We start from the raw sequence: 72,089 nt of genomic DNA on the forward strand, positions 1-72,089 counted from the left end.
CGTGCATATGTATATGACCTATATTCAAAGAATGATAACCTTGGTATTCAGATCAATTGATTGCTTGGATTAATTTTATCGTCCGAGATGATACAATTTTGTGCGGGTGTTGTTTCGAAAGATTACTCATTGCAATGAGCAAATACAACCAAACATCCACAGACTTGTATTTAAGTAAAACCAAAGTTTTTACTGACCTTTGATGAGGTGTATATATTTACCTTTGTTAAGGCGTATGTCCAAGACTATGTGTTGATTGGTGGGGTTATACTAGTTTAAATCGTACCTAATAGAGCACAATGCTATTTTAACACAATTTTACTACCCATATAGGACTTCACATGAACTTTACGTTGTTGGGCGCTTCAAGTAATCATTCGTGAATCAGGTTTTGGTGACCATGTTTAATGCATACATCACCCAAACTCGATCTAATTGCCAAACAGTTCATGTTTTTGTATGTGTGTCAATCCCAATCACCTAGAAGTTAGAACATAATGCTACGCATCTAGACTTAGCTTGGCCTTCCATAACTGCATCAATGGACCTACAAAAATTTGTAAACCTTCTCCCATTTTTTATGCATCTACAAATTAAAAGACAATTTATTAAAATTTTGGCTCGAGTTTTTGATAATTTTAAGAAAAAAAAAGGAGAAATTTGTGTTATGTAACATGCAAACAAAGCGAGGTACCTTTCGTATGTAATCTCTTTGGCTACCGATCACAAGAGAGTGGCCCACACCATCTCAACTCTGAGGGACTTTTCTTTATGCATGTTGTGCAAAGCCATGGAAAGCTCCTCGAGCATCAGTGTCGGATTGAGGGATATCATATCCTCCTATTTGAATATTCAAGACAAGCCTTGGTAGAGTCAAGGCATTTGCACGAGTTAAGCCAAGGTTATGAAGCTAGGGGCATCTATTATGATGTCCTCAAGGTCCCATCTTTGTAGAAGACAAGAGAAGATAATGGCCTCAAAGTGGCAAGATGTAAATTCAAAGTCTCATTGCCGTCACTTGGGCTCATAACCAATAAAAAAACTTCCATGAGGCAGCTGGACATCTGCTTGTGGCCCTCATCAATATTGTTGCTACTAAACTGTGACAGGACCAGAGTCGTTCTCTGTACATAGAGCTCATCTTTCTTAGACTGCAAAGCACCATCTAAATATAAACATGAACTGTCATACTTGGGCAGTTATAATCAACAAAAACACTTGCAAGGCCCGGCATCCCGTCTTTCATTCCTACAAAGAGCACTAGAGCCATCATAAAATCCTTGGAGTTCGGGAAAATGAGCATGGGAAATGATAGTGGGGTGGTGCCTGTGTATAGATCAACAGATTAATGCCTCGTTGAAGCTTTTCAGCAAAGTTTGGGATCCCAGTAACCTTAAGAGGTCAACAACTTGCAAAAACCCTCTTACCACTTCTCCCTAACTCAAAAAATTGATATCTTCAACAAAAAAGTATTACTTGCTCAAACCTATGCAAGAGCAAATCAGTGTCATACATAGTGTGCACTGATGAACCGACATAAAATACAAAAGCCCAAAAGAATGAAAGCCATAAGCGTATAGGATTGCAAAACCCGCAATTTCTGGGCACCAAAGTTCAGACCCTTGCTAATGTGCAAAGGATTTTGAACCCCCCGTGCCCGAAGTTGCTTGAATCTTGCATCCAGCATAGAGTTCCATGTAACATCAAAAAACGATTTGTAACTCGAAATATTTACCTGCACACTTCTCTCGTCTGTGTATACTAACATCTGATTACCAATTAACACTCGAATTACATACAAATCCTACCAATTCTGGGTAGTAGTCTTGAAAAGAGAAATCACCCAGACACCAATTGTGAAGACTCTTGACTTACAGGTACACAGTGCTAATACAGCACAAGCCAATCTCATAAAATGAATCAGATAAACTGAGAAGGCTCCAACAAATTCCCAGTGGTAAAAATACATGTATTGTGACTTGGCACGTGGTACCTAATCACCCAGCGTATTGAGGATGAGAAGGGTAAGAAAGCTTCACTGGAGAATATGCCTAGCTTTCAAGAATCTCATCTTCTGTTTCTAGAAAGAGCTGCTGTTGTAAGGAGCCGAAAAAAACACCCTTGTGAAACAGCACTCATGACCTCAGATGCTTACCCAAGTGGGAAAGCAGACGCACGTTCCTCTTCCCAAATTCTATAGTTTCTAGCCTGTCATCATCAAAACTCACAGTGAACTGTGACTGCAAAACTGAAACTTCAGTAACCCTTCCTTTGCACCTGTCCAACCCCAAGAAAGAAGACAGGAAAAAGGGCTTGTTATGATGACGTTCAAGAAAGCCATATACATCAGATATTAAGGCAACCTTGGCTTAGACTTTGTAAGCAAATATAAGCTGTGACTGTACTCACCATGACCTGTCTCTGAGACGAAAAACTTCAACCCTTTTACCAACTGCATCTCTACCAAGCTTCTGCAAAATCCAATTGTCATCCGAAAGCTTCCCATCTTCCCCTTTCACACGTGATTCAGCCTCCTGTTCGTAAGCAGCTGGTTTCCCCATCTCCAACGAATGATGTTTCTTTCTCTTTGACCGCTGCCCACGAAGGGTGTTGCCATTACCATGCTTTGGAGATGATTCTCTCTCTGCATTTCTCAAAACCACATCATTATCACCCATCGGTTGCTTCAATTTCAGTTTGAAAGAAACTTTGGAAACCGAATCCTTATTAGCTAATTCCTCCTCTTGCGAGTTTCCACTAGGATACGATTTCAATCTCTTCCTTGGAGACCCTGATGAATCTTCATCTTGACTCATCCCTGATGTTGCATCCATTTGCATCCTTGTGGCCATGATTGATGAGGCACCTTGCTTACCAGATGAGGTATCGTTTGAGGTATCGTTCGAGTCTGACTCTTCATCTTCATACGTGTCTTCAAAACTTTTAGCAGGTTTCTGCACATTTGAATCCTTGTCACGATACTTCACACTGGGCATGCGACGCGCCCTGACATTGTCCCCCTGAACTCTCCAGGCATGGGCTGGAAAAGCATCAACAAACAAGATCATCAGGTTTTTGTTATTTTCTAAATTACTCATTTCCAGTATTACTCTCAAAAGCAACAACTCAGACTCTAAATTTGATCACACATGCCCTCTCCTCATACTTCCAATGAGACAAAAAGCAACGATACCATGCCCAAACCAGTAGCTATTAAGTGATTTGTTGTAAACAGAGAAAGGGGAAGCAATTGTGAAAACTACTATATCCCACCCCCCAAATTTCAAAAGAAATAATATAACAATCCTACAAAGGACAATGGTCAACCAAACGAGAACTCATCACGTGCACCAGAACCAGACGGGGTCTTCCCCAGGACACAGCACGGGGGCCTCTGGCTCCAAGAACTCAACTACTCTGGCATACGTCTCCTTCACTCTTTTCAAGGTGCTGACTGTGGCGGAAATGAGACACACCTGTGAGAACAGAAATGCAGAACTGTAGGAGAGAGAGAGAACCTGTATAAACTCTACTATATAAAAAGGATCCGGTACAATGGTGTGTGGGCGGGCTGAGTGCAATATATACTACCATGGGCAGCAGGTCAGCCAGTATAGAACAGGCCAACAGCCCATAAAAGATGCCCACGATTGGGAAAAATCCAGTCGGCCAGCACTCAGTAGAAACCTCCTGGTCGGCCAGCACTGCTACAGCCGACAGCAGAAAAGAGACCCCCCACAAGTCCTACAAAACTGGGAAAAACATGGACAATGAGGAAAAAATGGAGAAAGGTCCTAACCCGGGCGGGCACACCCACAATCCCTATGGTACAGACAGGGGTGACTGCTAACACTCCCCCTCAGCTCCTGGATGTGGAACCAACCCCAATGAGCTGAAGTGCTGACGGAGTATCTGCTGAGGTAGAGGCTTCGTGAAGAGGTCCGCCACATTGTCTGCCATCGAACAAAAGATAAGGAAGATGTCACCAGCCAAAATCTTCTCACAAACAGTGATATTGTATCTCTATGTGCTTGGTCCAGGCATGGAAGATCGGGTTCCGAGCAATAGCTATACAGCTCTGGTTATCGCACTGGATGACCGTGGGTTCCTTCTGTAGAAACCCAAACTCGCAAAGTAACCTCCACAGCCACACCACCTCGCAAGTAGTAGCACAAGCACCCGGATACTCTACCTCAATAGAAGACAAGGCAATAGTTGGTTGCCTCTTGCTACTCCAAGAAATAGCTCCTAAGCCAAGGGTAAATCCATAGCCTGATGTAGATCTCCTCATGTCTGGATCTCCTCCCCAATCAAAGTCCATTGTCATAGAAGAGTCCAAGATACTTTGTACCCTGCAGATACCGCAAGATCCACAAACCTACGTCCCAATGAGCATTCAAAGGTGTCTACATAAATGAGCTCAACAGTCCCACTTGAAAATCCAATCTGGTGTTCAGCAACCAAATCAATGAACCAACAAGATTCCGATACAAGGAGGCATCAACCTACTCACAAGGATCATGTACTGTAAGTTTGGTATTCGGGTCCATCGGAGATGAAATAGGCTTGCAGTTCTCCATCCCAAAGGCCTCCAGCAACTCATGAACATACCGCTGCTGAGAAACAAAGAATCCCCTTTGGGTCTACCAAATCTCCAATCCCAAAAAGAAATGGAGTAAGCCTAAATCCGTCATCTCAAACTCCTTTGACAAGGCAGCCTTCATCACAACAATGTACTTGTCAAATCCCCAAGGATCTCCTCGTAGAACGCTCCCGGTTCAAGACTCGAAACCTGCAAACAAACAAACAAACAACAAGGGGGTGCTGACTCACCTCCCAACCATGACAGCCGTGGGCAAGCCCACAATCTTGGCTGTCCCCACCGAGCCACGAGCTGAGCTAACTAGGTTGACGTACCGACCAATCTCCTCCTCGCGACGTCCCATACCCCCACGAAGCTACCCTCGCGGGCCTCGAGATTGGCCTCGGCTGCGTAAAGCAGGTGCACGTCTGCACTAGATCCAGGCTCCAAGACCATAGAGCTCTCACAAACTCGCGAGACTCTCTATATCAATAATGACTAACCTTGGCCACCCTTTTATAGGCTCTTGGCCGGTCATCGGGTGTCCACACTTGGGCGCTCGCCCGTCCATACTTGGGTGCCCGCCCGTTAGTCTATCCCTAACTCAGCTCGCCAATCAGCCTACCTAGCTCCAAGCTTCCCCAAACCTCGAAGCTAGTCTTGCGTGCGTGTAGCACACGATAGATACACACTGTGCACATGACAGTACTCCACATGACCGCCAGTGAGAATAAGATCATTCACACAGAGGATAATCAAGGTGATCAGTCCGCGTTCCCGAAAGAGATAAAAGTTTGGATTGCAAATCGATCTCTAGAAACCCTTTCGCAGAAAGAAGAATCAATCTTGTGATTCCAAGCCCTAGGAGCATGTTTAAGACCATACAAGGCCTTCCTTAACATGTAAACCATATCCTTTGATCCCGGAACTTCAAAGCCTAGAGGTTGCTCAACATACACCTCCTCCATTCAAGAACGCAGATTTCACATCCATCTGATATACCAACAACTGCTTAGAAGAGGCAAGGGCAAGAACTGTCAGAATCATGGTCATCCTAACTGTCACTGCAAAAGTGTCCTCATAGTCAATGCCAGGTCACTGAGCATAGCCCTTAGCCGCAAGTCTAACCTTGTTCTTGTCCACCCACGCATCAGACATATACTTGGTCTTGTAGACCCACTTGACACCAATGACTGACCATTTTGACGGCCTCGGAACCAACTCCCAAGTGTTATTCTACTGAAGTAGGCTCCTTGTCTCGAATGATAGGAGACATCAATGCATAGTTCACCTATAACAGCTCCTCTGATTAATTTTTATCGCAAACACTGTGCGATCTTCAAGGTCCATTCTCTGTGGTCCACTTGGAGGGATACTCCATAACACCCGACTCTCGAATGGTGTCCAACAACCACTTTGGTACTCAAACAGAACGCACAGCCTCCTGCTGCTCCTGGGACTCATCTCCAACCTCGAGCTCAACCTCTACAACTGACTGAGGCTGGCTAGTTGGAACAATAGCCTTGGAATCATCCTCATACTCATCTGGTTCTCCAAGAAGTGCTGGCTCCTCAACAGTGGAAGCTTGAACATGCTCATCAAAGACAACAACCCCGTTCCGCTCTAGGTCATATAACCTATAGCCTTTGGAAAGAGAGTTATATCCAGCGTCACCACGAAACGTTTCACCCTGTGACAGGCACCAACTGAAATACCGGACCTAAACGCTTGTGTGTGTGTGTGTGTGTGTGTGTGTGTGTGTGTAAAGTCAAGAGAGATAGATGCAAGGTCTACTATTTGTTAGTACAAAAATCTCCGAAACGTTTCACCCTGAAACGCAGAGTTTCAACCCGAAACATTTCACTCTGTGACAGGCACTAACTGAAATGCCAGACCTAAACGCCTAGGTCTACTATTTGTTATTAGTATAATCAAAATTACTCACATAATACATTATAACACAAGTATAAAAGACATCTCTACTATTAATATTTAAACTTCAAATCTAAAAGTTTCGTAAATTTAGGCGTTTCACTCTGAAGGTTTCACTGGGCGTTTCACTGGAACGTTGAAACATTTCATGCGTTTCAGAAGTTTCACGTTTCAGGCTACCTAAAACGCGTTTCACAATGACCATGGTTATATCCCACAAAGACGAGCTTCTGGGACTTTGAGTCAAACTTCCTCCTCTGCTTCTTTGGAATGTGAACATAGGCATCACTCCCAAAAACACGGAAATGGGAGACATCTGGTTTCCTCCCAAAATAAGCCTCAAATGGAGTCATCTTAGGTACTGAAGTCGTCGGAGATCGGTTGAGGGTATGGACAGTCGTAGCCACAGCCTCTCCCCAAAGTGGACAAGGAAGATCAGGATGCTCCAACATTATCCTCGCCATCTCCACCAGTCCTATTCTTACGTTCAACTACTCCATTCTCTGAAGGCGACCCTGTATTGGCCAACTACCGCTTAATGCCATGTTCCGCACAAAAGCATTATAAGAAAACTCCCCTCCTTTGTCAACCTGAACAATCTTCACCAGCGATCCAGACTCCTTTTCCACCATAACATGCCAATCCTTGAACCGTGCAAAGGCTTGGTTCTTTAGGGAAAGAAAATACACCCATGTGAACCTACTACAATCATCCACAAGCAGCATGAAATACAAGGAACCTCCCAGAGATGGGGTCTGCATAGGTCCACACAAGTCAGTGTGTACAAACTCCAAAGGTTTCAAAGCCCGCCTAGTAGCATGCTTCGAAAAAGACTCCCTGTGATGCTTACCACGAATGCAAGAACTACAGTGTCCCTGCTTGCTGCCAACATGGCAAGCCATCCATCGTTTGGTCTCGGAAAGCCCGTCGCAACGCATCCACATTCAAGTGGCCAAAACAGAAATGCAACAAATCACCGAGCTGAGTACCTGTCAGAGAAGAGAGTGCTGAGAGTTTGATCCCATTCTCCACTCCGCCTTCCCAAACAACCTAGCCACTTGCTTTGTCCCGAAGAGCAACAAAATGCTCATCAAACTCCACCCGCGTGCCAGTCTTGCAAACCTCATGCACTGACAAAAGATGAAAGCCAAGGGATGGGACATAAAGGACCCAGAGGAATGCTTCCCCTCTCTACCATTGGGAATAATCTCTAACTAGCCCTCACTGTGAATGTAACTCGCGGGGGGCGGGTGCCCGGGGGACTAGGGCCTTTGACACACTTGTTGATACCATCAATGCATATTAAAACATTTAAACATGGCCACAGCCTTAACACATATCCATCATCACTTTGCATAAAACATAAAGCTGGACAAAACATCCACAAATGCTGAAAATGGATCTTGCACATGTGACACCGCATAGAGGCCGGAATGGGCCGACCCCCCCCCTTGGAGTATTTTATTACCCAAGGAGAATAATATCATGTACAAGCTTTGAGGGCCTTACTCTCCCCACGGGAGATGCCGGATTAACCCTATACAAATGCCATAGCACAGCCCAACACAAGGCAACCAAGCCGGAACATAGGCTGTAGAATGCCGAGCCAACAATATAATCCATATACCTCCGTGTGGGTACTGATTCTTCCCCGAAAACCACGGGTCTTCATGCAATAGAGCTAGTACAGTAAGTACAACTCTCCATTCAGTCGGTACAGCAGGTACAATGGTTGGTACAGCAGGTATAGTGGCTGGTACAGCCGGTACGGTGGCTGGTACAGCAGGTACAGCAAGTACAGAAGCAGGTACAGCAAGTACAATGGCTGGTACAACCGGTACGGTGGCTGGTACAGCAGGTATAGCAAGTACAGAAGCAGGTACAGCAAGTACAGTGGCTGGTACAGTCGATATGGTGGCTGGTACAGCAGGTACAGCAAGTACAAATGCTGGTACAACACATACAATGGCTAGAAATCATAATAAATGATTGAATACCCTTGCCTTCACTATTTCTTCGCGATGGAAGCCTCCAAAACAGTCCCATACAGCCGGTATTCTTCATGGGCAGCCTTCAAGTGAGAGAGAAAGAGAGTAGCCATCATTAGAGAAGCCTTCAACGGTGGTAGAGGCTAGTGTGCAGCAAGAGAGCCTCCATTAATGAAGAGAGAGGGCTCCAATTTATAGATTTAGGCCTCCCATGAGCTAAAATGGCAAGAGAAGGCTACAATGACAAGTGTGAGGCCACTTGTCTCACTTTGATCCTTTTTTCTAACAAGTGTCAGGCCACTTGTCTCACTTTGGTCCACTTTCTTGCCACATGTCCCAATCTAAGAGATGGGTCCTTCCATAATCTTTACCTCTAAAAATATCCCAAATGGTAGACATTCTGTCATAGGCACTTTGCCAACTCTTGGTATCTGCTCAATTCCAGATGTAATGACGCGAACAGAATTTCCATCGGAGTCGGGCCAAAAATAGCAACTCTCCTAAATTTTAGGAGTGTGGTTCTTTGTATTCTAGGATAATCCCCCATTCCCAAAGCTTGTACTTTCCAAATATTTAAGCATCCTGGAGTCCACCAGACCCCTTTTCAGACTGGGAAATGTCCAGGCTGGTGACATCCTCCCCAACTTCTTAAAAGTTGTCCGCAACTTTAAGCTTTAAGCCATATATTCAAGATATAATCATGTCCCATCAAGTGGGCGAGACTAGACAGTCTCAAAAATCCAATATGACTGAAATAATCCATGTCCCAAATAAATGGGCGAGAGAAAACAGTCCCATAAGTCAAGATACCATAATCATGTCCCAAAATAAATGGGTGAGACAAAAAAGTCCCATAAGTCCAGGTATCATAATCATGTCTCTCTGTCCATACTCTAAGTTGAATCCAACTCCAAGAAGCAATTACTCGTTCCCCAATCCCCAGTGTCACGTCAAACGCATGCTACTCTCCACTGGCTTCCATGCTTACATATGCAAAGACCAGGCAGAGAAATAGAAGACCGATTGACCGTGCACGCGGATGTAGAACGTCCACTGGATCTGAGCGCAGACGTCAAGTCCCCAGCATACCACATTCCAGTCTACTGACACTTGGCGTAGACATAGTCTCCTGCCAAGAAGGTGTCAGTCCACATGACCCTTGGTATAGACATAAGTCCCCTACCAACTAGGCATCATGTCCACTCTTACCACTTGCACTCCGTGTTGGTACTCTGAACACACACCTTGGAGGAGAGGTGGACTCAAGTGTGTAACATAAAATAAGAATCACTCACAGGCATAGATAGTTTATAGGCATATCTGCTACACATAGTTCATAGGCATTTCGACCACCAGTAGTTTTACATGCATTTCGGCCGCCAATAGAAATCCTCGATCCATGAGATAACCACGACTTCCATAAAATCAATGCATCCCAAATAAAGGGAGCCAAAAAGAATAATCCATAAACCTGAGGATGGATCCAAATTCCTAGAAAAGAAGTCCAGGAATCCATACACCTGTATATCATAATCCTTGTATACCATAACTCTTACCACATACTCCGTGCTAACCACACACCTTGGAGTAGAGGTGGACTTTATCCATAAAAGCATCATATCCATGAGATATCCAAAGATTGCTTCTCTATAAACTCGGACAGATTCGTCCATAGAAATTGCTTGTGAAGCCCAATATCTATATAAATCTCGTCCAAGAAAAAAATCTCCATAGATATAATCCATCCCAATAAAGGGAGCCATGAAAAGAATTCATCCCATTAAAGGGAGCCATAAACAATGTTTCCCTGAAACCATCTCAAGGCAAACAACAACACCTTTCTCCTTGCATAGCTATACAAGGGTTAGTGAACATCAAAAACACTTCATAGCAAAAGTACTAACTTTGCAAACTCAAAGTATACTTAGCTTTTCTTTGCCAGGTTGGTCATGAAGCCAAAAGAAATATCTCGTCACCATATCCTTAAGATATATCTCCATATAGCTTGCCTATAAGTTTGATAATATAATCCACAATATCCATATGGAAAGAGTGCTAAACGTGTGCACATAAAGCCAACTCCATACTTCCAAGATAAATTTTGTGAATTCATAAATCCTTAGACCAAGCTGCCTATTGCTCATGCTCTTGCTTTCATAGGCTCTGAAGTGGCTGGCCATGCTTAATAGCAATGATGGTAAGTGTGGTCCCCACTCCAGATCTTTTCTCTTCCTTATTGATAGAAAGAAGCCTCCGCTTCCAAGGAAGCCTATGCTCTGATACCAATGTAACTCGCGGGGGGCGGGTGCCCGGGGGACTAGGGCCTTTGACACACTTGTTGATACCATCAATGCATATTAAAACATTTAAACATGGCCACAGCCTTAACACATATCCATCATCACTTTGCATAAAACATAAAGCTGGACAAAACATCCACAAATGCTGAAAATGGATCTTGCACATGTGACACCGCATAGAGGCCGGAATGGGCCGACCCCCCCCCTTGGAGTATTTTATTACCCAAGGAGAATAATATCATGTACAAGCTTTGAGGGCCTTACTCTCCCCACGGGAGATGCCGGATTAACCCTATACAAATGCCATAGCACAGCCCAACACAAGGCAACCAAGCCGGAACATAGGCTGTAGAATGCCGAGCCAACAATATAATCCATATACCTCCGTGTGGGTACTGATTCTTCCCCGAAAACCACGGGTCTTCATGCAATAGAGCTAGTACAGTAAGTACAACTCTCCATTCAGCCGGTACAGCAGGTACAATGGTTGGTACAGCAGGTATAGTGGCTGGTACAGCCGGTACGGTGGCTGGTACAGCAGGTACAGCAAGTACAGAAGCAAGTACAGCAAGTACAATGGCTGGTACAACCGGTACGGTGGCTGGTACAGCAGGTATAGCAGGTACAGAAGCAGGTACAGCAAGTACAGTGGCTGGTACAGCCGATATGGTGGCTGGTACAGCAGGTACAGCAAGTACAAATGCTGGTACAACACATACAATGGCTAGAAATCATAATAAATGATTGAATACCCTTGCCTTCACTATTTCTTCGCGATGGAAGCCTCCAAAACAGTCCCATACAGCCGGTATTCTTCATGGGCAGCCTTCAAGTGAGAGAGAAAGAGAGTAGCCATCATTAGAGAAGCCTTCAACGGTGGTAGAGGCTAGTGTGCAGCAAGAGAGCCTCCATTAATGAAGAGAGAGGGCTCCAATTTATAGATTTAGGCCTCCCATGAGCTAAAATGGCAAGAGAAGGCTACAATGACAAGTGTGAGGCCACTTGTCTCACTTTGATCCTTTTTTCTAACAAGTGTCAGGCCACTTGTCTCACTTTGGTCCACTTTCTTGCCACATGTCCCAATCTAAGAGATGGGTCCTTCCATAATCTTTACCTCTAAAAATATCCCAAATGGTAGACATTCTGTCATAGGCACTTTGCCAACTCTTGGTATCTGCTCAATTCCAGATGTAATGACGCGAACAGAATTTCCATCGGAGTCGGGCCAAAAATAGCAACTCTCCTAAATTTTAGGAGTGTGGTTCTTTGTATTCTAGGATAATCCCCCATTCCCAAAGCTTGTACTTTCCAAATATTTAAGCATCCTGGAGTCCACCAGACCCCTTTTCAGACTGGGAAATGTCCAGGCTGGTGACAGTGAATTGGGATAGTGGATTTGTCACCAATAAAGATGTAACGTGTCTGCCGTCGAAGATCCTGTAATAACTCTCGGGAAGGAGTCATGTGTCTGGAAGCACCACTATCAAGAATCCAATCCTGAGTATCCCTTGCGGTGAGACCAACTGCCTCCCTGCTCGAAGAAGAAGAAGCTCCGGTGTCCATAATCTCCAAGTGCACAAAAGTTGGAGTCTTTGTAGCTGCAACTGAGGAATCAGCACCTTTCTCGATGCTCCACTGAGAACATTACCTCCAATAGTGACCCTTTTGGCCACAATGGTTACAGGTATGTTCGGCCTTCAAAGCATCACGCTCTGAGTCGGGCTTCTTCTCAAAAGACTTTGCCGGTGAAGACTTCCCATTGCACTTCTTGTTGTCGTCGTTACGGCCTTTCGACCACTTGCCAATCAAAGACTCTAAGACAGACTCTATCATTACCTTCCAGATCCCATAGTTGGTCCCCGACAGTTGGTCCACTGGGAATGTCGGGAGGGTGGGGATCTTCACATGCTTCTCAGCCATCCCGAGCAAATCTGCCATCTCGGGGGTTCACAAGGTCTTGTGAAGGGAGGGTGGGTGGGAAAAAAAATGAAGAAGAGGCTACAACTGCTATGCAAGGTGGCTGTCCAACAATGATGGCCGCCTTCTACTTGCTTCTCCACGTCCCAAAGAGCGTAGAAATTCTCCAATCAGCACCAAAAAATAGTAAACCCTCAAGCTCTCACTGTCTCCAAGCTTCAAGCCACCTGGGGCTCTGATACCATGTCGGAATGGGCAGCGGAAATGAGACAAACACTTGTGAGAACAAAAATGCAGAACTGCACGGGAGAGAGAAGCTGTATAAACTCTACTATATACAAAGGATCCGGTACAATGGCGTGTGGGGGGGCTAAGTGCAATATATACTACCATGGGCAGCAGGTTGGCCAATATAGAACAGGCTGACAGCCCATAAAAGATGCCCACAACTGCGAAAAATCCAATTGTCCAACATCACACCTGGTCGGCCAGCACTACTACAGCCAACAACAGAAAAGAGACACCCCCCACAAGTCCTACCAAACTGGGAAAAACATGGACAATGAGGAAAAAGTGGAGAAAGCTCCTAACAAACTGGGAAAAACATGGACAATGAGGAAAAAGTGGAGAAAGCTCCTAACCGGGCGGGCACACCCACAATAGAGACCCTCATTCCTTATGGTACAAACAAGAGATGACTGCTAACATAAACTCCTTGATGTGCCTAGTCCCAGCTGTATAGCTTGGACAAGGTTTCTTTTGGTTTCTTTGTTATTGATTTCATGCATGTACTAGAAATCTAGTACAAGAGCACCCTCATACTTGTACCAAAGAAATACTCCTTGGAATGAAGTTTTTCCGAAGGGGAGGCGGCCCGTTCTGGCCCCAGTGATGTGTTGAGAGAACAACTTTTCTTCAGCTCATTTGTTTGCAAGTGTATTCAATCTTAGGATCAATATTACGCAGGTGCCCGCGCCGTTACAATCTCCCTCCCCAACTCCCCCGATCTAGACTGGAGGACCACAAGATAGACGACCTCCCAAGCTTGGATCCCCCGAGCAAGTTTCCATACCGTCTGTCCAACAAGGCAATGGAATCGGAGTTGGACTACCAACTCCAAGAACTGTTGCAATCTGGCTTCATACGCCCTAGTGCGCTGTAATTTGCAGCCTCGATCCCGATTGTGTGTGTACTCAATAAGCTGACTATCAAGAGTAAGTTCTCTAGAGGCTGAATGGGACCAAGGTGTTCTCGAAACTTGATTTGAAGAGTGGGTACCACCAGGCTAGAATTGTTGAGGGAGACATCCCCAAGACAGCCTTCCATACGGAATAGGCTTACTATGAATTTGTGGTCATGCCTTTTGGCTTGACAAACGCCCCAACCACATTTAACCGCATGATGATGCGGATCTTCAAGGACTTAATTAGAACGTGTGTGTTCATATTTTTGAACAACATACTGGTATTTTCAGCTTCGGTTGAGCAACATGACATCGATGTGGAGAAAGTTTTGAAGTTGCTAGAAAGCAACGAGCTCTATGTCAATGAGAAGAAGTCGGAGTTTTATCTCTTCGAGATTCACTACATTGGATACATAATCAGTGCCGAGGGCATCAGACTTGATCCGGCCAACGTGGCCGTGATAGTCAATTGGGAAATACCACAAACCACATACGACATCAAATCCTCTGTGGGCATATGCCAAGCATATTCCATCCACATTGACAGATTCTCTAACCTCTCAACGGATCTTACAGATCTGCTTAAGGATGTCAAGACTACAAGGCAAAGAATCCGAATGACTCCACAAGCATTGGCGGCATTCAAGAACCTCAAGGTGGCTTTGTCACAAGCTCCTTGTCTAGCGCTTGCCTCGTGGGATGAGCCGTTCCAAGTAATCACCAATGCAAGTAACATCATGATTGGAGTTGTGTTACAACAGAATGGCCATCCAGTAGCTTACATGTCCTGTAAGTTACTACTCGTTTGCAGAAAAGTGTTATTGGGTGTACGATCAAGAACTCCTAACAGTAATTCAGGCCCTGAAACATTGGAAGCATTTCCTTTATGGCCGAGATTTGAGGTTCGCACTGACAATCAGACATTGCGTTGGATTCAGACAATGCTAAGTGCACAGTGGAGTGATCGTCAGCACCGCTAGGGCCAAATCTTCCAACAATTTAGTAGTATGATCGAGTATCTTCCATGAAAGGCCAACCCAGTGGTCGATGCTTTGGGCAAGAAGGGAATGGTGACCTTGACTCAGAACACTAGACTCGACCTTGTTGGTACAGGACTAGATGACATGAAGCACACTTAACGCAGATTCCAAGAAATTCGGTACATAGTGGGAGCAAGCATTGGATGCCACAAGACCATGCCACTTTTTGGTACGAGATGGTTGGCTTTTCCAAGGCTAACTTTGTGTCATGAAGTCGTTCAGGGCAGCTCTTCTCCATGACACCCATGACGCCATCACTGGTGGTCATAGGGGCATGAATTCGACTAGAGAGAAGCTAGAAAGGCAATATTATTGGCCAAGAATGAGAGGAGATGTGTTCACTCATGTGCAACATTGTGGCGTTTGTCAGAAAGTGAAAGCTCCTCGTGGAAAGAAGATAAGGTTATTACAACCTTTACCCATTCCCGAAGGACCCTTCCAAGATATATCCATGGATTTTGTCACAAATAAGCCTCCCAATCTGTGTAAGCGTAATACTCAATGCTTAACTATTACTGATAGATTTAACAAATTTGTTATGCTTATTCCATGCAGGGCCAATGTTGTTGCCCATTTGTTCATTCGGCATTGTATCCGATTGGTGGGATTCCTAAGACCATAGTGTCAAACCGAGATGCCAAGTTTACCAGTCATTTTTGGAGAGCATTGTTTAATAAATTTGATACTAAGCTGAATTTTTCCACTGCGTTTCACCCAAAGACTGATGGCCAGACAGAAATCTACAACTAGTTGGCCTTCGACGTGCTGAAGTGTTATGTTCACGATCAGTAAGATAAGTGGAAATCATATTTGTCTTTAGTTCACGTAGTTTTGAATAATTCATTTTCTTCAGCTATTGGCAGAACTCCTAATGAAGAAGTGTTTGGAAGACCATTCTAGTCGCTATTGATCACAATCTCGTCTTCAGTACAGAATGATCTAGTGTTACCAGGATATTTTGGAACTAGTTAAAGAAAGGTTGGCTAAAGGGCAGGAGGCCTACACTCGACAAGCCAATAAAGACCGAAGGGATGTGAAGTTCTCGGAAGGAGATTGGGTTTATCTTCGAATTATGAAGCAACGACTCAAACAGGTGGCAAGCGATGTCCAAAGTTATCGTTCAAGAGCTTCAGACCTTTTCCTATCCAGAGAAAGATCAACGAGGAATCAATGAAGTTAAAGCTACCTCTGAGCTGGACTATGCACGATGTGGTCCATGTCAGTTGGCTAAAACCATATGCAGGTCCAATCCCTTCAGAAATGAAAGACAAAGCGGAACCAAACATAGTTGACAGACTATCTGGAGGCTATGCAACTTCCGTCAAGTTAAGTAGAAGGAGAAGTCACGTGCATCCCGCACTTGGATACCACGTGGACATATCTTAACAAAAGGTGCAAGACCTGGAGTGGAAACTAGTCCCATGTGAGCCCAGTCCATGTTGAGTCAGCTAGGGTTCCACTCTAAGCGTCCAAGGTCAAGTGTGCATTGTCCAGCACATGAAGCAATGCCAATCCATACTGTGAGTCTCCCTCTCAAATGATGTCAAATGTTCTAAGTGTTGGGTTTGCAAACGGACACCAGGCATCTGTAGGAAAACATGTAGGTTGCATGTAGGACGGGGCCAGCCCTTAGGGCCACCCCAAGAAGGGGGTGTTGCATCCCTTGAATGGGCAAGGAGTAGGCCTTATGCCACCCCAAGGGGCCTAAGGAGGCCCAAGGCTTTGCCCACCAGCCCAATGAAGAGCTCGGCAGGCTGTCGGCCAGCCCAAGGGACTTCGCAAACCAGCCGACAGGCCCAGAGGTCTTGCCCAGCCAGGCGGCCAAACACTTCATCTAGTGTGAAAACGCATAAAAAGGCATTTATTTATTCTGCAGCAGGGCGACCCCTGTAAAGCCAGCCAACTAGCATCTAGAAGTGCTATAAATAGCCAAGTTAGAAAACAATCCAAGCATCTCATAATTCACAAAGGACTTGCTGAATTCCAAGGACCAAGACAGCCAAGGGGAACTCTCAGCCAAGGTGAAGAGTGCACGTCAAGAGCCAAATTTTTACTTGCAGAATTTGCATCATTCAATACACCATTCGTGGTGGGGGGCCTACAGAGGGTATTCGGGAGCCAATACTGTGTCCGATTCTCTCTCTCTCTCTCTCTCTCTCTCTCTCTCTCTCTCTCTCTCTATGTTGTGCGTTATCTTCATCGCGAACGTTTGCTGAATTCCTGAACAGATTCTATCCACCAAGCTTCCACATGTTACAGGTGTCCATGGAATATCTCATTATGTTATTTTCTTGTGTTGAAATGTGATTGAATGAATGGTTTATAAACTGTCATATTGTCCTAATCTCTGTTTAATAGTTGAGTACAGTTTCCCTTGAACACCCTACCAGGGTTATATCATATGTTTTTCAGCTTTATCTTGGCATACGACATTGACCAATGATGAGAGCTTTTATGGTGGAAAGATTGCCTTAAGCACGATGCTGTTAGCAATCAGGATGATCGCTGCAAATCAATCTTGATGCGGTTTGTTCTTATGAATTATCACGATGAGATAAAGAGGCAATAGGAGCACTTTGCTCAAAGGAAGGTGAGCAAGTTGTTGCTCATGCTCCACATACCATTCGATGGTTGAAATAAGTGGAGCGGTTTGTAGATGGCTTGAAGCCGTTCTTGCACGCTGATGTTTGTGTACAACAGCCGACAACCCTCCAGACGCCAGGAAGGCCCTAAGCTAGGGACTCGAATCCAGCAAAAGAAGGGTCGAAAGATTCCACATGATAAAGAGTTGTTAAGGCCATGGAGGATAAGAAAAAATTCTAGTGAGGAATCATCATACAACTCTCTCACGAGCTAAGTGGTTGGCCGATCAATGTTTCAAGTGTGACTTCACAGAGTACATCAAAAGGATTGTTTGGGAACAATGAAGGAGCAGTCCAAGGAGGGGGCCTCTTCAGGAAGGATAAGTGATGCCGGCGGGAGTATCTAGGCTCTTTTCAGTTCCCAGCTAGTCACACACCAAAGGTGCAGGATTACGTCAAGCTGGAGAAGACTGTGTGCAGGGATTTCACCAGACCACCACGACATTCAAAGAACCATCAAGCCAATTATGCAGAGTCAAGCTAATTACATCAAGCTGGAGAAGACTTTGTGCAGGGATTTCACCAGACCACCACGACATTCAAAGAACCATCAAGCCAATTATGCCAAGCTCGAGAAGACTTTGTGCAAGGATTTCACGAGACCATCATGACATTCAAAGAACCATCAGCCAATCAGTGCATATGAGAGCTAACCGAGCAGTGGGAGTTTTCCACCAATGGTTCCCCTAGGTCATGGGCATAGGAAGAAGTTTCCAGCCCAATGTATGTGGAAGTATCTTCACAATCATTGAAGGAGTTGGGTGGAGAACCTTTGACTTCAATGGTGGTCACCTCAATTTTTGCACCAATGCACCAAAACTCTTCACAACCCTTTGTAGTTTTGAGCAAAGTGTCTTCAATTTTTGATGTCATTGATGCACCACAAGTCTTCACCGCAAGGGGTCATTCTGCTTAGCGTGTCCTAAAAGGGGGCAAATTTCTTGGATGCCGTTGTTGGAAGGTTGGCGATTTCGAGCATGTGATCTATGGCTAGAAGGTTCCTTGGATTATCCCGGTGTTTTGGGAGGTAGCTCACCGGGAGATGGGAGCCCAGTGGAGGGATGCTGCAGTGCCCGTTGGGGGTTTCATGGTGCTCGATGGTGATGCGTCTCCTACATGCGTTAGTCTTCCGCTGCGAATTCCGACATGGTATCAGAGCCCGGGTGTGTGGGGTCTTGGGCAGCTCAGGCGTGTGTGGTCCTGGGTGACCCCCTCGCGCCTTGGTGGCTTGCGGAACTCAAATCGAGGGAGGGTGTTGGAAGGTTGGCGATTTCGAGCATGTGATCTATGGCTAGAAGGTGCCTTGGATTATCCCATAAGTGGAAGCATGGGAAGTTGAAGAGCCATATATAGGCTTGAGTGGCACCTTGTCATATTCATCTCCTCCGGCTGGTGTTTTGGGAGGCAGCTCACCGGGAGATGGGAGTCTGGTGGAGGGATGCTCCAGTGCCCGTTGGGGGTGTTCGTGGTGCTCGATGGTGATGCGTCTCCTATGTGCGTTAGTCTTCCGCTGCGCATTCTGACAGCCGTAAGACTATGGCCAAAGTTTTTGCTTCAGTGTATCACAGGATGTATTTCTTGCAAGATGTTCCACATGAAGGTGTCCATCATGAGGACCAAGCATTGGATCCCAATAGGATCCCAATAGGCAGGGAAATGTTGTACGAAGCATACACTGTTAAACAGGTACTAGTGGATACATGGTTGATGTAGTAATCTTGAGAAGTCTTGTGTTTCCTTTTGATTTGTTCATGGACAGGCATATGTGGGGTTTTGTGGAGACGGGGCTGGTGGTCCATATGCAGAGATCCACATAAAGCTGGAGGTCTTTTCAGAATTATTTTCAACTGGGCCAGAGCTTATACAGGAGAGTGCTTTTTAGGAGTCCACGCTTCGACAAGAGGTGTCAAACCAATAGCCAATTCGTCTTCTGGAGGAGATAGGTCAGCAGCATCGCCAGGAATTCCTAATGCAAGTGTTGGTGTTGACGACACGAGGACAAAACGTTAGCCGTTGAAATGGACGCAAGGAAGTCTCCCAGCTTTCTTGCTAGTCGATTCCTTGGGGAACATTTGATTGGGGTTTTTGCACCCATAATTCCTTGGGCCAAAAAGCTGCCCTTACACAGTCTCTCTGATTTTGTAGCAAGAGCAAGGTATCAATTTAGAAAAACAATGGGTATAAAAGCCACCCAATATCTTATCTAAACTCTTGATGTGCTTACAAGATTCTAAACCCGTGTATGTGCTTACCCCCTCCTTCACAAAACTTAAAGAGTCTCATTTGGCCTTGCATCCTCGAAGGTTGCAACCAATCGTGTCTCAGGTCTTCCTATGGACTCCCTGACTATGATTTTATCAAGTAGGGTTGGAGAAGACTCTTTCAAACTGTGCATGATGATGAGACGATCACCTACTTCTTGCAACATCAATGCCCTGAAGACCTATTATTCATCATCTACTTCCATCTGAATCATATACAACATTGTGAGCTCAAAGTAGCTACAATGAGACCATATAAGGCATCACCAGAAGCACTAAGGCAAGCACAGGGCCATGCAAGGCTGCATCTTGGCAAGCATGATGGCGTAAAAGGTGCCAATTAGGGGCTGCGGGCAGGGTCAAGCTTCAGAAAATGGACTGAGCACCTAGTCAGCCATTTGCAGCAGCTTGAGGATTATTCAAAGCTTGCTCCCCTCCCCTCATGAAACCCTTCAAGTCGTTTCAACATCCTCCACCTCACTTGCAGCCCACTCCCTTTTTACATATGCAGCACCTGAATTTGTCTTCAACAATTTCTCTGGAGCAAGATGCGATGCACAATACACAATACATGACACCAAGAGGGGCTGGTCTCCCACCCCTTTCATTTCTTGCTTTCACCAACTGCACCAGGCAGGGACACTGGCCTAACAACACATTCACAACATCACAGTCAATCCGACAATCAATCATTCATGTGTGTTTAAGATCTCACACTTCCTTTGTGGGAAGCATGACTTGAATCCTTCAAGGACTCCCTGTTAGCTAGAATTTCCATACAACTGTTTAGCTAGGCCCTAAGGGTTTCAGAACAGCTGAACCAAACAGCCCAAATCAGCAAAACCCTATGACATAAATACTCTAACATCATTCCAAGCTGGACACTTCTGTATACCTTCCATGTTCTGCTGTGGCACCGCACCAGAGTTGTCAAGGTAAGGACTTTGAAAACCATATCCTCCTTCCTGCAGGGAATCACTAGTCCCTTCAGATCCTGCCAATGCACATAAAGCTTTTACAGTGTAACCCACATGTTTATAAAGCAGACCAGGTGTCAAATATCATTACATTACAAAGAGAAAAAAATATGTATGGAGCTTGTAAAACTACAAAAAAACATATGCTCTTAAAATACAACAAGACTAAGTATTAAAAGGAAATGGCTTTGAGCAGGTGCAATTTTTTGACCTCTAGCCTAAACAGAATGAAGCCCCATTGGCCTGCTCTCTCTTATGGATAATGAAAATAGAAAGGCAGGCAAGACCAGCCTTTGCTAAGAAAGTGTAGAAAACTCCACTTGCCAACAACATGCCTACATAGATGCAAGAAGAGAAAGCAGCCAACCTTCTTCATCGGAATGGAACTGATGAGACTGTCTCTGATCCTCCGTCATTGTAGCTAAAACTGGACGAATCTTCATCACTGTCTTATTGATGCCCTTTTCTTTTGATGAAAGAGGCAAAAAGGCATTTGTCCCTGTCTTATCCTTTGCATTGTTAACAAATTTTACCGTCTTGACTGGATTCTCAAGAGCGCCTTTATTCTCGAAAGGGCTAGCAATTTTCTCAGCAGCGTGCTTATTTTTTGTTCTATTCAACATATTCTTCTCATCAAATACAAGAGTAGAAGACTTAACATATGTATTGGCTCCTCCTGCATTTTGATCGGCCAAAAAAAACTTCCCATTGCCTGCTGCAATGGACTCTCTTGCTTGAATCATGTACTTGGTCAACTTAACAACTGAACTGTTCTTCTTCTTGTGCATTTTTTGAGAAAATGAAGCACTACGGTGCCCCCTCTCTTCCATGGCACCAAGCCCTCTCTCATCTGTATTGTGGTGCTCGCCTTTAGATTTGTTCATATGTGATTTAGGCAGAGTAATTTTCAGTTTTTTGATGGTCCCACTGGTTCCAGCCTTTTCAATCTCATCATTTTTATTTTTTCCAAATTCCAATTTTTTGGATGGCTTCCCACCTCGATCTTTTCCTTTCAAAGGCAGCACTTTAACTGCCTTCTTCATCAAACGGTTTTCTGAGACCTTATAATCGTCTTCATCATCTGAGGGACATAGCTTCAAATTTTCATCCTTTGAAGGAAGCCCTGCAGCAGCTTGATATTGATGTATCAAATCTCTATCAGTTTCATCCCTCCTCCTCCATAATTCATCAGCTGCATCATCCATATCCCTTACCTACAAACAAACAGGTCAAAATAAGTCCCTTCTACAGAGAGATTGCATCTACTGAACAAAAGCTTTCATCAATTTTGATAAACACAGAAGTAAAGTGTGCTATTAATAGATAAGATGGTCAAAGACAAATATGAGATGCAGCAGTTTGGATCTGGTAGTTACTCTGTGAGAATCACCACGGCAAGCAGCACATGTATAGTGCAGGTTGTTGTCGAGCTGAAATTCATGATACTTTTCATCACTGCCAAGCGTTTCAAAAAGCAAAATCAAACAACATGTTATATAATTCTATGTAACACTTCAAAACAAGTAGAGAAAGGAGCATAACATTTCATAAAGTTTTGAAGAATTTCAGGCATGTATCACTGCTAGCAGCATGCAAGTCTCTGATGTTAAAATAGTTCACGAGACTTGCTAGAGTAATTACGACGTTCCATAGGTGTGGTGAATATGTGCTGACACATAAGGAGAATGGGAATTGAAGCAGCCACAGGCTTCTAAAATTCAGTTGTGAACAAAACATACTATTTATAGTAACCCCCTTCGTTAAATATTTCCAGTCAGAAGGCACTGCAGTGTACCTTATTCCATCACAATGAGCATGAACCCAGTGTTCACAATTGTCGCAACAAACCATGGGAGAGGCCTCAGAGTCCCTGTACACCTGCAATATTTTTTTACAAAACAGCACCCTGTACATTTAGTGCCATAGCTCATTCAAACTAAAAGCAAAAAATGTGCATTTGACTCTCACTTCAAAACACAATTCATCAAGGTATCTCTACCAGCATATGCAACCAAAATTTTACTATGCCCAGAATATGCCCTCACTATGTGCCACCAAGACAAAAGGTGGCAGGATTTTGCAGTTACGAGGCAAAGCCAAGCCCGTCCACATATGAAAACAATGAAATGCCCATGCTTGTAGTAGTGAAATAGGTTTCGGTAGCTTATAAAATGTTTGGGCGTTTCGCTCAAAAATCCAAAGACGTGTTGGCTTGCTCAAGGTAAGGGGTAAACCTATGTTTGGCTTCTGAAATTAATCTAAGTTTTTATGAATGATGGATCATGTGCTTGAAGATTGTACAATATCTCATCTCTAAATATTTATTTTTTATATGGTTGAATCTCTAAAGTTGAGAACAACTTTTGCTAAGCTGGGAGGGATGTCACCAGCCTGGACATTTCCTTGTTTTCATATGTGGACGGGCTCTAGTGAACTACAGATGCCCAAATGATTATGGATGTACTTGCTTTGGAAATGGGGGATTATCGATTACAAGAACCATGGTGCCAAAACCAAGACCTTGGGCAAGAAGGTGGACATCAGAGGCCAAGACTAGCATGGGAAGCACGTCAAGCACATCTTGCAAGCCCTGAGGATTTGAGGAATGTTTTGGGCATGGAAACAAGCTTTTATGGTGGACAAGTTATAAGTTAGGCTCCTCATATTTTAAAGGCTTCACACTCGTTTAAATAAGGTGGGCTTTTTATGGCTTAAGCACCCCATATTTAACAAGTTTCACAATCAATATTACAATATAGACTGGACACCTCAAGTTTGGGCACCCAAGCCACGAAAAAAGGTAAGAAATAAACATGAGCTTCAATTTTGGACAGTCTACAAGTGGTTGACTATTCTACCAGCCATGGACTACCATATTCTAAGGTTAATTGACGTTAAAAATGGTCATTTCACTCTTCATCGCAAGGAGTTTTTCATCACCAACTTACACTGAAGCACACCTCGTCACCATCTACTCATACTACTGTTGCATCTATTTCTCACCATACAGCCTGCCGTACTATTGTACCAACTGAAGTACACCTGCTACTGCGCCTAAATCTGACGTGCTTTGTTCTCAGGCTGCCATATAGATCCGTGGTTACATCCATAGTGCTCTTGACTTCATTGTAACTGAAGACCCGTGTTGTACTGGTTGATCTTGCTAATGTACCTGCTGAAGTACTTGTTGAATGTTGTACCGGCCTGTACCCTGTACCGGCTGGTTTGGGTATGTACTTGCTGAAAATCGATTCTTGGGCAAGTATTGAATGCTGTATCTGCTGTAGCAATGTTTTCATTATATGCATTGAAGTCCTGTGTATGGGGAAGATCAAAACCTATTACAGGTGGGGGTTTATATCTTAAAGCCCTTCTGTATCTACATTGGAATATGTATTACGATAGTTTGGCCTTTCTCTGGTGTGGGAGAAGGAAAGGCCACTGCCACTGCCCAGGCACATAAACAAAATGTCACCACCAATAATAAGCCTACTAGCATCGCTTCAATCAAAGGAAGGCCACTATCGTTTCACTTTGCCCCAGTAAAGTCTAGACTTGCCATTAGCATTTGGCATGTGATGCCTAGCAGCAAAGCAGGTCTGACAGACAGGATATGCTAAACTCTACCAAGCCATAAAATCTATTAATTGTGCATATCTCTATTTTCAGATAGTATGTGGATTCTGATAATTTTGGTCACGGTTGTGTTTAATATTATTATTATTATGAATTGATGGTACGAGAAGTGTGTCAAAGTCCCTAGTCCCCTAGGCGCTCCAGTTATACACTGCCACTTGCCTAGGCACATAAACAAAATGTCACCACCAATAATAAGCCTACTAGCATCGCTTCAATCAAAGGAATATATACCTAGATGAATCCAAGAACATGCCCAAATTCACCTTATAAGAAAGTGCAATTTATAACCTCATGATGGTAGTCATCCACAAGACAATAAACCATCAACTCCATCATGCATAGCATGGACAAGATACTATGAGGACTAGATACTATGGCATCCCCACTAACGTCATTAGTGCCCAATAGTGGGTGTAGAACTTGGTATCAATATATGCTCCCACACACACACCCCCCACGCACACACAGAGCATACATTCATACAAAGGTCTATGTACTAAGTTTCTATCAGAGCTCCGGGGATATAGGGCAGACTCAGCCATAATGCAGCCTAGCACCAAGGATCATAACAAATAGAAAGAATTATTACAACAAAAAGGTAGTTGATAGGGCATATGCACCACTAAAGATAGAAAGAATTAACACAATATCAACTGGCAGCAATGTGGACGAAAACTTCATAATGTAAAATCAAAGGAAGGCCACTATCGTTTCACTTTGCCAGTAAAGTCTAGACTTGCCATTAGCGTTTGGCATGTGATGCCTAGCGTCTGACAGACAGACAGACAGGATATGCTAAACTCTACCAAGCCATAAAATCTATCAATTGTGCATATCTCTATTTTCAGTTATTATGTGGATAGTGAAAATTTTGATCATGGTTGTGTTTAATATTATTATTATGAATTGATGGTACGAAAAGTGTGTCAAAGTCCCTAGTCCCCTAGGCGCTTCGGTTATACACTGCCACTTGCCCAAGCACATAAACAAAATGTCACCACCAATAATAAGCCTACTAGCATCGCTTCAATCAAAGGAAGGCCACTATTGTTTTACTTTGCCCCAGTAAAGTCTAGACTTGCCATTAGCATTTGGCATGTGATGCCTAGCAGCAAAGCAGGTCTGACAGACAGGATATGCTAAACTCTACCAAGCCATAAAATCTATCAAAAATAGAGAGAATGAAATAATCATGGGTCAAGCAAGATTCTTGATTCTTAACATTGAAGCATCACCATGCAATAAGATCAGCCTTGCATGAGAAGAGAATTAAATGAAGCATCACCATGCAATATAGCAAAATAAACATAGTAAAGCACCAGCCTAAACTAAAACAACAAATCCCTGGTATTAAGCTCTCCCATCTCTGATCTGCACAAAAACAGGGAAGGAAAGAAATCAAAGGGACATTGACTTGCCTTTAGGCAGATTGAACAATATTTTCCCTTTATGAAGAGTCTCCCACAGGAATCACAAGTAGTGTACTCAAGAAACCACCTGGAATCAAAACCATACGATTACAATTGCCCACATGTATGGTCATAAAAGTTAATTGAGATTAAGCCATGTTGCAAAGCCTTTGAAGAATAAAGTAATTCGTGAACTTAGTAGAACAGCCAGGACATTGCCTTTAAGAGATTCCATTAATCTTAATTAGTAGTAGTTACACAGTCATACACGTTCATAAATTTAAACCTACAAAAATGTAAGGTTGTACACGTACACCTACCAATAACAAGTTATGGTTTGTCATGGAGTCAGCAAACATTGACTTCATGATACACTTTTATAACATGTTAAGCTACTAACTTGCTCATAAGAAAACACCAAAGCATCCTTAATTTCATCAAGAATGCAAACAACCAATAGGAGAAATCCTTTTATTGTAACTAGACTTCCTAAACTGTAACCCTTCAGTTTAAAGAGACAGCAGAAAAATTGTTCAAACTCAATGAAGAAGCAGCAAATACCAACCTACTGTAAACATATTGCTGAATATACAGGCATGAATAGCTCTACAACAAAATACCACTTGCTGCACTAACTATGTACAAACTGAACAAGAATAACTGCAGCTACATGTTGATTTACCTCGTACTGCCTCTGTAAACTCTCTGGCTCACTTCAAGTACCTTCACTGCGATGATTCATTCATACTCAGTCCCATGTGCCTAGAATAGAAAACTCAGCCCTCAAGCTCCAAACACTCCACTTGAGTGGCATGTGGACATATATGTATCACAAAGAGCATGTTTTGGGTTACATTTGGGTTAGAAATGTGCACTAAGCATTTTGTGAGCCCTGGTCTAAGAACCGATCGCCACTAGCCATCAAGGTAGGCCAAGATAGGCCAATAAGTCAGTAGGCCAGTCAATACAAAGTCCCGCACAGTTTTGTAACCCACCTGCAGTTGAAGTCAATACAATTGTCCAAGCAGTTTATTAAGCCCAGTGCCAGGTGCCAGGTGCCAGACCAGTTTGTGGTTAGTCGTTCACCAGGACAACCCAAATGCTAGCTGGGCAGCCGATTTGGACAAATCTAGACGCGTTTAGACAGGACGGGCAGGTCTAGCAGCTGGTTGGGCAGGCTGAATAGCAGAACAGGGCAGACTTATCCTGTATAAAGGCCCCTTCTCTTCCCCACTTATCCATCTCTCAGATCTGCAAATCAAGCATCAGCAAGCAAGCATCTAACATCAGAGCAGCGGCCAGTAGTCAACGCACATCAGTCCACATTTTGCTTAACCCAATGTTGTTCAGCCTGCATGTGCATGGTTCCTAATCAGGTAAGCAGTCCCACCTCGTGCTCAGAAGGCAGCCTGCATGTGCATGGTTCCTAATCAGGTAAGCAGTCCCACCTCGTGCTCAGCTTGGAATTCAGTCCACAGCCAGCTCAGCAGAGAATAAGGTCATCACAGTCAAGACAAATCAGCACCTGTCGTTGTACTCATTTCAATTTTAGAAATAAAGCAAACATACAGCAAGGTGGGGGGGGGGGCACTCAATGTTTTGTTGGTACCCAATCAAGTATCTAACAGACTCTCTCTCTCTCTCTCTCTCTCTCTCTCTCTCTCTCTCTCATGCGCACTTGCGCCTAAGTACACCCCGAAGTGGATTGTAATGATTGTGATGTCATGTCTTTTGGTCCCATATGCCTTCAAGGCATTCCACGGACGTTAATATGACTTTCTTTCTTTCTTTCTCTCTCCTCTCTTTAAAATTTCAATTAACACACCAGCGGTTCATCACCAGCAATTCATCGCACGCCTTAATCACCCATCTTCCACTACTGCACATAACATTGGTATCATAGCTAAGGCTAGCTTGAGGCTGTGCGCAGTCTAATGCCAGGTTTAAAAAAATGTTGTTCTATGTGAATAGTTTGTTTACACTCCAGAAAAACCATAAAGCTGCCCACTCAAGAGTCAAGTTCTCTAGTGAATAGTTTGTATGCCCTCCAGAATAATTGTTAAGCTGCCCATTATGAGATATCAAGAGAGCTTCTCAAGAGGAATCTTCTCTGGCCTCCATCCCTAGGGATCCTATCATCACCGGCACTAGTAGGGAGTCAATCACCACCCCCAAGATGGACCTCCAGGGCCCAAATGATGCGAACATTGCAAATGCAAGAGGACCGGAAGCACAAGCACACACTCAAGTTGCAGTGCACAAGACTGGAATTCGAGGTTGATCAGGAGCATCAACAACACGAAGCTGAGACAGATCAAGGCATGGAGTAGGATTGCTATGTAGACAAGGCTATCAAGAGTCAGTTTCAACTTTCATCCTTCAACAGCTAGCGCAGGCATCCTCACTGACAACTCCAATGTCAACCATCTACCGGAAAAGGTCTCCTTCAGGAGCAGCAATGACACAAAGCTGAGGAGGCTCACGATATGGAGTAGGATTGCTATATAGACAAGACTATCAAGAGTCAGGTTCATCCTTCAACAGTTAGCACAGGCATCCTCACTGACAACTTCAATGTCAACCATCTACTGGAAAAGATCTCCTTCAATAAGTATGATGTTTAACTCAATCCTTCTACTCTGCATTTGTGGTTACATCGACTTGAAGCATGGTTTTTTGCACTTCAAAGGTGCATGTAGCCAAGCCGAACCATTGGTGTTGTTTTGATGGATTAAATGTGATCTGCTGGCTTGGCTATGATGCTAAAAGGCATCTTGTTATCTCATCTGTAGTGATGACTTGCATGAAAAGCAGGCCATCAAAAGCAACCTGCTAACATGAGGATTGGTTGATAGCATACCACCTTGGTTCAACAGATGGGATGCAGGGCTATTGGACCTTCATCCAGAAACTATGAAGTTGCAATAGGACTCCATCTACATGATGTCTTGCATAATCAATAAAGATGCCCCAATAAGGTCACGACTCACAACCCACATGCAAACACAAATCCGTCAACGGTCCATACATGCAACCACCTTGCTTCACACTAGATCCCACCATCTTGGGGTTAAGGCTGGACCAGGAATGGAATCTGAAGAACGCACACTCCTTGTTTGCTCAGCCTATGGCATACTACGAAAGCTTGCAGGGCTGAATACAGGCTGTTGATCAAGGTATCTCTCTAGCCGATGGCAGCTCTCTGACCCTGCTTTTTCCTAAAATAATGGGCATCCATCAAGGATAGAAGTAGCAGGTATCCATTCTTGAACCTGTCCTTCACAGAGAAAAGATTCACAACCCTGTTTGTTTGATACGGGCAGAAACTGATTTTGTATGAAGTGTTTGGAAACTAAGATAACAGAAGGAGAGCAGGCAAATTTTCATGCAAAGGGCAAATCTCACCATCTTAATCCGTGATAGTCGATTTGAGAGACCTCAGGCTCGAGGAGCATGCATGCATTGAAGTGTGGCTTGTGGGTAGAGAAAAGAAGATGAGCTGAGATTGAACACTCCTACATTTTCACTTGTATGCGAAGGCCGTCAAATGCAAAAAAAAAAATCTTTAGTTTGCATAATACATTGGCGATTAAATATTTCATGTGTAGAAAGTATACTGAAATTAACAAGGATGAAAGTGCAGGAGAGTCAACAATGAAATCCAATATGTATACTGTAGAGAAATAGCAAGGCCTGATACAATATGTCGGATACATGTACCTTTGTGTTAAACACAAGATAGCTGCTTAGTTTCTATCACACGCTACAATGAAGGCTAGAGCTAAACACAGATACAATCAAATGTAGTCATTTTTTCTCATTCACTTTGACTATATTTTATAAATTTAAAAAAGAAACGCAATTAATTGGGCTTTTCCCATTTAGCTTAAACAACACTCAAAATCATTACTCTAGCTTAGCAAGAAAAAATCATAATTTTGGCTTAAGCCACTATCTTCATAACTGCTGCATAAAGTCTTACCTTGAACTAACTCCACTTCCAGGAACTCGAGAAGCACAACTGTGGCAAACCGTATGTTTTGGACATAGAAAGGGCCCTTTAGGAACTTGCTGTTGTCAAAATTGCAAAAACTTGGATGAGATGGATGGAGAAACCTTCAAGGCTTTACTATTTCCATCAAACATCACAAACCTTGAGTGGTGGCTGCTGGCAATATGCATGAACAGCTCCATCACACCTTTTGCAAAACATAAGTTTGTTAGGCTCCCCCGTGCGTCTACAGACCTGCCAGTTCACAATCCATCAAAAACCATGAGGCCAAGGGCAAACCATGATAAAGAAGCCTTGTACAAAAAACAAAGATCCCTCTAGCCAAAATTGCAGTTTTATACAAAAATGGGCATCATACCTCACAGATTCGGCAGGATCCACATACCCAAGACGACCAATTGAATAAGTCTAAAGCAATGCAATCAGACAAAGCAACACATCAGATAAGCACTCAAAAGGATCTTCCTCAATAGGATGTCTAAAAGCCCGTAAATAAGTTACTTCACACTTCATCTGTGAGTAAGAGCACCTGGCTTTCTAATAATTTGCACACTCACCTCTATTGCCAGCCCAGCGTTTAAGACAATGCCTGTGAAACAGCTTCTTGCAAATCGGGCAAGGTACCATTCTATCAGCTTTCTTACTGCCTATGACTTCACTGTAAAAGCATATTTCACATGTGGCTCCTCCAGCAATTCCATTTGGAGCTGCTCCTGCTTCTGTAAGCTGAAAAACCCCATCCAAAGAAATATGTATTCTGTATTTCTTAGATTAAAGTACTACAGTGAGGATACATCAAAACCACTGGGAAATCTCCCAAAAGAAAGCACCGTGGAGGAACAAATCAGCTTAAGTGAATGGGACCATACACTGCTGAAGTTAGAAATCAAAAGTAAAAAACAAGACAAAGTCTTTGCCATTCCCAACAATGGCAAGATAAACTAGACTGTTGCTGCGAGCCTACACCAAAATAAATGCTGTGATACAAGTGTTGTAACTTCTTCCCTCATATAACTACCAACCCCATACACCCTTTTGGTACTTGCTGAGAGCAAGTGCATCAGTGGGCTTGAACAAGACCTTGCTAGGTTAGCCAACCTATCCTTTGGCCAATTATCATACAGTGCGCGAGGGCATCCAATAGAGCCAGAAAGTAAATTGGCTTAAACAAGGCCTTGCTAGGTTAGCCAACCTATTCTTTGGCTCGGTATCGTTTCCAAGATGATAAAAAGGAGACAATCGACTTTGACAGTAGAACATGAAAGGCAAACAGGAACTGCTTGAAGGCTTTAGTACATACCGAGAGCATTCTCAAAGCAGTTATATTTGCCTAGCTCTACATGTCAATGATAGGTGAATAGATCTACCTGAGGGCTCTAGACCAATCTAATTCAATGTGATGTCGTAATGTTCCCAAGTTTCAGCTCATCTTATTGCCAAAGTACACTGGCTTTAAACATCAAGGCAGCAGTAAATGCATGGAACTTGCTCCCAATGCGATGATGACCTACCTGGCGAGCAGTGCCAAGTCGGTCTGCAGCTTTCTTTGCCTGCTCAGCTAGTGCAGCAGCTTCGGCCACTGCAATGGCGGCCATGGTGGCCTTCTTGCGCATGACTGCCTTCTTGGAGAGGGAGATGGGGGTGTCTTCGCCACTCTCGCCTCCAGTTTGTCCGGCCGTGCTTTTGGCCTTCTTGGCCTTGAGATCTTTGGCCAGGCGGGGGACCAAAACCTCCACAGTTTCCTCGCCTCCGGCAGCCAGGAAGGCCGGCTTTGCAAGCAAATTCTCCAAATCCAGAACATCTTGCAAGAAAGATTCCCTGCCTCGGGGTGACACCAAGGGCGCTGGAGTGCCAGGGATGCAGAAACATATCTTGCGGCTGCAAAAGAAAAACCACAAAATGATGTCAGGCACACACAGAAAACCCTAACGTCCCAAAGGTACCCTAAAACCTGACCTAACCCTGCAACCGAAAACATAACCCTGCCGGAAGAGAAACAGATGCAGAATGAGCAGATTAGACACAGAAAACGCGTAAATTGCTGCGCGCAAAGAGGATTTTTGGAGGCAACACACAGGGAAAGGAACGGAACCGCAGAATCAACGACGGGAGGCGCCGGAAAGCAGTTCGACGACGGAAGATGCGGACTGAAAGGGGCGAAACACTGGCAAATCGGCGGAGAGATCCCTGCGGCGGTGGTAGAAAAGTGCAGATGGCTACGGCGAGGTTAAGGAAAGGGGCTATGGCGAGGGGAAGACGGCTGGGGCGAGGAGCGAAGGCGAGCGGGAAAAACACATTAACGTGAGAGAGAGAGAGGGAGAGAGAGAGAGAGAGACCAGGTTATGGGGCACGCAACGTGAAATGCCATTCGTTCAAATCAAATCAAACAGCGCAATTCCGACACAGCCCAAAACGTTCGTCCCCCGTCGCTGGCTCGGTTTGTTTAGAGTATCGGCGGCCCCTCTTCCTTCCTCCCTCCGCCTCCTCCTCCTCTTCTTCTCCCCCTCCACGGAGAAAAGGGGATTTAACACAAAACCACAACAGAGCTTCAAAGACGGACACGGACCATACACTACGCTACCATTATTAACCCCTTCCTAACCCTATTGCTACCTTTCATTCAAATCCTTCCTTCCTAATGGAGTTGTATAAGCTTCTTAATGGAAGCCCTCTCCAAGTGAGTTTTCTTTATTTTTTTACTTTTTATTTATTTCTATTTTTATTTTTTTGTATATTGCATCCTCTTCGCGCTTTCTCATCGAGTTTTTTTGTTTTTAGTTTTCATTTAATTTAATTTTTTTACTAAAATTACATGTCACTGGGGTAGATTCGAACCCACAATACATCCACCTCAGGAGGCTTGAGGCGAGACCACTGGGCTATAGCCCAATATGCATTTGATATTTATATTTATATTTATATTTATGTATATAGCACTAAGGTCCATACTCACGCAACATGGTATGGTAGCCACTGTTCTCTGAGCCCATCAAGCCTTCACTTTGTGTTCTTTGAACCCATCACGGTTTTAATGGAGTCCTATATGTTGTTTTTGAGTGTGCAGCTGCTCTAGATGCCCTTTAATTGGCTTTCTAAGCACAAGGAATATTATACAGTTCTAGAGGCTCAATCTCTAAATGCTTAATGTTTTTATGACTTCAACCACTAATACAATGAAAAATATGATATTATTCAAGTTCAAATGAAGGTCTTTTATAAGAATTTAATAGGGCTTGGCTTAGCTTATCCCTCTAATTGGTACGTTCTTTAATTCTTTAGGATGTGGTTTTCAAGTTAGGTGCCTATGGACTCTAACCATGCATATACTACATGCAAGTTCTAACACAAAGGCTCTTAACGTCTCTACCATGTTGTTTTTAGGTGGGACAATCTTAGGTGCCTAGTTCTGTACCACACTGATAGTGGAATAGACTAGGGTTCCTACAAAAGCCAACCATGCAAATGCAACATTTATCATCTTCTTGTTGTTGGGAACATTTTGTAGTCTATGAAAACATTGACATTATGCATTGTATTAATACTTGCCATTTTATAAGTAATCCACTTGGTTACAAGTTTTGGTGGTTTTTTGGTTCTTCACATTATGATAAGTATGACCTTACCACAAATTTCCAAAGAAATACATTTTGTATGTAGCCTTGTAGTAGTAATTCCTTACATGCATACCATCTACTCTTAGTTATGAGAGCTATGTATACTGCACTTACTTGTTTGGAGTGTTATCACATTAGTGCGCCCATAACCATGTGGTTTTGTCACCCCACCATGCTTGTTTTTTCACAATGCAAGGAACTTTAGAGTATAACTTGGATTTCATAGTAATTTCTCCAATAAAAATAGTAAGACAATTCTCATCTACTACATGTTACAAGATTATTATTAACCTTTCTTATGAATGTTGTAGGAATATTATTACCCTTTCTTATAAATGTGATGCATCTTCAAGCAAAATGCAATTATGATGCATGAACATGGTCTTCACATGTTCCTTTCCTCCATGTTTTCAAAGCTCAAGTAGGTTAAAAAGTGTTTATGTTGACCTTATTTGTATTGCTTAGTTTTAAAATTTGATAAAATATAGAGTGGTCTTTCAAAGTTTTGAATCTATAACTTTAAAGGGTGCTCTTTTAACCACCTATGTGAAACTATAGTGTATTGTGTATTTTTCAATGCAAGAAACAAAAGCCCACACAATTGCCCATCCTCTCTCTCTCTCTCTCTCTCTCTCTCTCTCTATTATATATATATATATATATATATATATATATATATATCAATATGTGTGTGTGTGTGTGTGTGTGTGTGTGTGTGTGTGTGTGTGTGTGTGTGTGTGTGTAATATATACATTATATATATGTACGTTTTACACACACACACGCACATGCCCGTGTGTACTATGCCAGTGGGGGTACATGCGATTTGATACTATGGTTGCCTATTTCTCAAGACAGCATTGGGATTAATTGATGTAACTTCAATTGGTTGCTTAACTAACATGGACCACATCCATGAGTATAGGTGGTCAGATGTATAAGGGTACCCATTGAGGTGTCATATGGATTGAGCAGTGGTGTGAGAATGAAGATCATGTGTTAATTATGACACTGATTATTTTGTAGCCTATTATGCAGCTAGGGTTTACATGCATGTGTGCACAAGAAAGTTTAATGTGTATGTGAGCACAAGTGAATTCATAGGCATTAGTATATCTAGGAAGTGGGGGCCCAGAAATACCATATGGAACAGAGTGCATCCCCACATGGGTAGGGGGAAGCATTTCTTTGGAACATCCCAACAAAGTCACCGCCGTTATTGGCAAAGGTGCCCTTTTACTACCCACCTAGCTATAGTTTGGTCTACCTACGGACCATTTGTATATGTTGTTGGGCCATGGTTTTATCATGTGAAAACCTAAGAACTTTAGGCAAAGTTATTTATAGTAAAGTAAAAGCCCAAAAGTGGAATACATGCTATTTATGCTAATAGACTAAAAATATGAATATGAATTAAATACCGCATGTGGGAGGAGAGCCACACAGGTCGTCAAGGGGGAAGATTACACCTAATGCTTTTGTTCTTGGTGATGTTGAGTATTTCTCTTATAAGCTTTGGTGAAGTGGTAATTTTGATTGTGTAATTTTCATGTTATTATTTGAGTGTGAAAGCTTACGTAGTTTTCTAGAGAAAATATCTTGTTACAATGGTATCAAAGCCTACAAGAAGAATATTTTGGAAGACTCAAATTCAAAAAATAATAATTAACCCTTAAGCCCTATATTGATTTAATTCACAAATGTACGAAAATTTCACTAAACCCACCGTGAGCAATATAAAATGATTTCCAAGGTTGTGGGTAAAAGAAGAACGCTTTTATAAAAGACCTTTGGGTAATAGAAGGTTTGTTAAGCTAGAGCTTTAACCCTTGGTCTAAAGAGTATAAAACTTTAATAAAAGCTTCTAAATAACAAGCTATTGTGGTGTATAACGGTGCTCTCTAAATAACGGAATGAGCTCCACTCCAATACATCAAGAGACATGCATAGCTTGGTCATGTTTTATAGACCTCAAATATGCTAAAACATCATACGGTTGTGTGTTAGTCTTAAGCTTCACTTTTTTTCTCCATCTAATGGTATAGATGGCATGAATGTGAAGAAGAAAGGGAGATTAGTAGTATGATAAGTTTAAAAAAAGATTAACTTATATTTGGCCATGAGTTTTTCTTTTAAAAAAAGGGGCCACATCACCCTTTTTATTTCTAAACTTAACTGTATGTATTGGGGCATTAACTATATGTCCTTACCTTTAATTACGCTAAGATAATAGTTGGGAGAGAGTGCCACTCGGGTATAAAAATGAAGAGAGAGAGAGAGAGAGAGAGAGAGAGAGAGAGAGAGAGAGAGAGAGAGAGAGAGAGAGAGAGAGAGAGAGAGAGAGAGAGTGTGTGTGTGTGTGTGTGTGTGTGTGTGTGTGTGTTACTATAGTTTAAATAAGCATTATGGTAAGCTTTGTGTGTGTGTGTGTGTGTGTGTGTATCTTACATCATCTCCTCTCTTTATTTATTTATTTATTTATAAACATCCTTTTTATCGATGTAACCTCATTTATGTGTGTGTGTGTGTGTGTGAGAGAGAGAGAGAGAGAGAGAGAGAGCATAATAAAGCTTCTTGGATTTCCTATAAAACCTATAATAATAATAAAAGGTTTTGTTTTGCCCTATGCGAGATTTCAAAAAAATTTAAAATTTTATTCCATTTAAGACCTTTTAAGCCTTGGGTTATCTAGGCTTATTTATTAAGCCTTACATATATAAAGTCCATAAAGCCTTAATTAAAAGCTTTTTATAAAGGCCTTAGTGTCTTAATAAAAGTCATATAAAACCAAATTAAACCTTAGTTTTTTTTAGTCTTTAGCCTTCAGTATTCACTCATGTTTTTTTCTCTTTTAAGTATTCTTAACCTTAAACTTATAAGAGTTGAGCTAAACATAAACTACTCTTTAATAACCACGGCCTGAACAGGCAAGATTGGTTGATCATCCTATTTCATCAACTAGGATTTCTCCTGTGTGAGTGAAGACCTGTGTGTATAGACCCTTAAGTACCCAAATAAGATTGGTTGCCCATCCTATTTCATCAACTAGGATTTTTCCTGTAAAGACCTATGTGTATAGACCCTTAAATACCCAAATAAGCAAGAGCCATACGAACTCGTAATCTTTCATTACTCCTTGTTGACCATTTGCATGACCCTATTTCCTTGAGGCAATTTCCAATCAATTTTTGGTACTATAAAATTATAACGGATCCATTATTTGAGACCTCATCTGACACGTGATGCCGACATAACTCAAGACCTATAATGATGACCCTTCTTTCAATATGAGAAACTTAAAGCTAGAGAAGTATTCAAAGCATGGGGGAAGCGACGAGTTAAGTGAGCAATGTTGTTAAGCGTTGGGTAGAGCAGCACAATGCCTCTATTTAGTTTCACCCCGTACCATATTCACAGCACCAACACCCACAACACTGGAGAATAAAGCACTGCTGACACAATTTTTAAGAAAAGCCTTGGACACCAACATGTGTAGATCGATAAGCTCCACCACTAATTGCATTAAACACTCTTGTAGCAAAAAAAGGAAAAACGTTTGGTTTTATTGCAAAGGTTTACAATGTTACTCAGAGACACAAGTGGGTTTTCTCTAAGTGGAAATCCATGTCTTCATCTGGAACTACTTCAACATCAATTACAACATCTGGCATATTTGGGCAGATAGAAACTTGACTTAACCAGTCCGGAAGCTGCAAGATGAGAAACCATTCAAACTCCGTACTACGCAACGAAGCTTCGACCACCAATCGGAAGGTGATGGTATCAACATCGATTGCCCATGGCTCAAGTACAAGTGACAAATACATGATCAATTAGATCATTTGACTCACTGTCACGTAGGTTGTAATGCCTGTGACCGACGGCAGACCGGATGGCCATGTCCGGGGTTCAGTGGGAGAGGACGCCCATGCGGAGTCATGGGCGGCCAGGCTAGTGTGGACGGCAGGCCCCACACTATATAGCCTGGGGGATGAGGGGTAATCCTCATTCTTCCTCTATGGCTGGGTGGTGAGCCAGAGGCCGTCCCCTCTTGTGGTAACACCCATAGCGGCGTTACGGATATCTAACACTGGTATCAGAGCATCCCGGAGTAGCGTCCTTGTAGAGGCTCGCAGCGCAACACAAATCGATAGGCGACCGTAAAGGGGGGTGACTATTTTCTCTCCACCACTTCTCATTTTATTAGCGTTTTTTTTAGTAATTTCCGAGTTCTCGCATTATTTTTTTTGCAAGAATTAAAGATGTCTGCTAGGCGTAGTGTGTCCCCACCGCCTTCTACTTCTCTAGGTTTTTCCAGTCTCTTGTCCTTGGTCGCGGGTTTGACCCCGACCGAATTGTCAGGCCGTACACGCCCGACCTCGGTCCGGAGTGCGCTCGTCGATCACGCGTGATCCACCAACGCCCTCCTCGTCTATTGACCCCGCCTTAGGACCCAGCGAGCCCGCAGTGGCCACATTGGCTGATGACCCCTTTCTGGCCGATGAGCCAGAGGACATGAACACTGACGTCGTCGAGGGGACCAAGGAGGACCTCTTGGAGTACGACGACGACGATTATGACCTTTTGGACCCTGCTGTTGTCCTGACAGAGATGGAGCTCTCTAGCGGACTGTTTAAATATCTTAATGCCAAACTAAACAATATGGGTAAAGTCCAGGCTGATTTAGTCACGATGCTACATATCATCTCCACACGGTTAGATGCACTGACCGCCGCCTCGGCTAATACTCCGACTCCTCGTGGTCGCCGAGCTCCTGCAGCACGGGTGAGCATAGCCTCGCCAATGGTTGCAGGAGTACAGGCCGATGCGCCTGCGGGGCCGTCCGTAGCGACAGCTTCGTCGTTGTTAAAAGACTTAAAGCCGCCTAGTTTTGGTGGCAAGGAAAAGGAGAGAAACAAGGACTCAGTCAATATGTTTCTAGCGAAGTGGTCAGATTTGCACGTGCTGCGACAGCAGCCTAGCCGTATACAGCCCGTAGAGGCTAGCCTCTCTTTAACCGGCAAAGCGTACAAGTGGTGGATGAGTCTGACAACTCGCCCTGCCACTTGGACGGAATTTGAAACCATGTTTCGAAAAGAATTTTTACCTGTTAATGAGGCAGAGAGAAGCTGGGAGTTATGGGACAAGTGCTCGATGGAGAACAAATCCCTAACTCAGTACATCTCAAACTACAGGGAGATAGTACTCAAGTTAAAGGGAATCGATGCATTCCAGACATTGCGAGGCTTTAAGAGAGGCCTCAAAGATGATTACCTTGAGTACGTAGAACCCCTACAGCCTAAAGACTTAGCAGAGGCAATTCAATATGCACAGATATTCGATGACATCAAGCGCCGTAGTGCGCGTGGTGGTTCTAGCAGGGCCGAGGGTAGTGAAAAGAGGAGGTCAGGCCTCAAAAGAAAAGGGTTCCGCAGTGACAAACAAGGGGATAGGACGGACCAAGAAGGACAGGGTGGTCATTGGTCTAAAAAACCGCGACCATCCAAAAAAAAAAGAGACCCCGAAAACCAAAAGAAAGAGCAATATATTAAAGCGCGAAAGGAAAATCGCTGCTTTAATTGCAATGAAGTAGGACACACGAAGGCTGAGTGTCCAAAGCCTAAAGCAAGCACGAGTGGCAACGAGCCCAAAAAAGATGGTAAATCTTCTAGGCAGTTGCATACAGTGCAGAGACTCCCTCTCAGTTCCGCAGAGTTCAGAGAGGTGACAGTGTGTCATTGTGATGAGCATCACGCTTGTTCAGTGACACCAGCGATGTGGCAGCCTACTGTAGGTCCGCATGACATGGTGCGCATGTATGGCACCATAGGTGGCCGTAGAGTCACAGTTTTTATTGATGATGGAGCTAGTCACAACTTCTTGAACTACTCGTTAGTCAAGAAATTGGGATTGACTGAGACCCGGAGTGACCATGAGTATACTGTTGGCCTAGCCAACGGATATGACAAAACGGTATGGAATACCGTAGTATTGGGGGTCCCATTATCTATGCACGACTATGAGGCACCGCTTGACTTTCAGGTCATGCACTTAGCCAGAGCAGACGTATATCTAGGCAGGGAGTGGCTGTATGGCTTGGGCCCTAGTCTAGCTCGGAATTACTTACATAATACGCTATGTTTTGAGCACGGAGGTAGAGTCATTACCGTGCAGGGCGACCGTATTGTCCCTGCCACACCACTTATTTCCTCCATGGAGTTGTGTACAGCGGTCCGCAGAGACCAGATAGCAGAGGTATATGCTTGTTACCCTCTTTTGAATTCTATTTCCGTAGATGAAACGATAAATGATGTTTGCGTAGACAAACAAGAAAAACAAAATAACCTTGGACGAGACCCACTGTTTGAAAACCCTGTTTGGCATGCATGTGATTCAAACAAGAAAAAATCCAAGGTGAATGAGACATTAAAGAAAAAGTACGTAGATACTTTAACGAATTTATTAGAGGAATTTCAGGATGTTTTTCCTGATGATTTACCAGATGGTTTACCACCATCTAGGGAAGTAGACCATGGCATCGAAGTTATGCCAGGATCAAAACTTATAAGCAAACCTGCTTATAGATTAAGCCACTCCGAGGCACAGGAGGTGGAAAAACAATTAACGGAATATTTGAACAAAGGCTTTATTCGGCCTAGTTCAAGTCCGTGGGCATCGCCTATTCTTCTGGTAAAGAAGAAAGACGGATCTATGCGGATGTGCATAGACTATAGGGCTCTTAATCAGATAACGATTAAGAATAAGTATCCGATGCCACGCATGGATGAGTTGTTTGATCAACTCTATGGATCGAGATACTTCACAAAAATAGACCTGAGATCTGGGTATCATCAGGTTAGAATAAAAGCAGAAGATGTTGCGAAGACAGCATTTAGGACCCGTTTCGGGCATTTTGAGTTTTTGGTTATGCCATTTGGGCTAACCAATGCTCCAGCGACGTTTATGACGCTGATGGACAGTATTTTACGTCCATATCTGGGAAAATTCGTAGTAGTTTTCCTAGATGATATTCTTGTGTACAGTAAGACACAGAAAGAACACATAGAGCATTTGCGTCTAGTGTTCAAGTTGTTGCGAAAGCATAAATTATTTGCAAAGAAAAGCAAATGTGAATTTTTTGAAACAGAAATTCACTACCTTGGCCATATTATATCCGCCGATGGTACGTGGATGGAGCCAGAAAAAGTAGAGGCTATTCTTAAATGGCCAGCGCCGAAAAATCTCGAGGAACTACAGATTTTTCTTGGCATGTCGGGGTTCTACCGACAGTATGTAAAGGACTACGCGAAGATCGCAGTCCCGTTGACTGACCAGTTTACGGTCAAAAACTAAAAACATTAGTTGGTGGGGGAAGCCCAACAGAAGAGCTTTGATAAGCTCAAGGTGACCGTAGTAGCAGCTGCACCTGTTTTGACTATTGTCGATCCAAATGAGCCGTTTGTTTTGGAAACAGACGCTAGTAATGAGGCCATTGGGGCCGTACTTATGCAAAGGGGACGCCCAATTGCATTTGAGAGTAAAAAGTTAGATCGTGCGTAGCGTAACTACTCGCCTTACGAGCGAGAGTTACTAGCGATAGTTCATGCACTGAAAAAGTGGAGACACTATTTATATGGTGCCACTTTTGAGGTCCGGACGGACCATGAAAGTCTGAAATGGCTTTCAAGACAAAATGAACTGAAGGGTAGAAAAGCTCGGTGGGCGGAGATTCTACAGGAGTTTGACCTTCAGATACGTTACCAGAAAGGTAAGTATAACGTGGTGGCAGATGTACTTAGTCGCATGCCACATATTAATGAACTTAGTTTCACAGTCTTCAAGAATGATTTCTTGGAGTCCCTACGTGGTTTATGTGAGCACGATCCATCTTTTACAGAGGTCTGACGCGCTGTACGCGTACGCACTTCTTCACAGACGCGACCACCTCCCTCGTTGGCACGTATTGCTAGTCCGGAGCGACTGGCCGAAGGTGCAACGAGAAGGGAAGCGAGAGTTAGTCCGGAGCGACTAGCCGTGTCTTCTGGGTATAGTTTGGAGCTGGAGAGTTCTGACGTAGGCCCTTCATCACCTTTGACTGCCACGGCTTCAAAGGGGAATGATAAACTTCGTCGGGGGGAGAAATATGCTAATTACTCCATTGACGACGGGTACTTACTCTACAAGGGTAGAATATGTGTACCAACTATTGGTGACTTTCGGGCCCAAATTCTTAAAGAAAGTCATGATAGTCCAAGTGCGGATCATCCCGGGATTCAGAAAACCTATGCACTAGTAAAAAGACAGTTTTATTGGCCTAGTTTGTTTAAGGACGTCCAGACTTATGTGCTGAAATTCAGTAAGTGCCAGGTCAATAAACATGAACGTCTTAAGGTTGGAGGACTACTCCATCCGCTGGAGATTCCTCAAGGGAAATGGGAAAGCATTTCCATGGATTTCATTACCGGTTTACCCAAGACGAGTCGAGGGAATGACTCGGTGTGGGGTGGTAGTGGACAGGTTAACTAAAATGGCAAAGTTTATTGCCACGAAGAAAACTGTTAAAACGCCAGAGTTGGCAAAACTCTTTATTGAACATCTCTACAAGCTATATGGCCTGCCCGCAGATATAGTGTCGGATAGAGATAGAAAGTTCAACAGTCATTTTTGGAGAGAAGTCTTCAAAAAGCTGGATACTACTCTGAGTATGAGTACGGCAGATCGTCCGGAGTCTGATGGTCAAACTGAAAGAGTTAACCAAATTCTAGAGGATATGTTGCATTCTTATGTTAGTAAGAAGCAATCTAATTGGGAAGAGTACTTACCCTTACTGGAGTTTGCCTATAACAGCTCCAAACACTCAGCAACTGGATTTACACCATTCATCTTAATGTATGGATTCCAGCCGAGATCTCCAATGGCTGTAGGCCTAGAAAAGGAGAAGATTCAATCTGTCAAGGATTTCCTTGAAGATATGAATGATATGCTCAGAGCCGCACGTGAGAGCATTCGTAGTGCTCAGGATCGCGCTAAAACTTATGCGGATAAAGGACGAAGAAAGGTGACCTTTGCAGAAGGTGACTTTGTATTCCTCAAGGTTCCTGCGCAGTCAGAAACCATGAAAACGGGAAAGTGTGATAAACTTTCTCCGAGATATTGTGGTCCTTTTAAAATCCTTAAGAAGATTGGGGACGTAGCATATAAACTTGAGTTACCGGAGAGTTCTCAAGTCCATCCCGTCTTCCATGTCAGTAAACTGAAGAAATCAGTTCACGGATTAGAGAACGCAGTTTCTCCAGAGATTTTGGTGGACTTGATAGAGCTACCAAAGATACCACATGAACGTGAAAAGATTCTAGAGTATCGTGACAGACAAACCCGACATAAAGTGTACCAGGAGGTACTTGTTAAATGGACAGATAGGGATGAGGAGGTGGCAACCTGGGAACGCCGTAGTGCAATTTCCAAAAGGTTTCCCCAGTTTGTTTTCGAGGACGAAAACTCTTCTTAAGGGGGGGGTAATGTCACGTAGGCTGTAATGCCTGTGTGACCGACGGCGGCAAACCGGATGGCCATGTCCGGGGTTCAGTGGGAGAGGACGCCCATGCGGAGTCATGGGCGGCCAGGCTAGTGTGGACGGCAGGCCCCACACTATATAGCCTGGGGGATGAGGGGTAATCCTCATTCTTCCTCTATGGCTGGGTGGTGAGCCAGAGGCCGTCCCCTCTCGTGGTAACGCCCGTAGCGGCGTTACGGATATCTAACACTCACACACCTTAATTTCTCTATCAGAACCACAATGTGAAGCTCTTGTATGATGCCCTCAATGGTGGTAGCCTAACGGCTCTCAATTACCTTCTCTAATGCACAGTCGGCTTCAGCATAAACTGAATAAGCCTCAAAGACAGTAATATTAAAAAAACACTAAGATGGACACCTTGCGCTCTTCACACGGCTAACCAGTCAATCAACAAGATATCAATAACATTAAAAAAAACCCGACTACAATCCTCTAGCTCTCCCTTGCCTCAGCATAGACACAGTCAGCACTAGGACAATAATTCAAAAAAAAAGAAGAGAAAAAACAGCCTCCTTGTGCTCTCTCGAATTTGGCTTCAACACAGCTATGGTCGACTCTCAAGATAAAAAATTTGAAACGACCAACCCCTTTGCGTTCAACCTTAAGCCCACAGATTTTATAATCAAAGCCCAATAGCTTCTTTACGCATGAATCCATTTTCCTCTCTCTCTCTCTCTCTCTCTCTCTCTCTCTCTCTCTCTCTCTCAGAGCACCAGCCCACTGACTTAGGCATCAATTATCCATCATTAAACTCACTCTTATAGGCTTTTTATAGTCTTGTGTCCTGCAATCGTTTTTGACGTCCACCTCCTCTTTCCTTCATTCGTTGCATCACCACATGATGCTTGTTTTTCCACTAAAGGTGTTGGTTTTTGTGATGACCACCTTCCTCTTCTCATCTTGTGACATGCAACCTACAAATAGCCATCCCTTTTATTTGATGGTGGTAGCTACTTCTCCCTTCTCCATCATCCTTTCAGTTGTTCTTAGCACACAGCCATCCCTTTTTTTAAGTGTTGATGCACAAGAAATAACCTTGAGTACCACCCTTTTGTATTCATTTTTCTTTTTAAATAATCCAAATATTGTGTCAAAGGTTTAAAGGTTCTAAACCTATTTGAAATTCATATGGTTTATACCCATTGCTTTTGTCCTCCCTTCCATTATGTAGAGGGGGATGGCCACCAACATTTGATACATTGTCCATATATTGTGAATGTCCTCCTTATTGAAACCCCCACCCACATGAGTCACTTGTACCCTTATTCCTGTAAACAATGCATTCACATAATGCTATATTTATAAAAGTGATGAACACACAAGCAAAAATGCATCCTAGCAACACCCCCTAGCAATTGAGTTGCTCTATTAAAAAAACCTCGTGTTTTCTTTATTCAATGATTTCCTACATTCAATCCTAGCATAACTTTGTGCATTGATAGAGTTCGTAAAATTTGCTCAACATATTTTGCCCACCCCTTGGCCTACGGATATTCATGTCCTGTAGTCAACAAATATATGTTGTATAGAAATATCTTCTTCTTGGTTATATGAACATGTTTCACCCTTCTCTTTGTTTGGTTGACTGGTGGTAATCATCATCATCCTTGCTATATATTTTTTAAGTCGATATCCATTAACTCTTCTATGGTGCAATGTGCCATCTAAATCCTCTAATTGATATGAACCATTAGGCAATCTTTGTTGCACTTTGAAAGGACCTTCCCACTTTGAAACTTTGAGTGAAACGTATTGTCCAGCTTACTATTATATCGGGGTACTAGGTCACCTTTTTCAATGTTTTTGTCCTTAATCTTCTTGTACTCTTTGTTGATTTTGCTCTTGAGTCTTTTGATAATGTTCTACAACATGCATCCTGTCCAACTCTGCTATTTGTAGTGCAAGAAGCATGTTCCTGAAAAAATATTGTGGTTCTTCATTTTATTTTAACAATAATTTTTAGGCCGGCATTTCCACCTCAATAGTTAATAAAGATTCGACACCATAAAGAATATGAAAAGGAGAGAACTGAGTGCCCTCTTTGACTGCAATCCCATAAGCCCACAGTGCACAAGGAAGCTCTAAATCCCAAGTCCTTCATGAGATTGTGTCATTTTAGTTAACATACGTATCAGTTCCCCATTAAATCTTGCATTGGGGGTAATATGGTGTAGCATATCTATGTTGAATTTTTAGCTTCTCACATAGATGGTCCATCAGTTCACTTCTAAATCCTGGTCCCCTATTAGAAAGTAGCTCTAGTGGTACCCCAAAATGATAGCAAATTCCTTCATATACAAATTTGGATACCTCTTTTGCATTAACTGCTTTTGTAGCTTTAGCCCTCTGCCCATCTTGAGAGATAATCAATGTCCGTGAGTATATAACATTTGTCACGTGCAGTCATGGGCAATGGACCAATTGCATCGATCCCTCACTTTTCAAAAATGTTAAAAGCAAGTATAACATGCATGGGTTCAAACTTTAGTATTCGTCTTTCCATTCCTTGGCATTGGAAACATGATTTACACCAATGATGTACATCCTTTTGGATTGAAGGCCATATATAACCTTCCAATAATATCATTTGTAATGTGATTTTGAAAGAAAAATGTCCTCCGCAGCTGCCTTCATGATTCACTTCCAAGATCCGATAGATTTCTTCTCTCCAAGGAATTCTTCTCAGCACTAAATTTGGTCCTTTCATGAATAAAACATCATTATTCAAGCAAAATTTTGGACATCTCTTAACAAAGTGATACCTCTTTGATTTTGGCACATCTTGAGGCACTTTCCCTATCATGAGATATGCTTCTGCTTTGTAAAGGTACTCTCTTCCTTGATACAATGGTCCATCCACCCTGGCTGCATAAAGTGTAGACATAATTGCACTTTGAGCAGCTTTGTGAGCTCCATGATTTTGTTCCGTGTCAATGTGTTGAATGCTCTGTGCTTCAAAATGTCCAAGTGATCTCTTTACTTGTCCTACCCAAGATTTGAGATGAGTATGCTTGGTTCTCCATACTTCCAGTACCTATTTTATTACCAACAAAGCATCTCCTTTAATTTCAATCCTTTTAATTCCAAAATTAAGACATACCTTTAAACTTTGACATAGAGCTGCATATTTCACCTCATCATTGCTTTTGGCCTCCAGTTAAAATCCATTTTTTGTATTTCTTTTCCTTGGGAGTCAAGAACCACCATTCCTCCAGTAGCTTGGTTTAAACTTTTTTTGAAAGAGCCTTCAAAAAAGAGTACATGAGCATTGACAAGTTGTTGATCTTCCATCTTTTTACTTTGTTTTTTTACCTCTTTTACCAGAATTTGCCCCTCTTTATATGTGAGTAAATCGGCTAAAGAAGCTCAAGTGGACTCCTCGATCAAAAATGTGAATTCAAATTCTTACAATTTAACTATCCATTTGAGCATACTTCTTGACAAATTGATATTGTTGACAAGTTGTGGTAAAAGAGTATAACTAGTCAACACTACAAAGGGTTTGGGTAACAAGTATGATCTAAATCTTTTTCAAGCATAAACTAGGCTTGATATCACTAGTTCTGATTCAGTAACTTTCCTCTCCATCTCAGTCTTCACCCTACTTGCATAATACACCGGCCTCATGTACCTAGATTTCCTCTCCATCTCAGTCTTCACCCTACTTGCATAATACACCGGCCTCATGTACCTAGATTCATTCCCTTGTTTGCAATAGAATAGCTCCTATTGCATCTGGCCCAATAGAAGGATTCACATAAAACAACTTATCAAACTCATGAGGTTTTATATTTGAAATTTCTCCTAATACTTCTTTGACCTTGCCAAAAACTTCTTCACATTCCTCATCCCACTAAAGAGGATTTTTCTATACTGCTTGTTGAAGTGGATATAGCAGTTGGGATAATAACGGCGATGAATCTTGACAGATATTTCACTTTTTGAATAAAAGTATGTAACTGTTTTGTAGAAGTAGGAGAAGATAATAAGACTAGAGACTTGACCTTGTTTGGATCTAGTTCTATTCCATTTTGAGACACCATATGCCTTAGAAGTTTGATTCTTGGTTGCCCAATAAAGCATTTTTTTGGATTCAGTTACCCACCCCCTGAATCTAACCTATTAAATACTTGCTCCAATTTATTGCAATGTTCATGTCTCGAACTGAAAATCCAAATGTCATCCAAGAAAACTTTAACAAAGTGATCTAGGAATGTGCAAGCACCTCATCTGATCTTTGTTGATACCAGGAAGGAGAATTTGTTAAACCAAATGGCATAACCCTGTAATAGAAACATCCCCAAGGGTGATAAAAGTTGTCTTCTCTTGATCTTTGGGTGCAATGGCTATCTGGAAATATCCAGAATATCCATCACAAATACTATATCTCTCATGCCCTGCAACTTTATCCAAAATGCCATCAAGAAAAGGTAAAGGTAATGGTTCCTTTTTGTGGCTGCATTCAATGGCTTATAATCTACACATACCCTCTAACTTCTATCTTTTTTTGTCCTGATCACAAATTACCCCAATCTGAATTTTCTACTTGATAAATAAAACTGGCTTTTAAAAGCTTATGTACCTCTTCCTTGAGTACTTGAGTTTGTTCTTGTCCCAGCCTTCTCAACTTTTGAAATACTGGTTTCACACCTTCCTTTAACTCAATCTTGAGTGGTTTACCTGTAAATCCTCCTATCTCTTCATATGAAGTGATAAAAAGATTAGAAAATCTGGCAAACATAGTAAGATACTCTAGCATCTCTTCTAACGTAAGATTGGTACTTAGCATCTTCTCTATTAGTTCCTGCAATTGAGGTTTGGAAGTCTTTGGTTGCATTAGGTTCTCCACGGTTTCAAACCTTCCCTCCTCTTCTATTTCATGTATGGTCATGAGTTGGAACTTCTTGTGAGTCTTCTTCTCCAAGTATGAAAGACACCTTTCCATTTTCTATCTCATAATCATCATTTTCTTCTTCTTCACTTTCACTTTTTGTCTCCTCTTCTTCAACACTCCTTTCATCTTCCTCATTCAGCTCCATACCATTTACCATATTGAAGCTCATCCTTTTCCCATCACCTATATGTACAAATATTATCCCCTTTCCCCAATTCCAAATAGCGCCCACTCTTTGCAACCATGGCCTCCCTAAAATGAGAGTATAGGCTCCCAATCCTGCTGGCATGACATGATAATTAATTTTACAATGCACATTAAAAACTTTTACATTAAGGTTAGTTACAATGCCTAAACATTTTACTTTAGCATGATTTGCTAATATGATCCTAAAACCAGATTGGGAAGCAATCTGTAAACCAAGTTTCTCCATATAAGATTGGGTAATCACACAATTTTGAGCTCCCCCATCAATATAAGCTTCTCCCAACCCTACTCCTTGATGCCAAGCTTCAACAGATGGACAAACATCTGGTAATTCTTCTACAGACATTACTCCCTTTAATGGTTTTTTGTTGGGATTCATTGCTCATTTCCATTCCCTTTTCATCTTTAGGCACATTCCCATTATTTGACCAAAAGCAATATCAGCTTTCCGTTGAGCCAAATCATTTACTATATCATAATCTTCTTGTTCCTTCCTTAAAGGCAAGTCTATCACTTTGAATCGTCTTCTTGGTTTCCTCGCTTTCTTCTTTGACTATTTTGGCATCTCTTGCTTCCCTTTCTTTGAGTTGGGCTCAACCTCTCCATTGATAGAAGCTCTGGTTCTTTTTGCTACCACGGGCATCACGTCTGGTTCCTCTTCCACACCAATAAGACTTATTGCTTTACCTTTCCCTTTCTCATCAGTATTAATGCCACTGCTGCTACTAGGTTGAGGAACATCTTTGATCTGCACACCAAAATCATTTGCTCTATTGTTTAAGTTTTGAGGCATAGGAAACATATCTCCTCCCATGCGATGAGGTTTATCACAGTAGGTACTGTAATGTCCCCATTCTTCGCAGTTAAAGCAATGTACACTCATCGGATATACTCCATGACCCCTTCCTCCTTGCCATGTAGCTTGTCCATTTTGATTTGAATGAGAGCCTACTCCTCTACCACCAATTGGTCCTCTTCCTCGTCCTCTACCTTAAGACTCATATTTTCCATTAATTCAACAACTTCATGTAATTCCTCCTTCAAGGAATCATCCCTCCCTTTTAACTGAAGAGGAGCTGGTTCTTCTTTGGTAGTAGGAATGACTTCATTGGGGTGATAGGCCTTTGTGTTGATCCTTCCTACAACCTTAATTGACCAAGTCTCTTTATTTTCCATTCTTTTTCTCGAGCAAATGGACAGCTTCATCAAAATGGAGAGGATTCTTCAGTTCTACTTTCAATCTGATATCTGGTTTAAGTCCGTCGGACATAAATCTCTCTTTCTTTATCATTTTGGGTGAAACTTCTGGGTGAAACTTCAGGGTGCAAGGCAGCTATCCAATCATTCTATAATTCAGCAAAATGAATCATATATTGATCCACCTCTTGATTGGGTGCTTGCTAATAATTGCAAAGCTCTCTCCAAATCCCGTTAGGGTCCCTTTCTCTAGCATACTGTGAGAAAAAAGGAGTTTTCATTTCTTTATATTGAGGTTCACAAGGAGGAATGTGAGAGCTTCGAAAATTTTGAATAAAAACTTGCACAACCATGTTTTTGCCTCTCCTTTAAGACAATAAGCCAAAATTAATAGCAAAACTTCTAGAGTGTCCCTATCCTTCATTAAGGCTGTAGATTCCAAATCCTCACGCTTGCATCTTTTCACCCCGTACCATATTCATAGCACCAACACCCACCACAACACTGGAGAATAAAGCACTGCTGACATAATTTTTAGGAAAAGCCTTGGACACCAATAGGTGTAGATCGATAAGCTCCACCACTAATTGCATTAAACACTCTTGTAGCAAAAAATAAATAAAAATGTTTGGTTTTATTGCAAAGGTTTGCAATGTTACTTAGAGACACATGTGGGTTTTTTCTAAGTGGAAATCCATGTCTTCATCTGGATCTACTTCAACATCAATTACAAAACTTGACTTACCCAGTCCAGAAGCTGCAAGATGAGAAACCATTCAAACTTCGTATGCAACAAAGTTTCTACCACAAGTGGGAAGCCGATGGTATTAACATTGATTACCCATGGCTCAAGTACAAGTGACAAATACATGATCAATTGGATCATTTGACTCACACACCTTAATTTTCCTCTATCAGAACCATAATGTGAAGCTCTTATATGACGCCCTCAATGGCGGTAGCCTAACGGCTCTCAATTACCTTCTGTATGCACAGTGAGCTTCAGCATATAGACTGAATAAGCCTCAAAGACAATAATATAAAAAAAACACTCAGATGGGCACCTTGCGCTCTTCACACGGCTAACTAGCCAATCAACAAGATATCAATAACATTAAAAAAACCCAACTACAGTCCTCCAACCCTCCCTTGCCTCATCACAAATGGAGTCAACACCAAGACAATAATTCAAAAAAAAAGAAGAAGGAAAAAATGGCCTCCTTATGCTCTCTCGAACTTGGCTTCAATGCAGCTATGGTTTGACTCTCAAGATAAAAAATTTGAAACAACCAACCCTTTGCGTTTAGCAGAGCCCAATAGCTTCTTTACGCACAAATCCATTTTCTCTCTCTCTCTCTCTCTCTCTCTCTCTCTCTCTCTCTCTCTCTCTCTCTCTCTCTCTCTCTCTCTCTCTCTCTCTCTCTCTCTCACTCAACACCAACCCGACTCAGGCATCAATTATCCATCATTCAACTCACTCTTATAGGATTTTTATAGGTTCCTGTCCTACAATCATTTTGACGTCCACCTCCTCTTTCCTTCGTTCATTGCATCACCACACACGATGCTTGCTTTTCTAGTAAAGGCATTGATTTTTATGGTGACCACCTTCCTCTTCTCATCTTGTGCCATGCAACCTATGAATCGCCATCCCTTTTATTTGATGGTGGTAGTAGCTACTTCTCCCTTCTCCACCATCCTTTCAGTTGTTCTTAGTGTACAAGCATCCCTTTTTTTAAGCGTTGATGCACAAGAAATAACTTTGAGTACCACCCTTTTGTATTCAATTTTCTTTTTAAATAATCCAAATCTTGTGACAAAGGTTCTAAACATGTTTGAAATTCATATGGTTTATACCCATTGCTTTTGTCCTCCTTTCCATTATGTAGAGGGGGATGGCCACCAACATTTGATACATTATCCATATATTGTGAATGTCCTGCTTATTGAAACCCCCACCCACATGAATCACTTGTATGCTTAATCCTCTAAACAATGCAGTTAGAGAATGCTATATTTACAAAAGTGATGAACACACAAGCAGAAATGCATCCTAGCAACATCCCCCTAGTTGCTTTATTTAAAAAACCTTGTGTTTTCTTTATTCAATGATTTCCTACCTTCAATCCTAGCATAACTTTGTGCATTGATAAGGTTCGTAAAATTTGCTCAACAACGTGGCTATCAATTCTCACGTGCATGCACAGGTGAGTGGGGCGAGTGGTGGACATACTTCGCACATGCAAAGTATCTAGTCATGGTGGGCGAGATGTGGGAGCTAGGAGCAGATGGGGATGGTGCGCATGAGAAAGCTCGTGGTTGGGGAGACTGGGAGCAAGACGATTCGGATGCCATGAAGTGCCCTTGTGAGAAGGAAGAAGGGACTTTGGAGGCAAAGAGGGTGCATCCTAATTGGTTAGTTGCTAGACTCCATTCGAGTCCTCACCCTGTTCAACCAGCTAGTGGACAAGATATGTACAAGGATCTCTATTAACTTGGTAAGAAGGCATATCAATATGTTCTCTCTATCTAGTGTGATCCTTTTTTTCTCGGGCAATAGGCCACCGTCTAAGGTAGAATTGGGGAGATGACTGCAAGAAGACATATTTCATGAAAAGGTAGTTTTACATATATATTATCTTGGGAAGGGTTTTTAAAATGTCCTATTCATAAAAGGACAATCTGTCTCTGCTCTTTTTACAAGAGCGCCTTTGTTTATGGGCCCTAATCTTGTGCATGCAGTACCTTTTGATCCTCTATTTGATGTTAAAATAAAAGCTTGAAAGAGGCGTGTCCTGTATGGGTTGAATTAGTCGGTCTCCCTCCTTGGCTTTGTCTGGCACTCAGGGAGCTAGCCTCCTCTCTAGGGCCGATTTTAAGTATCTCAAAGGAGGATGATTCTAGCCAGAAGGCAAAAAGTGTCTATATCTTCTAGAATACTGGGTTTGAAACCCCAAAATTCATTGAAATTAATTTGGGAGAACTGGGGAAGATGGAACAAGTCTTGAAATTTGGTCCCTTCCCACAGGAGCCTGTTTCAAATGTGGAGGCTTTGGCCACATAGCCAGATTTTGTGAGAAAGTGCCCCAAGTGAAGGACAATAGGGAGGAGAAAGAGGTAGTGGACTTAGGGGGGGTGGGGGGGACATGAAAATCGATAAGGTAGAGGTGGAAGAGAACTAGAGGAGAGAAGATAAAGGTAAAGGGTAGTTAGATCCTTAGGGAAGTAAACAAACTGAAGGGAGATGGACCAAGGTTATTGAGAAGACAAAGAACATGTCTAACCTTAAAACAGCCAAGGAAGAAGACAGGAGGACCCATAACAAATCTGTACCTAAGGATAAGGGAACCACCAAATCTCCTAGTGTGACATCAGTCCCCTGATTTACTCTAATCCCTTTAGTCCTCTTGGTTGATAGTGAGACTCATCTATGGAGAGATTCGATTGGCAAGTTGAAGCACCCTGAAAAGATATTTAGAAACCAACCTCGGGAGAGGGAGGTAGTGAGGAAGTTGAGATGGTCCCAGAAACTGCTCTTGCATGAATAACAAGGTAGAGGTGAGGGGCTACACTTGGAATGTGAAAGGCATAAAAAAAATGCACTGAATGCCAACTTAGATTAAAAGAAGAGGATGATAAATTGGCCAACTCCAACCTTGGAGCCCTTAGAAGGAGAACCTTTTATTCCAGAAAGAAGCCTAATAAATACTTATTCAAATTATCTGATGATAAAGGCAACTGGGAAGTGGTAGGACTTATTAGGGATGAGAATGGGCAGGAGCTGGGAGAGATGAACCATGTAGCAAGAAAATGGGTAGAGTTCTTAGGTTCCACCTTAAGCCTAAAAGAGGATGGATCTAGAAGAAGATTTCAGGCTGAAAACGACCTGTTAAACTTGGTTAAGCAAAGTATCGATTTTGACAAAGCTAGATGGATGGAGAGAAGTGGAGCTTGAGGAATGCTGGCTAGCTCTTCTCAAATTGGGCAAGGAAAAATCCCCTGGATGGGATGGGCTATTAGTGGAATTATTCACGTATATGTAGAGAGGCCTTTAGCTATAGATTTTTGGACAGAGACCTCGAGGAGGGAGTTGTAAAGCTCATTCCTAAGCAAGCAGCTTGTAAGATTTAACCACTAGAGAACCATTACTCTACTCACTATTATATATAAAATTCCTGCCAAAGTTATTGCTTAAGGATTTCTCATGTCCTTCAAGAAGTAGTCTCCAGGAAACAATATGGCTTTATTAACGGAAGATCCATCTATGGCAATATTCTGGAAGCTATGATAGGCAGGGAGGTAGCCCAAAAAACTGACCAAAAATGTATAGTGCTCCAATTGGACCTAGAAAAGGCTTATGATAGGATCCATTGGTCCTTTGTGGCTAGGGTTATGGAAAAATTGGGATTTGGCTTCAAAATAGCCTCCTTGATCTTTACCTTGTCTTTTGGGGGATATTCTAATATTCTTTAAAATAGCCTCTTGCATCTTTACCCTGTCTTTTGGGGGATATTCGAATATTCTTTAAAATAGCCTCTTGCATCTTTACCCTGTCTTTTGGGGGATATTCTAATCTTCTTCTAAATGGCAAGCTAGTAGGGGGCTTTCAAATTAAAAGATTAGTTAGATGGGGCTGTTCTCTTGCTCCATTTCTCTTTGCTATAGCCTCCCACCCTCTCATTGTGGCCCTTGAGGATGCCTGTGAGATAAAGGAAGGGTTGTTGGGCTTAAGCTGAGGAGTGGGGAACAATTCAATGTTTTGCTGATGACTCCTTACTGTTCTTTAGGGCAGAAAGTAACAATGTGAGATAGGCATTGACCATAATCCAAGAATTTGCAGATGCCTCTGGCTCTAAATGCAACATCTAGAAATCCAAAATTATTAGTCTAACTAAGGACAATGATTTTGACCTAGATAGATGGGGCTGTGAGGTGTTCAGAAGAGGGAAAATCATTAGGCACTTGGGGGTTCCCTTTGGAGTGGAGGTCACCAACAAGCAATTTTCTGATTGGGCCTTAGAAAGATTTCTCCAGAAACTGAAGAAATGGGAAGGGGTTAGAGTTCCATTCCATGATAAAGTGACCATTTGTAACACTACGTTGAATGCTTATATCATGTTTCTTTGTCCTGTCATCAACTTTAGCAAAGCTTAGTGGAACATAATCATAGCTACTGTAAGGGATTTTTTATGGAGGAATAAATGCAGCAACATAAGAGTGGCAGCTTGGCTAGCCTGGAACAAGGTAAGTATGCCTAGAGAGAGAGGGGCGGGGTCGGTGGAGTGTGTGTGAGAGAGGGCATGTGGGGGTGCGCGAGAGAGAGGGGCGGGGTCAGTGAGAGAAAAAAAAAGGGGGGGGGGGCGTCGTGGAGGGTGAGAGAGAGAGAGAGAGAGGGGAGGGGGGTGATGGCGCGGTGAGGTGTGAGTAAGAAACGTTTTTTGTTTTTGGTTTTTTTAAATTATTAAGTGTAATGGAAAAAATTACTCCGAGAGGGATTTTTTCATTTTATTTAGAGGTGGAGACTTGATATTTGGCACTTCACGAACATCAGAGTGAGTTGAGGTAGGTGTTCCTCTCAAACCACCACCCTTGGCATGCCCTTTTTCCCACTGAAGTTAGAGAAGTCTTCCAAAAAGATGCATAAGAAATCATTCAAATACTCCTGGAAAATATTGGTGGCGGTCCTCTGGAAGGACGCTAGGGCATTACAAAGACCAAAGAGCATCCTCCTGTAGGAATATGTTCCCCACACTGTGTGATGAATGTTATCTTGAGCTGATCCTTCTCCTCATCAATCACTACCTGGTTGTAGCCATTGAAGCCATCCATGAAGAAATAGAGCACATGGCCGATCTTCCAAAACCCGTTCTAGTCCTCTTTTGTCACCAAAAATTAATTCAAATCTTTCTCTACTTAAATACCATAAAAATTCTTCTTTTAACTAATACCAATATCCATTTTTTTGAATAAGCTTAAAATTCTCTTTTTCTCATTTAATGATTGGATTCCAATTGTCATGGGAATTCCTCTTTTATCATAAAATCAATTTATCTAAATTTTCTTTTTAAATTAAATAAAAATATCCATTAATTCAAATATGCCAAGAATTCCACTTTTACCATTTAAATGATTGAATTCCAAATGTCATGGGAAATATTCCTCTTTTATCATTTAAATTTTCTCATGCATAAAAATAAATTCATCTAACTTTCTTCTTTAAATTTAAATAAAAATATCCATTAATTCAGTTATGCCAAGAATTCCACTTTTATCATTTAAATGATTGAATTCCAAATGTCATGGGAATTCCTCTTTTATTATTTAAATTTTCTCATGCATAAAAATAAATTTGTCTAAAATTTCTCTTTAAATTTAAATAAAAATATTCATTATTTTAATATATCAAATTCTCTCTTTTTCCATTTAATTACATGGATCTCCATTATCATGGGAATTCCTCTTTTTGCATAAAAATAGAAATACTAAAAATTTCTCTTTTCTTTAATTAATTATTTATGCATAAATACCAAAAATTAGTTTTCCATGAATGTGATGAAAATCATTCTTTTAGCATAGGATGACTAATCCTAGAATATGGTAAGAAATCCTCTTTTCACATTATTCATAAGAATGAGTTATGTATTAATTTCTAAAAATTTTACCATAGCTTCGCTGCTATTACTGAACCAACAGATCCATATTAAAGAATTATCGACTCATCCGTTGAGAACCAGCAAGGTCAATCAACCAGATCCATGCCCGAATTTAGAAAACAACTCTTACTCCTTGTTTCAATATCTTCCCCGACGTATGTGTGGGTATCTTCGGTGGCCCACAGCCCGAGCACCATATGGTCAGCACCCTCTAGGATCCTTCGCAAGTCACCTAGCGCTTCACTCATAGGCCGCTTCCTTGGTCCCTCATCCACTGTACTGGAAGCTGACCATTTAAATCAAACGGAGGCTCGTCAAGACCTCGGCTGACCTTGCTACGCGAGACGTCCTCCGTTGACTCTCCGTCAGCAGTTGCAACTTTAACAGATAGGTCTCCATGACCTCATTCACAAGACGGTCAAAATGCTTCCCTAGTATTCTTGACATAAAACAGTCATTTAAAAATAGATTTCACATACAAATACGGTTCCAACAATATTTCCATCTTTTCTCATCACTCCACATCCTTTCACATTAGTCCCCATCTTTTCTCATCTTCCCACAATTTTTTCTTCATCGATCCCTATCACATCACATCATTCCCACATCAAATCACATCCAATCACATCATCCACATCATCCATACATCATCCACATTAATCCACATCATCCATACATCCATCCACATCAATCCACATTATCCACACATCCATCCACATCTTCCACACATCCATCCACATCAATCCACACGTTAATCCACGTTATCTATACATCCATCCACATTATCCACACATCAATCCACATTATCCATACATCCATCCACATCATCCATACATCCATTCACGTCAATCCACAGTATCCACACATCAATCCACATCATCCACATCATCCATACATCCATCCACATCAATCCACATTATCCACACATCCATCCACATCTTTCATACATCCATCCACATCAATCCACATCATCCATATATCCATCCACATCAATCCACATTATCCACACATCAATCCACATCATCCATATATCCATTCACGTCAATCCACATTATCCACACATCAACCCACATCATCCATACATCCATTCACGTCAATCCACATTACCCACACATCAATCCACATCATCCATACGTCCATCCACATCAATCCTCATTATCCACACATCAACCCACATCAATCCACATTCATTTCATAAGTATTCCCATTCTCATCTAATCACATCTTTTTCTATCTCATCACTTATTTCCTCATTTATCCTCATCAGATCTCATCCACTTGCATCTACCCATACATCTCATCACTTCACATACATCAACATCTATCCAGTTTACATCGCATCTCACATCCATTTCACATCACATCTCATTCATTCACATTTATCTGATTCACATCACATTACATCCATTCAGATCACTTATCATTCATTCACATCCTCTATCATTCATTTACATCCTGATTCACATGACATCACATCTCATCTATTCATTCACATTTATCTGATTACATCACATCACATCCATTCACATCCCTTATCATTCATTCACATCCCTTATCATTCATTCACATCCCGATTCACATCCTATATCATTCATCCACATCCTGATTCACATGCTAGTACATTCATTCACATCCTATATCATTCATTTACATCCTGATTCACATGACATCACATCTCATCTATTCATTCACATTTATCTGATTCACATCACATGTCATCACATTTATTTACCTCTCATTCTCATCACTTCTATTCTCATCACATCTATTCTCTATTCATTCTCATCTATCTGATTCATATCACATCTTATCACATCTATTTATAGAATGTAAGAGAATTCTTATTTTTGATATAAAGATTCTTTACGCATCTATTTATGCATAAGAACAACTTCATTGGGAAATAACACTTTTATAAAAATCCGTTTATGCATCTATTTATGCATAAATTCAATTTTAAGGAGAATAACACTTTCAAAATAAAAATAAATCTTTTATGTATCTTTCTATGCATAAATTCAATTTTAATGAGAATAACTCTTTTGAAATAAAAATAAATTTCTTTGTGCATCTTTCTATGCATAAAATCAAAATTGATGAGAGTAACTCTTTTTAAATAAAAATAAATTTCTTTGTGCATCTTTCTTTGCATAAAATCAAAATTGATGAGAGTAACTCTTTTGAAATAAAAATAAATTTCTTTGTGCATGTTTCTATGCATAAAATCAAAATTGATGAGAGTAACTCTTTTGAAATAAAAATAAATTTCTTTGTGCATCTTTCTATGCATAAAATCAAAATTTGATGAAAGTAATGCTTTTATAATAAAAAAAAATCTTTTATGTATCCATTTATGCATAAATTCAATTTTGATGAAAGTAACACTTTTATAATAAAAAAATTATTTTATGCATCTATTTATGCATAAAAATCAATTTTGATGAAAGTAACACTTTTATAATTAAAATATTCCCAATATGCATCTTTCTATGCATAGAAATTAATTCTAATGAAAATAACACTTTTATAATAAAAATATTTCTAATATGCATTTTTCTATGCATAGAATAAAAATAACACTTTTAGAATACACAAGTAGTGGGGATTACTCTTTTTGAATAATAAAAAGATAAAACTTACTTCACCAAATTTAAGAAAATTTTGCCATAACCTCCTTTGTATGGCTGACAATATTTTCACTCTAAAATTTATTAAAAATTATCCAAGATGATTTAAATCATTCTAATCTAATCAATTTTCACTTTATTAAGAGTAAACAATATGAAAAGTTTAATTCCATCAATTTGATTACACATCTAGGATAAAGAAAGGCTGAATTCAATAATGAAGAGAAGGGGGAAAGCCTTTCCAGCAAGGCATAACATCTATTTTCATTTTAAAGAAAGCAAAAATCAAAAAATCGTAAAATAGAATAAGAAAAAGTAGAATTTCTAACTTACTAGGAGTTTTGTGAGCTTTCCTTTGGCGGCTTGATGGTTTGAGGGATCTACTCTTGTTTGCAACAAGAGTGGCCACCAATTCTTTTGAAGAGGAAATGGTTAAAAACAAATGAATTATCAATGAATTCACTGTTTTTGGCTCTGGGGAGGAGTAGAGTAACAGTGCATAAAACACTATTAACCATTTACAAAGGGGGAGGCTTCATTTATAGGAAAATGTGAGCCTCTAACCAAGCAAACTGATTCTAGAATTTTCCAAATCAGTTTGGCCAATTTTTGACCATTTTTAGGTCAGTTTAGCTTACTTTTTGGATCTAGTGAAGCAGGAGAGAGGAGAGATAAAAATATCTCATTATTTGTGAGTTTAAAACTCAACCACACATGTGAAATAGGCGCCTCCTTCATGAGGGAAATTCCCCACACTGAGGTGTCAAAAATGCATCATTTCTTCTAAATATCTCTTCTTTTTTAACTAATAACCTTGTCCTTAGTCAACTCTTCATCTTATGTGAGCATTTACTCATTTTTGGGAGATTTTTTTTTATTCTTCCATTTATCTCCTCCCTACATTTGGATTAATCTAATTAGTCCATAGGAACCTTAATTCAAAAATTTCAGAAAATTTGGACCCTTAGGCTAAGGTTATTTTTACCTGATTTCAATTTATTCCAATTGTACATTGAAATTTTTTTTTTGAATATCTGTTTCAGGGGAAACCATTTTAGACACTAGGAGGATTTTTATATCCAAAAATATCTCAATTTTGAATTACCTCCCTCTATGCATTTTCTCTCTCTAGGCCAAAATAGGGTAAAACAAGATCTTTCTTTTATTTCAGAGAGGGGAATAATTATAAGATCAGAAGGGGAGGTTCTTACACTTGCACACCTCAAAAGCCGGACGGAGGAATCTTACAATAATGTGACAAGTTATAGCACATGTAAGTAGCATGAATGTAAGTGCTTGCACAAAGACCTAAACCTACATGTACTCTCTAAAAATTGTTCCATGTGTGGTTAGCTTGAAGAGTAGTAAACTAATCAAAACTACACCACTAGATCACATATTGTAAATTACAAGAAGAAACAAAGCCCCTACTTTCATTCTCCCCTACTCCCTTGTACCCCTCTGCCACCATAAATCCCCCTCACCCCCTAACTTATAAGCTTAAGCCCCCCCTTCCAAAATCCTCTCTCCCCTACACTCACGTATACCAGAAGATATGGCTTTGTGAATCCCCCGAGCATGTATGAGGTTAAAGCAACTATGTTTGCACATGGGGGATGTCACAGATATTGACATATAGCACAACCGCATTAGTCATAAGTCTATGCACACCCAAAATATTATTGTAGGTTTGATAAATTTTAAGGTTGATGGTATGCAGAAAGTATGTGAAACATGTGATGGTGAGCAAACTAAAGACGCTTTCTCTCACATGAAAAGCATGTTAGTGCAAGGCCATTGGATGTTATACATTCAAAGGTATGGATACACACTGAAATTACAATAATTATACATTCATTATTGATGATTATATTAGGGAAGTGTGGGTTTATTTCATATAAGAGAAAAATGAGGCTTTTACTCAATTTCAGAGATTTAAATCCTTGGTCAAGAAGGAAAAAGGTATGCAAATAAAATTCCAAAGATTAGATGGTGAGGGAGAGTATTTTTCCAAAGAGTTCAAAGATTTCTTGACAAAGTAGGAAATTAAGAGACAGTTTACATAACAAGTACACTCGTAATATAACAAAATGATGTTTCAAAAAGTAAAAAATAGGCACACTACAAAAGTGACACCTACCTTGTTGATGTCTGAAAAGAATATGCCATTATTTTTGAGCAGCTAAAATAATAGCAATTGTTCTTTACATAATGAACAAGACCCCCATTGCAAATGTTCATAACATGACACGTGAATAGAAGTTTACATGCTTTCTACATGGTGATTTACAAGAAGAAGTATTCATGATGATTTGCATGGTGATTTGCAAGAAGAAATATATATAATGCAGCCAACCAACTGGGTTATAAGAGTGATGCATACACAAATTTTGTGTTTACGTTATGCAAAGTCTTATATGGCTTAAAGCCAAAACATGGCCAAACAAGATCGAGAGTATCTTATTACAATCAAATTTTAGATACCCAATGCATATGTTTCACTTTATGTGAAAAAAGCAAATAGAGAGATCATGCTATTAGCCATTTATGTGGATGACTTAATTATCAATGGTGATAAGGATGCTAACATACATGATGTCAAGATGTGTTTAAAGTAGAAGTTTGAGATGAAAGATTTGGGTGAGCTATGGTATTTCTTAGACATAAAGGTGGTGAGATCACCTCATGGAATTTTGTTACGAAGCTAAAATGGCTTAGACACATTGTACAAGTATGGTAGATAGCCTGTAAGCCTATTTCAGTGCCATGGGAGTAGAACACAAAGCTTTACTCAAATATAGGCAAGTTTCGAGACGAGGACATGTTCTTAGGCATAAAGGTGGTAAGCTATGGTATTTATTAGGCATAAAGGTGGTGAGATCTCCTCATGGAATTTTGTTACAAAGCCAGTATGGCTTGGACACGTTGTCCAAGTATGGTAGATAGCCTATATCAGTGCCATGGGTGTAGAACACAAAGCTTTCCTTAGATATAGGTAAGTTTTTAGAAGACTTCACTATGTACATACGTATAGTGGATAGCTAGATCTACGTGACCATCACTATGCCAGACTTGAGTTAGAAAGCCTAAGAATCCATCTATCCACATCCAAGTATGGCTTCCTAGGGGTCTACATAAACTACACAAGTACATAGATGATGATTAGGCTCAGATAAGAGATCTATAGTGGGCTTTTGTTTTCTTTTTGGAGTGTTGTTGTTGTGAGTTGGAGCAATAAGAAATAGCCCTAACAATTGCCTTATCGAGTAAGAGGTAGAGTATAGGGTTGTTGCTATAGCAACTTGTGAGATAGCTTGGTTTCACAAGCTACTTGGTGATATAAGTGAGCTCAGAGAGGGGTGTTGTCATTTATAGTGATAACATGAGTAGTATACAACTAGTGTTAATCCAATTCTAGGATTAACAAGAGCCACCGCGTCATTGTCTTACATCAAGGAGTCACGGTAGATACACCAAAGGGTCAATACAATAGTGAATATGAAAAGACTAAACAATATAATACAATGAAAATACAATAGTGAATATGAAACTATTTGCAAATGTAAATTTAAAAGTATCTCCACCTTTAAATAGTGTGTCAGTTATATTGCCCTCTTGCTTGAGATATTTACTGTAGATGAAAAGAATGCAGTTTCATTGGAATATAAACTTTGTTTTTCGAAAGTCTTAGCAAAATAGATTAATACTCCAAGAGCATATTTTACAAGCATGAATCAATTTACGATGTACAAAAATGGTATAGAAGCTACATGTTAGAATTAAATGTTTATAAAGAAGAAAAATAACATCTACATTTAAGTCATTTCAAGAATTACAATTTCAATAGATTTAAATAACAAATATTCAAATAAAACTTAGCATCACAAAATAGAGTCACAACAACTAACTTTTGATATTTGAGTCCTGAGTTACATGAAGCGTAACCACGCTGAAAATAATGTTAACCATTGTGGTTATTAATAGGATCCAAACTAAGAATCTCACCTTAAATTGATGATTTTTTTAACAATATAAATTTTAAAAATGATTATAATATTAACTATAGCACATTCTACATTCCTCTAACAACACGAGTGTGATCTAGTACAAATATATATCTTTTCATGTGGTAACTTAGATCAAAGATAATCTAAACAAATAAGAAATTCTTCATTTTGAATGATTTCTTATCATTAGTCGACAAAAATAAATGTTTGGAGTAAAAAGTCGAGTGTTGACAATAGGAATCATAATAACAAAACACTCTTCGTGAACTCATGTCCAAATTTTTAACCATTCATCCTCCGGTTTCTGGAATAAATTTGAATTTCACTCTGAGATACAAGCTAGTAGGATACACTCTGCCATAAGTCATAGTAGTTTTGATGGTTGATAAGGATCATGAGGAGATGTCCAAGTCATTTTGATTTTAAAAACATATTCTAACACTAGAAAGTTTCAAGTGTTTTAGGATTTAAGAATAAGCAATTCTTCTATTAGTGTGAATTTTTGCAAAAGCTTTTTGTCTTGAGTGAGATCAGCTCCTTTGGTTTGAGTGTTTAAATATAGAATCTAGAAAAGAATAAAGTTTAAATCTGCTTTACAAAACAAAATGAATATAGGTTTCTTATCATAGCTAAGAATTCTCAAATTTACACAATGTTTCACACGCTATCCAAGATTATGAACTTAAAAATTCAACCCCAGATTAGCCACTAAAAGGGGTGTAATTTACTGTTAGTCCATCTCTAGTTGCAACATGGGCAATGGTGCAAAAGACTCTATCTATAATTTTTTTCTTGTTTTGTCGAAAACCATGCTTTGAATTCTTTTTTAAAAAAAGGAAGTAGATGTATATAATATTAACACTAAAGGATCATTGCAAAACAATTCAAAAAGGCCATGGGCCAAAGCCTAGTCTAGGTTCTTTACATTGCAGTTTGGCAGATTACATAGCAAATTTCAACTACCCTCTTCCCAGACAAAGGAAGATTGGCTCCAAGATACATGGTACCCCAATTGCATATAGGCTATCATCTCATTGTGTAGTGCACCCTTTTGGGGGTAGCTTCTCCAAGATTTGCTTTCCAAACCACACCTTCACCACCACTGGTCTGGTCCCCAGAGGGTTTTCTATGAAGGCCACAAAAGTATAGGAGGAGTGTTTCACTTTACGATACCATCGTCTAGTCTTTGTTGGGGGGCTTTATCTTCACATCATACCCTTGATACCCCTACGTAACATCATGAATTAGGTACCCTAGTACGCACAAGGATCTGTAGGCTAGCAGATCAACTGATCCCACTTTATAGGTAGAGAACAAATAACCTGAAAAGTGTTAGCATTATTTAACTTGTTAACATAATAAATAGACCAACACAAATGGATACACTTATACATCACCTCAATTACATCTATTCTAGTGTTCCCTCCCTTCTTCGGAAACACAATGCTATTCCTGGATATCCAAATTTCCCACAAACAACCAAATCTAATAATATTAAATAGAACATTAATATCATCTTCAAAATCCACTCCCCTTCCAAGAACCAAATCCCCCCATAGCCCCATAACTCTTAAAGATTTGACAACCCATTTCCCAATTTTAGCCCAAGTTCCCCTAATGGGTGGCAGGGCAATCCCAAAATGCATCCTCCAGAGTTGATTTACACCTGGGGCAGCAACCTAAAGTGAATTTCTTTGAAGCAACTTGAAACTAAGGGGGAGAACCAGCATATGCATACTCTCCATAAGAGACTTGGAATTTCAGTAGAATAGCCTCCCAAATAAGTTTCCATCTCTTCCTCTAGGTTCCAGCTTTCCAATTGACTTTCCAAACCTTGTTTTAGTATTCAAGGTTCACTTCACTTTTCCTTAGTTCTAGGTAAAGGGCCTTAGCTGTTCCGTTATCTAGTTTCACCCCATTGAATCACATCCAATCTTTCCTCTAGCAAGAGTCATCAAAGGCAGTAGACACCCATATTTTCTGAATCTCAACCATTATTTGTCCAACCAGCTATTTTTCCCTTGGAAGAAGATCAAAGTTTGTTGTTGTTGCCAGCTGATCAAAATCCTTCCATCCAGTTAGAGACCAGTCCCAGCAGTCTCCTAAGTTCCTTAAGCCTTTGTTCTTCAATCTTTTTGCAAGGGTAGTATCAAGAAGAGCCAAAGGAGGGTTAAAGTTAAGGGACCACCAGATCCCCAAGCTGAAGAAGGAGTTTCTTGTAGCTTTGGGGCAACCATCTCAGAGAATCAGTTCCATCACATCCTTCCATTTCCCACATAGGAAGTTACATAAGGGGGAGTTGGCAATCTTGAGAGGGGAAGTTTTTCAGAAAGCAGGCGATTTCGAGCACTACGAGTAAGTCATCGATTCTCTGCAGGGTAGAACTCTGTTTTAAGAACTGCAGGAAGACAGATTGGTTGTGCAGACATTGTGTGTGCTGGAAGGAGGTCAACAGTTGCCATTGGGTGTATGTATGCACATTGAGGTCACTGGTTGTGACATTTAAGTACCGCTGTAGAAAATACAACAGTTTGTGCAGGACAAACCAGAGTGTTGTTTCTGGTAAATTTGTGTGTCTGGCAAGATGTCAAATGATGGCATAAACCAGATTGTTGCTGAGAAGCTGATAAGAACAACTTCCATGCTTGAAGGTTCAGGTTGACAAATTTCCTAATGGGAAAGGGTTACTGGGACTACATAGAAGGTGAGCTAGCATGAAGAGGTACCGGAGATACCGGAGATCAACCCGACTGCTCTAGAGAGGTGAAAGAGTTTAAGGATTGGAACCAAGGAGCCAGAAAAGTTATGTATTGGCTCTCTCTTAGTATACAGGACACCATGATTGGGCACATTCAGGATGCCAAGTCCCCCAAGGAGGCGTGGGACACCTTGGTAAAACTCTATGAAACGAATACCAAGGCACGAAAGATATAGTTGAAGAATGAACTTCATACTATGGAGAAAAAGAGTATGTCTGTGTGAATGACTATGCATTGAAGAGATCAAGGGTATTGTGGAATCCCTTGTATCTATTGGCATTTCAGTAGATCATTTCAGTAGATGATGATGATAAGGTGGAAGTCTGTCTATGTGGTCTCGGGCCACAATACAAGGCGTTCAAGATGTCTATTCAGACTCGGGAAAACATTCCCAATTTCACAGATTTGGTGTCTAGAAGAGAAGAGCTTGGGTGAAAACCAGCAGCCTTCACAAAATAAAAATAGTTCAGAGCAACAGGCCTTCTACACAAGTTCAGGAAGAGGACGAGGTAGAGGAGGTCATGGACGCGGCCAAGGAGGGCCGAACAGGTAATCAGAATTATGGCCAGCCGGCACAGCAGCAACAACAACAGTCCTAGAATTCACAAACAACAACAACACGCAGGTGGAAGAGGCCAATTCAAAGGCAGGGGGAGTCAAAGAGGTCATGGAAATTGGCAAAGGCAACATAATGATACACGTGGATGCTTTTATTGTGGTAAGCCTGGACATGTGCAGGTAGATTGTTATAAGAAGCAAGCTGACATGCAAAATGGAAAATTGTAGCAAAACAACTATGCATGCTCGAGTAGAAACAATGAGGATAATGAAAGGTTGTTTGTTATGCATGTCTGAAAATGTTGAAGCAGCACATAAAGGTGATGTATGGTATGTTGATTCAGGTACTTTGAACCACATGACAAGTCATGGGGAGTGGTTCAAGGAGATGAAAAACCTTGAAAGACCAGGTTTTGTGGAAATAGGGGGGATGACACTGCTCATCCAATTTCCCATGTTGGAGATGTGCCATTGTCTATGCAGGATGGCAAAGTGAAGTACCTTGCAGATAAACTTCATGTTTTGAACATAACAAAGAATCTGGTTTCAATTGGCTAGATGATTGAGCAGGGTTTGTAGGTTCAGTTTAAACCTGATGGGTTGTTATGTTGAAGACTTTAAAGACAAGTGCAGGTTGGTTGTTGCAAAAGGCAACAGAATGGGCATAATGTTTACATTGAATGTAAACATGCCTGAAGTGAGTCTACGATGTTTGCAAATGGTTCAAGAATTGTTGCAAACATAGATATTTGGCATAAAAGAATTGGACATGTGAATGTGCAGAGAATGAAGTCTATGTAGACTAAAGGAATTGTGATAGGACTGCCAAAGTTTAAAGTTGAAGATATGCAGAAATTATGTGAAGCATGCCAATTTGGAAAGCAAACAAATCATGTATTTCCACATAACAGAAATGTAAGCAGAAATGCACTAGATGTTGTGCATTCAGATGTATGGGGTCCTACGAAGACTATGTCTATGAGGTGAGAGGCTGCAGGTATTATGTGACATTTATTGATGAGACCACACAAGGAAAGTGTGGGTATACGTCAGACAGAAGGAGAAGGGTGAGGTGTTCACTCACTTTCAGAATTTCAGAGTTATGGTTGAAAAGCAAATAGGGAAATATGTAAAGTGCCTAAGGTTAGATGGAGGGGGAGAGTACTTCTCCAATGAGTTCTCTGAATTTTTGAAGAAGAATGGTATTCGGAGACAGTTTACATGCAGATACACTCCGCAGCAAAATGGAGTTGTTGAGCAAAAAAATAGGTACATTGCTGAGATTGCGCGAGCATTGATGGGAGAGAAGAATATGCCGCATAGCTATTGGGATGAGGCTGTTTCTACAGCAGTTTACATCATGAACATGACTCCAACTGCAGCCATACATGATGTAACTCCAGAGGAGAGGTTTATAAGCAGAAAATCTCATTTGTCTCATCTGAAAGTCTTTGGATGCATTGCATATGTGCATGTGCCAGATGAGCTGAGAACTAAGCTTGATCCAAAACCTTAAAAATGTGTGTTTATTGGGTATTCCCTTGAGCAAAAGGGATACAGGTGTTATAACCCTACTACACGTGAGTTGAGGGTAAGCAGGGATGTTGTTTTTGATGAGATGAGCAGCTAGTATGCTACTGAAAAAGAAGCTGTTGGGGCTGATGTGAGTGGAAATGTGGTTGCACAGAATGCAAGTCAGCAATCACAGTCTTTGAGTGGACCAGGAGAGTCCTTATCTAGTTGTTCAGTTCATAGACCATGGAGTGGCAGGCTACGTCATAATACCAGTCCTGCAAATGTGGTTAGTACATGACGTAAAGGCAAAGAGAAAGTGGTTGAGCCCCTTAGTATGCCTGACATTTCTACAGGGCATTCTCATGTTGATGGTGGAGAGTCTAGTGGCTAAGAGATGAGCCTTGATGAGGATCTTGGGATACCAGCTATGAGAACACCTGGTGTAAAGAAGGCTATGGAAGCCATGAATGCAAAGCTACAAAGATCTGGAAGAGTCTAGTGGCTAAGAGATGAGCCTTGATGAGGATCTTGGGATACCAGCTATGAGAACACCTGGTGTAAAGAAGGCTATGGAAGCCATGAATGCAAAGCTACAAAGATCTGGAAGAGTGAAGAATCCTATGCAGAGGTTTACCTATGATGGTTATGTGGCACATCACTAACATGGTAAAAGTTGTACAGGTTGTAGAGCCCACATGCATTGATGAGGCTATTGGAAATGTGTGTTGGGAGAAAGCTATGGATGAGGAGATGAATACACTATATGGAAATGTGTGTTGGGAAAAAGCTATGGATGAGGAGATGGATGCACTATATGGAAATGAGACTTGGGATTTAGTGCAATTGCCTGAAGGAAAGAAAGCCATTGGATGCAAGTGGGTGTACAAAGTAAAACATAACAGTGATGGAAGTATAAGCAGGTACAAGGCTAGATTGGTAGCCAAAGGATATGCACAGACATATGGCATTGATTATGAGAAAACTTTCAGCCTAGTTGCCAAGATGGCAATAGTGAGAGTTGTGATAGCAGTGGCTATGTCAAAGCAATGGTCTTTACATCAGATGGATGTAAAGAATGCATTCTTTGTAGGAAGAGGTGTATATGTTGCAGCCACCTGGTTATAAGGATGTGAGTCAACCGATGTGAGTCAACCCGAGCATTGTATGGCTTAAAACAAGCACCAAGAGCATGGTCTGACAAGATTTTTGAATATCTTGTCACTATTGGCTTTCATGTAGCCAATGCAGATTTCTTGCTGTATGTGAGACACAATGATAGAGGGGTTGTGCTTGTTGTCATCTATGTAGATGACCTGATCATTACGGGGGACCATGATGCAGAGATCTTTGATGTAAAGATCTTGCTTAGACAGAAGTTTGAGATGAAGGATCTGGGGGAGCTCAGATATTTCTTGGGCATTGAGGTGATTAGGTTACCACATGGTATTGGATTACTGCAGAGACAGTATGGCTTGGACATGTTGTCCAAGTATGGTATGACAGGCTGTAAGCCTATCTCAGTGCCATTGGATCAGAATGGCAAGTTGAGTGCAGATTCAGGAGAGATTTTGGAGGATCCTACTATGTATAGGTGCATAGTAGGAAGCTTGATCTACATGATGATCACCAGGCCAGATTTGAGCTATGCTGTTGGGTTGGTGAGTCAGTTTATGCAAATTCCTCATTCGGAAGCCGCATTTGGATGCATTGAGATGCATACTGAGGTATGTGAGGTCTACTTTGCATTGTGGACTATTTTATGAAACTGGGACAGAGATATGTGTACATGGGTACACAGATGCTGATTGGGCTGGTAGTATCTCAGATAGAAGATCTACTAGTGGCTTCATGTTTTCTTTGGGGAGTGCTGCTGTGACTTGGAGCAGCAAGAAGCAGCCTACGGTTGCTCTATCTCGTACTACAGAGGCCGAGTACAAAGGTGCTGCTATGGCAGCATGTGAGGTAGCTTGGTTGAGAAAGCTACTTGTAGATTTGGGTCTATCAGTGGATAGACAAGTTGTCATTTTCTGTGACAACATTAGCAGTATACAGTTGGCTAGGAACCCAGTTTTTCATGCTCGCACGAAGCATAAAGAGGTCCACTACCATTTTGTCAGAGAGAAGGTTTTGGTAGGAGACGTTGACCTTGTTTATGTCAGCACACAGGATCAGGTCGCTAGCATCTTCACCAAAGCATTGGGTACAGAGAAGCTCTGCAGATTCAGGGCTTCGCTTGGTGTACATGAGATGGAGTTAAGCTCGAGGGGGAGTGTTGAGATATCGAGCTCATCTAGTGAGGCGGTGGACACTGATGATGCCTTGGAGATAGGCCCCACACTTACACCACTGGCATGGTTGGTGAGATCATGGGAGATATGTGGCCAGTGGGATGACAGGCTGTGTGACAGCCATTCTAGAGACTAGCATAGTTATAGCACCAGCTCATTTAGTTGGGTTCACACTATAGAGAACCCTAGTATGTATTTGGTACCGCCCCCCCTTGCTTCACTCCCCACCTTCACTCACCCCCTCTCGCATGCTCCCAACATCACCCACCCCCATTTCTCTTACCCTTTCACTGTCACCCCCCTCTCCTCTCTCTTGCGCAACCCCCTCTCGTTTGCCACCTCATCGCCCCCCCTTTTGCTTCACTCCCCATCATCACTCACCCCTCCTCTCTCACCCTCCCCCCGTCACCCACCCCCTCTCTCACCTTCCCGCCACCCATTACCCCCCTCTCCTCTCTCTTGCACAACTGTCACCCCCCCCTCTACTCTCTCTTGCGAAACCCCCCCTTCTCTCATGTGCCCCCCCCACCCCCAACCCCACCCCCTCTCCCTTATCTCCTCTCTCCCCTACCATCATGCACCCCGCTCCCTCTCTCACCTCACCGACCACACACCCCCATCCCCCTCTCACCAACCCACCGCAAAATGACCACCATCTTTGTGCCCTTGGGCCCTACCCATAGTCATGTAGGAGGTCACCTAGCTCAGCCTGGAAGGTCGGGTGGGCCCCTCGTTACTTTGCAGAGCGGCTCACATAACATTTCCCTTCTCTCGTGTGCATCGGCCCCACCCCCTTCACCGATCCACTTTCTCTCCCTCTCTCACCTCACTGATTATACCCCACCCCCCTCTCTCACAGATCACGTCCCCTCACCAACCCACCTTCTCTCCCTCTCTCACCTCACCGACTATACCCCACCCCCTCTCTCATGGACCACGCCCCCTACCAACCACTCACCTGACCCCCCCTCTCCTTCTCTCTCTCCCTCTCACCTGAACCCCCTCTCGTTCTTCTCTCTCTTACGCAAACTCCCCCCCTCGTTCACCACCTCCCTCACTGACCACTCCCACTCGCTCTCACCTGAGCCCCCCCTCTCTCTCTCTAGCAAAACCCCCCTTGTTCGCCACCTCCCTCACTGACCACTCCCTCTCACTCGACCCCCCTCTCCTTCTCTCTCTTGCATAAACCCCCCTCCCCCCCATTCATCACCTCATCAGTGAGTGGCAAGCAAAACCATTCCATCAACGTGCACAGGTCTACTTCATCAAATAAGTGGGACAAAGTCTTAGCTCCCCCTCACCGACCACTCCCTCTCACCCAACCCCCCTCTCCTTCTCTCTCTAGTGCAAACCCCCACCCCTTGCTTCACTCCCCATTGACCCCCCACACACGCCCCCCTCACTGACCACTCCCCACCCTCTCCGTCACCCTCTCACCCTATCCCCCTCTCCTTCTCTCTTTGGTGCAAACCCCCTTCCCCTCTTGCTTAACTCCCCACCCTCTCCCTCTCACCCGACAACCCTCTCCTTCTCTCTCTAGAGCAAACCCCCTCTCCCCCTTGCTTAACTCCCCACCAACCCCCCATGCCCCCCCTCATCGACCTCTCCCCACTCACCCGGCCCCCCTCTCCTTCTCTCCCTCCCTCCCTCACCCACCAATCCCCACCCTCTCCCTCTAACCTGACCCCCCCCTTTCCTTCTCTCTTTGGCACAAACCCCCCCTCGTTCGCCACCTCATTGCCCCCCCTTGCTTCACTTCCCACCGATCCTACATGCCCCCCTCACCGACCACTCCCCTCCCCTCTCTCTCACTTGCGCCACCCCCCTCTCTCCTCTCCACCATGTAGCTTCCCATGGCCAGCTTGATGTGCTTTCACTGTTTTTGGAGAAGGAGGCTATGGTGGATGCATTGAATCATCACAAATAGACACAATTGATGTTTTCTTCCAAGAATGGAAGAGTAGCTTGCTTGGTGGACTGGGGAGCTAATGTCCTCATATTTGATGCATCTATGGGAGGACTTGCATCATGCACTACACTGCAAAAAGTGCCAATTGCCTACCGTCACCCAAACTTGGGGCTTTGCAAGGTTCATCAACGTTCGAGATGGGAGTGGAGCTACCCCTTTACACCTTGTGGCCAGGTCCTATCATCCAATTGTAGTCCACTTGCTACTAAGTAATGGGGCCCTTGTTTGTGCAACACCAACAAAATTTGGCAGAAGAAGCCTCAGATTTGGGAGCACGCCTTTTTAGTTTGCAGCCCAAGATGGGTCAATATAATGTGTAATAGAGCTTCTAGCAAGGGGTGA

The 72,089-nt window shown here is 41.9% G+C and overlaps 1 protein-coding gene across 4 annotated transcripts; it reads right to left on the reverse strand.

The window, feature by feature from the left end:
• Positions 1-1,712: 1,712 nt before the first annotated feature.
• On the reverse strand, positions 1,713-32,516 carry LOC147608437 (uncharacterized). 4 transcript variants are annotated; one of them, XM_086789534.1, is made up of 14 exons: positions 32,219-32,516; positions 31,394-31,760; positions 30,440-30,608; positions 30,241-30,290; positions 30,024-30,116; positions 29,853-29,941; positions 25,880-25,958; positions 22,618-22,700; positions 22,199-22,277; positions 21,190-22,036; positions 20,741-20,839; positions 2,876-3,040; positions 2,410-2,644; positions 1,713-2,277 (listed from the first exon to the last, which is right to left on the reverse strand). In XM_086789534.1, exons 1-14 carry the CDS (start codon positions 32,248-32,250, stop codon positions 2,136-2,138), a joined length of 2,529 nt encoding a protein of 842 aa, XP_086645660.1. In that variant the 5' UTR covers positions 32,251-32,516; the 3' UTR covers positions 1,713-2,135. The 4 variants fall into 4 exon arrangements, with proteins under 4 accessions (XP_086645660.1, XP_086645662.1, XP_086645659.1 ...); XM_086789536.1 differs by having other exon boundaries at positions 31,975-32,240; XM_086789533.1 differs by having other exon boundaries at positions 2,410-3,040.
• Between the last annotated feature and the right edge of the window lie 39,573 nt (positions 32,517-72,089).

Source organism: Cibotium barometz, chromosome 53 (genome assembly GCF_041138505.1).
Source record: "Cibotium barometz isolate CiBa-2024 chromosome 53, ASM4113850v1, whole genome shotgun sequence".
NCBI lineage: Eukaryota > Viridiplantae > Streptophyta > Polypodiopsida > Cyatheales > Cibotiaceae > Cibotium > Cibotium barometz.

Bases quoted from the DNA above. Each gene is read 5' to 3' on its own strand.
- LOC147608437 (XM_086789533.1), bottom strand. From the start codon at position 32,250: ATGGCATTTCACGTTGCGTGCCCCATAACCTG. The intron at 30,291-30,439 runs GTGAGTGTGCAA...GCATTGCTTTAG, and splicing joins ACGCTGGGCTGGCAATAGAG to ACTTATTCAATTGGTCGTCT. The intron at 20,840-21,189 runs GTTGGCTGCTTT...GTGCATTGGCAG, and splicing joins GTTCCATTCCGATGAAGAAG to GATCTGAAGGGACTAGTGAT.